This window comes from Callithrix jacchus, chromosome 10, assembly GCF_049354715.1.
Source record: "Callithrix jacchus isolate 240 chromosome 10, calJac240_pri, whole genome shotgun sequence".
NCBI lineage: Eukaryota > Metazoa > Chordata > Mammalia > Primates > Cebidae > Callithrix > Callithrix jacchus.
In genome coordinates, this window is record NC_133511.1 from 66434770 (window position 1) to 66506404 (window position 71635).

Sequence of the window (71635 nt, forward strand, 5' to 3'; positions counted from 1 at the left end):
ATGAGCTCCTTGGATCACGCCTGAGTTTATGCTAACTGATGAGATGACACAGGGTGAGGATGGTCACCAGAAAAACCAAAAATGTAATTAGAGAGTTTGGTCAAACTCCTAGGAGAGGAGGAGGACGGAAGACTGAATCCAGTCATGTGACCAAAGATCCAATCAATCATGCCTATGTACTGAGACCCCAATAAAAACTCTGAACACAAAACTCAGCAGAGCTTTCCAGTTGGTGAACACATCGATGTGCCAGAAGGGTGATGCCACATGGGGAGAGGTCATGAATGCTCTCCATTCAGAACCCTCCCAGACTCCCGCCTTGTGGATCTTCATTTAACTGGTCCTGATTTGTATCATTAGTGCCTTCCTGAGTTCTGTGAGTCATTCTAGAAAATTATTGTGCCTTGAGGGGGAATCATGTGAAACTTGGAATTTACAGCCAGTTGGTCAGAAGCATAGGTGGCCTAGAGAACCCCCAAAATCCAGCTGGCATCTGAAGATCTGAAGTGAAAATAGTTTTACTGGGGATTCTGCCATTAAACCTGTGGAGTCCAATGCCAACACTGGGTGGTTAGCATCAGAATTAAATTGTATTCCTGTATACCAGTTTGTGTGAGGATACTACCTCAGAGGGTAGTAAAAGTTAAGAAAATAAACAAAAAGCAATTAGCAATAATATTAGTGATTATCTCATAATGCTAGAAGGATTAAATATGATAAAATGCATAAAGCACTTAGCTTAGTCATAGTGCTTGGGACTGTTGTGAGCCACACACTATGGAAATCATAATTTGTACATTTTAATTGCTGAGTAGTATTCTATTTCATGAAAATGCCACAGTATATCCCTTATTTATTTATAGATACGTTAGCAGTTTCTAGTTTAGGGTATTAGGAATAAATTTGCAGTCAACATTGTTGTACAAACACTTTTGTGATATAAGTGTTTTCATTTATCGTGGGTAAATTCCTAGGATTAAAACTAAATTATAGGGTCAGTGTATATTTAGTTTTATAAGAAATGCCAGACCATTTCTGAAAGTGTTTGTGCCGTCTTACACTACCATAAAAAATATATGAGAGTTCTGGTTGCAGCAAAACCTTGCCAACATTTGATGTCAGTCTTTTAACTTTCAACCATTCAGGTAAGTAGGTGATGGTATTTCACTGTCATTTCAATTTACATTTCCTTGATGATTAGTGATACTGAGCACAGAAAATCATAAAAAAACAACAGAGAAACAATACACAGAACAAAGAGGTAACAAAAAATAAAAGATAAGACTTAAGCTTTAATCTATCAACATTACATTAAATCTAAATGGTCAAAATACACCAATTAAAAGACAGATTGGCAGAGTAGGAAAAAAGCATGATCCAAATATATGCTGTTTATAAAATACTTCTATTTTATTTATTTATTTTTTCAAAGAGGTCTTGGCTCGCATGATGGCTCACACCTTTAATCCCAGCACTTTGGGAGGTCAAGGTAGGTGGATCACATGAGGCCAGGAGTTCAAGACCAGCCTGGCCAACATGACAAAACCCCATCTCTATTCCAACTACCAAAATTAGTTGGACCTGGTGGCACACACCTGTAATCCCAGCTACTCAGGTGGCTGAGGCATGAGAATCACTTCAACCTGGGAGGCAGAGGTTGCAGTGAGCCGAGATTGTGCCTCTGCACTCCAGCCTGAGCAATGGAGCTAGACCTTGTCTGAAAATAATAACAATAATAAAGAGACAGGGTCTTGCTGTTTCCCAGGCTGCAGTGCAGTGGTATGATCACAGCTCACTGTAATCTCAAATTCCTGGGCTCAAGCAATCCTCCCTGCCTCTGCCTCCTAAGTGGCTAGTACTACAGGTGCATACCACCACACCCAGCAAATTTTTGTTTTCTTTTTTTGTAGAGAGAAGTTCTCAGTCTGTTGTTCAGGCCACTCTCAAACTCCCAGCCTCAAGCAATCCTCCCACCTGGGGCTCCCAAAAACCTCAATTTAAATACAGTTATGCACTGTTTAACGACAGGGACACACTCTAAGAATGAGCTGTTAGGTAATTACATCACTGTGTGAACATCACAGAGCATACTTACACAAACTTGGATGGCATAAGCCTACTACATACCTAGGCTATATGCTATAGCCTATTGCTCCTAGGCTACTAACCTGTACAGTACATTATTGTACTGAATAATGTAGGCAACTGTAAAACAATTTGTGTATCTAAACATATCAAAACATAGCAAAGGAAGACTAAAAATGTGGTACATAGGGCACTTACCATGAATGAAGCTTGCAGGACTGGAAGCTGTCCTGGGTGAGTCTGTGAGTGAACAGTGAGTGAATGTGTAGGCCTAAAACATTATTGTACACTACTGTATATGTAAACATTGCACACTTTGGTTACACTACCTTTATTTTACAATATTTTTCTTTCTTCAAAAACAAGTTAACTTACTGTAACATTTTTATTTTATAAACATTTAAATGTTTAAACTTTTGACTCTTTTATAATAATGGCCTAAAGCACAAACACATTGTATACTTGTATAAAAATATTTTCTTTCTTTATATCCTTATTCTTTAAGCTTTTTTCTATTTTTAAATATTTATTTTTAAAAACTTTTAACATTTTTTCAGTTAAACTAAGACATACACATACTAGCTTAGGCCTACACAGCATTCAGGATCATCAGGCTGTCACTAGACAACAGAAATTTTTCAGCTTTATTATAATCTCATGGCACCACCATCATATACATGGTCTGTTGTTGACCAAAGCAACATTATGTCATATGTGACTGTATAACAATAAAGGCAGGTTGAAAGTAAGAGGGTGAAAAGGGATCTATCATGCAAAACTAACAAATGGAAAGCAGAGTGACTACAATAATATCAGATAAAGTAAGCTTCAGGGCAAAGAAAAATATTAGAGACAGAGAAGGACATTACATAATAATAAAAGGGTCAGTTCACCATGAAGGCATAGTAATCACAAATGTGTATGTATCAAACAACAGAGATGCAAAATATGTGAAGCAAAAACTGATAGACTCTAAAGGTGAAATAAATATATCCATAACAACAGTTGGAGACTTCACCCCTACTCTCTCAACAATCAGTAAAACAATGAGACAGAAAATCAGCAAGGATATAGAATAACTCACCAACATCATTAACCACTGATTCTACTTAACATTTATAGAATACCATATCCAACAAGAGCAGAATACACATTCTTTTAAAATGCCCATAGCTTGAGGCCAGGTGTTTAAGACCAGCCTGGGCAACATAATGAGACCCTGCCTCTTAAATAAATAAACAAATGGGGGGAGCTCAACATCACCAATCATCAGAGAAATATAAATCAAAATCACAATGGGACACCATCTCATGCCAGTCAGAATGGTGATTATTGAAAAGTCAAAAAAAAAAAAAAAAACAAAAAACCCAGAAGCTAGAGAGGTTGCAGAGAAAAAGGAACACTTTTATACTGTTGGTGAGAGTGTAAATTAATTCAACCATTGTGGAAGACAATATGGTGATTCCTCAAAGACCTAGAAGCAGAAATACCATTTGACCCAACAATCCCATTAATGGGTATGCACCCCAAGGAATATGAATCATTCTATTATAAAGATACATGCACATGTATGTTCATTTGCACTATTCACAATAGCAACACATGGAATCAATCCAAATGTCCATCAATGACAGACTGGATAAAGAAAATGTAGTACACTATAAAGTACTATGCAGCAACAAAAGGAACAAAATCATGTCCTTTGCAGTGACTTAGATGGAGCTGGAAGCCATTATCCTCAGCAAACTAACACAGGAACAGAAAACCATACACCACATGTTCTCACTTGTACGTGGGAGCTGAATGATGAGAACACATGGACAAATGGGGGGGAACAACATACACCAGGGCCTGTCAGGGTCAGGTGAGGAAAGGGAGAGCATCAGGAAGAATAGCTAATGGATGCTGGGCTTAATACCTAGGTGATGGAATAATCTGTGCAGCAAATTATCATGGCACAAGCTTACCTATGCAGCAAACCTGCACATCCTGCACGTGTACCCCTGAACTTAAAAGTTGAAGATTTAAAAATTCATCTTATGCAGCTAGTATTTCCCTTCTATTCAAATCAAGCAAGGAAGTACAAAAGAAAGAAAACTACAGGCAATATCCCTCATAACTTAGATGCAAAAGATCCTCGAAAAATATTCCCAAATCAAATGCAACAATGTAGTAAAAGAATTATACAGCTGGAATTTATTCTAGCTAAACAGGCTAGTCAACATTCAAAAATGAGTCAGTGTAATGCACATATAAATGAGCTAAAGAAAAATCATGATTCTATCAATCAGTATAGAAAAAGTTCTCTCAAATTTCAACACCATTCATGAGAAAAACTCTGAGAAAAATAGGAACAAAGTGAAAACTTCCTCAGCTTGATAAAGAGCATCTACCAAAAATCTATAACTAACATTATGTTTAATGGTAAAAGACTGAATGTTTTTCCTCCAAAACTGGAAACAAGGCAAGGATGTCTGCTATTACTACTCTTATTCAACATAGTACTGAAGTTCTAGTCAGTGCTATAAGGCAAAAAGGGGAAATTACAAGCATATCTATGAGAAAGGAAGAAAATAGAACTGTCCCAATTTGCAGATGACATGATGGTCTACATAGAAAATCCTAAAGAATCTCCAAAAATAAATAAATAAATAAATAAACAAACAACCTTATAGAACTAACAAGGGAGTTTAGCAAAAAAGTAGGACCCAAGATAAATATACAAGAATCAACTGCATTTCTATATACTTGCAATGGACACTTAAATTTTAAATATCCTTTACAATCACTCAAAAAAGTGAAATATTTAGGTATAAATCTAACAAAACATAGGATTTGTAAGCACTGATGAAACAATGAAAGCTACAAAGCACTGGTGAAACAAGTCAAAGGACATCTAGATAAATGGTGACAGATACTGTGTTCATGGACTGGAAGACCCAATAAAGCAAATATGTCAATTCTCCCTGAGTTGATACAAAAATTTAATGCAATTCCTATAAAAATCCCAACAAGATTTTTTAATGGCCACCAATCCAGCTCTACCAACAATATTTTTTACACATAAATATCATTCTAAAATTTGTATGGAAAGGCAAAGGAACTAGAATAACTAAAACCATTTTGATGAAAAAATAAAGTGGGATAAATCAGGCTACCTGATTTCAAGATTATATAGTTACAGCAATCAAGACTGCAGTACAAATTGAATATCCCTCATCTGAAATGCTTGGGATCAGAAGTGTTTCAGGTTTCAGATTTTTTTTTAGTTTGAAATATTTACACATACACAATGAGATATCTTGGGGATAAGATCGAAGTTTAAATACAAAGTTCATTTATGTTTCATATACACTTTATACACATAGCCTGAAGGTTATATAATATTTTTAATAATTTCAGCATGGAACAAAGTGTGGCTACACTGAACTATCAGAAAACAAAGGTGTTAACATCTCAGCCACCCATGTGGATGATCTGTGATTGTTTGGCATCACCATCATTCCTGATTCTGAATTTATGTGCTACCAATAAACAATCATTTTCTTACACTTATTCACACATAAGTACTTAGTAAAAAATACGACATACAAGTATGTCATAAATATGTGCTGACTCACTTAACTTGAATACTTAAAAAAAAAATTCAAGTTAAGTGAGTTAGCACAGTAGTGTCACCAGAATATCTGTATCAGCTGTGAAGCAACAGCAAAAACAAGTAACAGTAGGATTTCAGTTTCCAAGTATAATGCTGTGTTTTGACTAAAAGGTTACTGTACACTATATTTTATTTTATTTTTAGGTGAGAAGCAGCATCAGAAGCAGTTGAGGGACCAAGAAGTGGGTCCTGTAGAGATGAGGAAGCATTCCACTGGATGGTTTTTTTAAATGTTTCTTTCAGAGTCATCTGCCTCATTAATGATGCTTTTTGTCTGAGAAGTCTCTCTTTGATTTTATAAAGTGACATGATTTCTTGTTCTGTTATGAATGCATGCTGCTCTAGTCCTTCAATGAGACCATCACACATTTTTACCATGTCATCTATTGGCACTTTTTCTGCAGTGTCACCATCATCTTCATCATGATCATCTTGATTCAGAACCATTTTTGTTACTTCACCATTGGACAATGAATGAACAACTGGAGCCTCATTATTACTGTTGAAAACATCTTTGATATCCTCTTCTCCCAGCTTGCTGACAGTCTCTGGATGTATATTTTTTGTATACGTTAGGAGGTCAGACATTATTTTTTTCTCATTTGACATATGGAATCCTTCAAAGTCACCATCTTGTTCATCATTACTGAACTTGTCAGTGAACTTCTTTGCTGCTTTATGACCAGCCGATGCTTTATCACCACAAATCTTTAAAAATGTAATGCCGTGTCTTTTCTTAAATTTCTGCAACCAGCCTGTTGAATATTCACAGTTCCCTTCAATTTTTAGTTCATTGTGATAGATCTTTGCTTGTTTCATGATCAGCATACCATTAAGTGGCATGTGTTCACTGCGACGCTGACGGATCCACTCTTTCAATACACGATCAAGATCTTCGTTTTTAGCTTTATGCAGTGTTTTTCTATTTTTCATTAATATCTGCTCATCACTTTCAGCATAAAACTTTAACAGTTTATCCTTCTGTTTCTTCAGGTCATATATAGTGGTCATTCCAACACCATACTCTTCTGTAAGATGTTTCACACTTACACCATTGTCCAGTTTTTCCAACAACTTGACTTTCTGGGCTATAGATAAACATAAATGCTTCCTCTTTTTCTTATCACTGATATTCACAGGGGTATCTTCAGATCTTTTTGACATTTTCAACAATATATTTACACCACACAGCAGAAAATAAGCAAAAAAATGCAGTGAGTAATGTACACAGGTCTTGTCCCCATTGTGGGAAACCTGTTGTTGGTGGTGTGTCCAGCCTGCACACATGCCATTTAATTACCCTTTGTGGGGATGCATGGGGAAATCCAGGTGTGGTCAGAAATACTGCAGCAGAAGTGATCTGGGAGGGTCTTTTTTTCATTGGGGATATTGTGTAAACTGTGTGTTGTGCATCTGTGTTTTGACTGCAACTCACATAACATCAGGTAAGAAATTTTCCACTTGTGGCACAATGTCAGCACTCAAAAAGTTAAGGATTTTGGAGCATTTCAGGTTTCAGATTTTTAGATTAAGGATGCTCAACCTGTATTGGTAGAGGAATAAATACATAGATCAATGGAACAGAATACAGAAACTGGAAATAGAATCATACAAATATTTCCAATTGGTTTTGGCAAAGGTATAAAAGTAATTCAATAGAGGAAACATAGCCTTTTGAACAAATAGTGTTGGTGCAATGTAACATGCATATGCAAACAAACAAACAAAAAAGAACAACAGCAACAACTACCAAAGGTTTACACCTATTTTAAAAATTAACTCAAAATGTATCATATACTTAAATGTAAAATAAAAAATCTTATAAAAAACAGACACCAGAAGGTCTTCAGGATCTAGGGCTGGGCCAGATCCTCATCTGCATCAGATGCTCTTTTTTATTAAAACAAAAGCATAATCAATAAAAGGAAAAGTGGATAAATTGGACCTTATCACAACAACAAACTTTTGCTCTTTAAAAGATACTGTTAAGATGATGAAAATACAAACCATACACTGTGAGAAACTATTTACAATGAACATATTTGACAAAGGGCTGATACCTAGAATATATAAAGATATCTCAAAACTCAACAATACAAAAAAATTAGAAAATGGGCAAAAGACATGAACAGATATTTCACTGAAGGGAATATACACATGGAAAATAAGCAAATGAAAAGATGCTTTACATCATTAGTCATTAGGGAAATACAAATTAAAATCACAATAAGATACTACCACACACTTATTAGAATGGCTAAAATAAAAGCTAATGCTAATGAGGATGCAGAGGAACTGGATCATTCATACTGGTATTGAGTATGTAAAATGGTATAACCACTCTGGAAAGCATTTTGGCAGCTTCTTAAAAAAAGAAACATGTGGCCGGGCATGGTGGCTCAAGCCTGTAATCCCAGCACTTTGGGAGGCCAAGGAGGGTGGATCACGAGGTCAAGAGATCTAGACCATCCTGGTCAACATGGTGAAACCCCGTCTCTACTAAAAATACAAAAAAGTTAGCTGGGCATGGTGATGCGTGCCTGTAATCCCAGCTACTCAGGAGGCTGAGGCAGGAGAACTGCCTGAACCCAGGAGGCGGAGGTTGCGGTGAGCTGAGATCACGCCATTGCACTCCAGCCTGGGTAACGAGCGAAACTCCAGTCTCAAAAAAAAAAAAAAAAAAAGAAAAAGAAACATGTAACTACCATGCAACCCAGCAACTGCACTCCTGGGCATTTATTCCAGAGAAGTGAAAACTTATGTTCCCACAAAAATCTGTACACAAATGTTTACGGTACCTTTACTCAGAATATCTGAAAACTGGAAACAACCCAGGTGTTCTTCAGCAAGCAAATGGCTAAACAAATTGTGATACATTCAAACTATAGACTACTATGCATGAATTAAAAGAAATAAACTATTGATACATGCAACACTTGGATGAGTCTCCAGAGAATTATGCTGAGTGAAAAAAAATTCTAAAAGGTTGCATACCATATGAGTCCATCCATACAACACAGATGTTTGCCAGGGTTTAAGAAACAGTGTAACTACAAAGAGCAACATGAGGGATCCTTGTGGTGATGGAAATGTTCTGCATCTTGACAGTATCAATGTCAGTATCCTGGTTGTGATATTGTACTAGTTTTGCAAGGTGTTTCATTGGGGGAAGCTGGGTAAAGGGTACATATAATCTGTCCATATATTCCTTACAACTGCGTAAGTCTCCAATTTTCTCAAATAAAACATTTAATTAATATATTACACACGTGGTTTCTCTTGTCTAAACCTGATAATTTAAATGTTTCATCAAACTGTAAAATTTCTCTTCTACTCCTAGTTTGCTGAGTATTTTGGTCAGAAGAGGTGTTTATTTTTGCCAACAGATTTATCTGTATGTATAATCATAGCTTTTCTTTTCTTATTTTTGTTTTATTATTTCTTTCAATGAAGGCTTTTTTCTTTTAAGATAAATCATATTGTTTGATTTTAGAATGCAAAACCAACCTTGCATTCCCGGGATAAACCCTACTTCATCATGATGTGTTAATCCTTTTACAAATTGTTAGATTTGGTTTGCTAATATTTGTTTAGAATCTTTATGTCTACGTTTATGAAATGTTTTTCAGACACCTATAGTGTCTGAAAACTCCTCAGTAAAAGTTCATTGAATTAATTCAGGCTTGTTTAAATGATCCTCCAAGAGCAACACAGCTGATGTTGTCGTATGGTCACCCCTCAGGGCCTAGACAGTCATTCCCTCAGCTTCTGGAGTTGGTTGCTGATGATTCACAACTGAGTCCTTCTCTGGGGGCAGCCCTCCACCAAGGGATACAGTCTCGCCAAAAAAAAAAAAAAGAAAGAAAAAAACCAAAAAATTCACATCGCCTCCCCAGCTGTAGCCTGTATCCACCATGCCTGATCAATGCAAGGATATGAGTTTCTGGCCTCCTTGCTTTAATTTGGAACTACTCTGAAGGGTCATTCTAGGCTCAGAGCAATCCTTGAGATTGGTCAAGGCCTCTGCTGCAACTGTTTTTGCAGGCTTCTCTCTCTGCCTACAAATTCTTGCTTCTTTCACTTTCTTACAGGTGCTGATCCTGAAGTTCTGCTTAACCCCACCAATAATCTTGTAGGCAAGCTAATCTCCCTCTTGCGTCCCCCAGGGGCTCAACCCAGGACACACATGTTACCCGGTTTTATTTTTATTTTCATAGCACTTAACACCTTAGAAGTGAAATAACCTTATTTACTTAATACTTACTTATCGTCTGCTGTAAGAACGTAAGCTTACCAGGACAGATCTTTCTCGTACGCTATGCACCGCTGTATCCAGCGCCTACAGTAGGGCCTGCAGAACATAGCAAGCACTGAATACTGGCTGTTGAATGAATGCAGGAGGCCTACCCTGAGCTGGGTCTTGGGATCACACAGCCCCCCTTCCACCTTTTAACACGCACCTGGGAGCCGCGGCTCGGGGTGCACCCTTGCGTCCCCGCCCCTCAAGCCACGCCCCTGGCCCAGGCAGAGGGCGGGGCCCCGCGGACAGCGGTGGGCGCGATGCAGCAACCAGCTCTTCGGCTGGTGCGTCTGGGTCGGGTCACGTACGCCGAGCTGCTGGGGCTGCAGGACCGCTGGTTGCGGCGGCTACAGACCGAACCACGCACTGAGGGCCTGTCCGGAACTGAGGCGGGCGCGCTCCTGGTATGCGAGCCCGCAGGGCCTGTGTACACGACCGGACTGCGCGGCGGCCTCACGCCCGAAGAAACTGCGCGGCTACGGGCCTTGGGCGCCGAGGTGCGCGTCACAGGCCGCGGCGGCTTGGCCACCTTCCACGGCCCAGGCCAGCTGCTCTGCCACCCGGTGCTCGACCTGCGGCGCTTCGGCCTGCGCTTGCGCATGCACGTAGCGGCGCTGGAGGCGTGCGCCGTGCGCTTGTGCGAGCTCCAGGGCCTGCAGGGAGCCCGCGCGCGACCCCAGCCCTACACCGGCGTCTGGCTGGACGAGCGCAAGATCTGCGCGATTGGTGAGCGCCGTGAGGCGGGGCGGGACCTAAGAGCCAGGGGCGTAGCTTGAGGCCTGGGGGCGGGGTCTGACGGGAATGGACCAATGGAGGTGAGGGTAGAACTCGTGCAGGGAGGAGGCGTATCTAGCGCGGGCTTTGAATTACAACTACTGAGTTTGTGTCTTTGTTTTTGTTTTTACCTCAGAAAACTCACTGAAGCGTTTGTGTTTTTAAGCTTCTTCACAGATATATATATATATTTTTTGAGACGGAGTTTCGCTCTTGTTACCCAGGCTGGAGTGCAATGGCGCGATCTCGGCTCACCGCAACCTCCGCCTCCTGGGTTCAAGCAATTCTCCTGCCTCAGCCTCCTGAGTAGCTGGGATTACAGTTGTGCGCCACCATGCCCAGCTAATTTTTTGCATTTTTAGTGGAGACGAGGTTTCACCATGTTGACCGGGATGGTCTCGATCTCTTGACCTCGCGATCCACCCGCCTTGGCCTCCCAAAGTGCTGGGATTACAGGCTTGAGCCACCGCGCCCGGCCCCACAGATATCTTATATTCAGAGGCAGAAGGCTCCTCACATCATCTAGTCCAATACGCATTTCTGTGAATAGAGAGACAGGAGAGGTGAATTGCCAGGTTATTTCCTGGGAATCACAATGTCATGGCAGTAAGTGCTAATTTTCAAAAAAATTTTTTAAAGCATCGGAATCTGTGTTAAAATACATTTCTTGGAATCCTCATAAGTGCAGCTTCCTTGAAGCCACGCACTCCTTTTCTTCATTTGTTTCCTTTTCCCATCTGTGCACAATCCCTTGTTTGTCCAGAAACAAAAATTGAAAACCAGTGATCTAGTCCAGTTCTCACCCTGAGAGGGATCCTGAAGCCCGGGAAGTGCAGGGTGTCTACTCTAAGACCATTTGACTTGCCTTGCAGGAGTCCGCTGTGGAAGGCATATCACATCCCACGGCCTGGCTCTCAACTGCTGTACGGACCTCACGTGGTTTGATCACATCGTGCCCTGCGGGCTGGTTGGGACAGGTGTCACTTCCTTGAGTAAGGAGCTCCAGAGGCACATCACCGTGGATGAAGTAATGCCACCCTTCCTTGTGGCCTTTAAGGAGATCTACAAGTGCACACTGATCTCAGAGGACAGCCCCAGCTGAAGAGCACTCATAACAGCCAGGATGGTCCTGCCTTGGGATGCACTAAGTCTGACTTGAGTCACCTACTGAAACCCAGATTTTAGACCTGGCCTGTCATTCACTGATGATGAAACTAAGGACAAATCATGAGCCCTGAGCCACTGTTTTCATATGTATCCTGTTTTATTTATATCTCCCCTCCCCCCAGAAATACTAGATGTGAAAACAGTGTGAAAAGCAACACACACTGTGTAAAATATTTGCACTACTGTTGACAGCAGTCTCTCAGAGAAATTCAGATGTCATAGATTGTCATTTCTCAATTGTTACTTCCTCAAGACTATGTCTAACTTGGAAATTCTGGGCTCTAGTTCCTTTGGTTTTGTGGGAATCAAATCTCTGAAAGGCCCAGGTGAAGGTGATGTGATGTGGTGCTTTTTCATTCTCAAGAGGCCTGGGTTCTTTCTGCAATAAAGGGAAACGGGAAGAACCTTCAAATAATAAAATGGGATCTTGTCTTCCTGGGTTTGATTCCTAAAGTTTGATAATTTAGCAGTTTTTAGTTGGGTTACCCTGAACTAGGCCCAAGACTGGAGGAAGGACAAGAACAATTTCTCATACTGTACAAATGCCAAAGATAGAAGGGAGTTTTTCTTACGAGACCTCTAACCTCCATATTATCTGTTGCTGTGTAACAAATAATCAAAACTTAGTGACTTCAAACAACAGTAAACATTGATTATCTCATTGTTTGTGGGTCAGGAATTTGGGGGAAGCTTAGCTGGGTGTTTCTAGGTTGGGGTCTCCCACGAACTTGCAGTTAAGATGTCAGCTGGAACTGCAGTCATTCAAATGCTTGGCTGGGCTGGAGGGTCAGCTCCCTATATGGTGCACTCACATGCCTGGTTGGTTATGGTTGTTGACAGGAGGCCTCAGTTCCTCACCATGAGGACCTTTCTATAGGGATGCTTGATTGTTTTCATGACAGGGCAACTGGCTTCCCCCACAACAAGTCATGCCAAAGAGAGACAAGCTGGAAGCCACAATGTCTTTGATGACCCAGCCTCAGAAGTCACAGTCATTTCTGTAGTCTTCTAACAGATGAGCCCTGTTCAGTGTGGAAGGGACTTCACTAGGGTGACAAGAGGTGAGGATTATTAGGGACCAGCTTGAAGAATGGCTATCACAACCTTTTAAGAGTGGAAAGAACTTTGAGAAGTCAGGGGACCTTGTTTCCAGTTCTGCTTCTGTGGAATAGTTGTTTACTCTCTGGTCTTCAGTTTTCCCTTAAACCAGTGCTGTTTAATAGAAATATAAGGCAAGCCACATTGTAATTTGACATTTTTTTTAGGATCCATGCTAAAAAGGTAAAATAAATGGGTGGTGGTAATTTTTTTTTTTTTTTTAGAAATGGGGTCTCACTATGTTGCCCAGGATGGTCTCGAACTCCTGGGCTCAAGAGATCCTTCTGCCTCAGCCTCACAAAGTGCTGGGACTACAGGTGTGAGCCACCATGCCTGGTCTATAATGTTAATTTTAATTAACCTAATATAAAAAAAATCAATATAAAGCAATATAAATGTTTCCTTGAGAGATTTCACATTTTTTCCTCATGCTGAGTCTTCACAATATAGTGTGTATTTTACACTTATAGCACACCTCATTTTGGACTAGCCATGTTTTAAAAGTTGGTCATATGAGGATGGTGCCTTAGACCAACCAGTCTCACATCTAAAGTCCTTTTGAGTTCCCAGGATTCTGTGGTCTCACTGGCTTCTAGGAAGAAAGGTGAATCCTCCTACATCTGAGGTATGATTTTTTTAATGCAAATAATTTATGTCAATTATTAAAGATGAAAAGGACTTTTGAGGTATATTCCTACCCCCTCATTGTAAAGAGATGAAACCACAGCTTAGGAAAAAAACCTCAAAGTCAAAGTAAATTAATGCCAAAGCTATCTCTGAATCTTAGTTATAATCCCCTTTCTCATGCATTTTTCCTGCTGTGCACACTGATTTAGAGCTTGGAACAATATGGTTTATGTGCCACGGCCATTCCATCAATAATGGTTTATGTGCCATGGCCATTCCATTAATATTAGTTGATTGATGGTTGTCATTTGGTCCATATTCTTCCCGGGCATTAGTTTTCCATCCAGAGGGCCACTGCTGCTATGAGGGGGTGGGAATGAGGAGTCGTTGATAATTACCTTGTGTTATTACTGCCAAAAAGGAAAATAATTATTCTAGGAAAAGTGGAGTTAGAATCTCATAGATGGAAGGCCTTGCACAGTGTTTCTACCTGTCTGGTACTCAGCCTCCCTCTCTAGCCACCCTAACAATTGACCATACAACTTGTTCTTAAATGCTTCCACAGACTGGAAAAGAAATAGGCACGTACTCAGCACTTATTTATAATGCCACATACTGTCATACTGTGTTAACCTCTTAAGTACATGCTCTCATCTGACAGCCTGTTCCATTTCTTTGGAGCATAGAGAATCTGTACACAGTTGTAATGGCTGATTCACTTAACTTTCCTGAACCTCAGTTTCATTACATGAAACAAGGATAGTGGTAAGAATTAGGTGACATAATTATAGGTAAAGCATTGAGGGTATTGTTGGCACAGAGTGAAAGCTCAGTAAACCTTATCATTACCATCTGTCTTCCATGAGCCTTCTCCAGGGAAATTACCATCTGTTCTCCATGAGCCTTCTCCAGGGAAATTATCCTAGATCCTTTGAGTTCCTCTCAAGGCAATAGGCTCTGCAGGGGTAGAGCCGCTTCTGTCTTGTTTCCTTCTGCATCTCCAGCACGTAGCACTGGGTTGACATACAGAAGGCTATTTGAAAATATTAAGGGGAATTGAACTATTTAAAGTCTCCTCCCATCCAGCCCACCTGCCTGTGCACCAGCCCCAGCTCATGTATATCCCTTTAGGTGCAGTGCTCACGGCTGAAGATAACAGTCTTGCTGTGGACAGACCAGCACAGAGCCCAGGAAATTGTTGCTCCCTGTGCTGGACTTGGGGGGACACAAACTGGCCCTCATGGTGCTGACCTGCAGATGTGTTGTCTTTGCCTTATGGGATTTTATATATGTGTTTATGTATCTGGTTTAATAATTGCCAACATTTAAAAAATGGGAAATTGTCATGTAAAAATTGAGTTTTCTGGCTTCTCATAAAAATTGGGGAGATCTAGAAACATTTGGCCATCTGCCTGACAATTGGAAGCAGGTATGGTGGGTTTTTTGTTTTTGTTTTGTTTTTGTGATAGAGTCTCACTCTGTCGCCCAGGCTGGAGTGCAGTGGTGCAATCTTGGCTTACTGCAAACTCCGCCTCCCAGGTTCAAGTCATTCTCCTGTCTCAGCCTCCCGAGTAGCTGGGATTACAGGCATTCACCACCATGCCCAGCTAATTTTTGTATTTTTAGTAGAGATGGGGCTTCACCATGTTGGCCAGGCTGGTCTTGAACTCCTGACCTCAAGTGATCCACCTTCCTTGGCTTCCGACAGTGCTGGGATTACAGGCGTGAGCCACCGTGCCTGGCCAGAAGCAGATATGTTTTTAAAATTGCTTTTCCAGTTAGCTGAAACACCTCCCCGCCCTTCCCCACTTGTTAACATTAGCTTCCTGGCCAGGCCAGCTTCCTGTAGGCATTTGAGTTGGTGACCCATAATCTAGACATTCCCTTGTTCTGAGACACAGCAGACTCTCAGTGGACCCATCATAGCACTGGTTTTATACCATGGTCATGGGGAGCCCTTTAAGAAAGGGCCATGATTTATTCATTCCTGAGTCCCTGGCCCTTAATTCAGGGCCTAGCACAGAATAGGCAGAAGAAAATGTATGATAGTTTCTTTATCAAATATTTCCGGCTCTCTGCTTTCTTGACACAAGGCAGGATTGTGCTTTGTGGCCCCCACATGGGTGAGTAGGGCAAAGGTTAACTTTTTCTGGTTAATTTATGAATGGAGGTAGCCTGTCACTTCTGACCTGGAGCATTGACTGGCTGGTGCCAGGCCCTAGAGTTTCTCTCTGGAACAGTGACCAACAACATTGAAGATGGTGGATGCTTCCTGAGGGCTGCAATGAGCAGAGCCCCCTGACAATGGACATGCATTGGAGTTCAGCCACTTAAATGTCATAGCACAACCTAGCCTGCTATAACTAATATAATTGTTTATATTAATCAGAACTCTTTTATTTGCAAGCGTAGAAACCCAATTCTAACATAAGCCTAAAAAAAAAAGAACAAGAGTGGGGGTTGTTGAAAAAAGTATTGGATGGAGTCTCATAGAATCCAAGAGTAAGGCAGCAGCTGGGCTCAAGAACAGAACCAGAGTTTGAAGCCCTCTAGGAACTCAAGTAGTCTTTTCCCTCCCACTCTCTGTCATGCTTTGGGCATGTGTTTGCTTCATTTCGTCTTGTTTCAGTCCAGCTTTCTCTATTTCCCAGGCCACATGGTGGAAAATGGCAGCTATAGCTCCTGCCACTGCTGCTGCTATCCATGAATATCGGGGTAGACTCAAGGTTTCTTGCTTGAGCAGCTGGGTGGATGGATGCTAAAGATACCGCTGTGATGGAGAACACCAGATAAGGACCAAGTTTGGTGAGAAAGATGATGAGTTCAGTTTTTGATAAATCAAGTTAGAGATACTCATGGGAGAGGCAGGCAGAGAGAGCCAAGAGGCAGTTGCATCTGGAGCATGAGTGGGATGAGTGAAGGTTTAGGTGTAGAAGCTCCAAGAGAGAGGAGAGTAGAGGACTGTTAAGTGTGATAAGGAGAGGACTGGTAAGTGTGAGGTTGTGTGAGGCACAGGCTGGCATGGAGGAATGGGCCAAGAAGACTGAGAAGGAGAGAAGAAGTGGTGCAGAGCCACGCAATGGGGCAACACGACTGTCTCATCCTCTGGCAGTCTCTTCCTCCGGCAACTCAGCAAGATAGGCAAAGTTATTTTATGAATGAGAAAACCAAGGCTCTGAGAGGCGAGGTGCCATGTGAGAGATCATGCTGTTGATAAGGGCAGGGTGAGGCCTGCTGGAGAAGCCCCCAGCAACGGTTGGTGTGGGGGTAGGCAAAGTGGGAGGATACAGAACTGGAGGCCAGAGTTAGGCTGAGGTCTAGCTGTGGCATCAGGTCAGGCTACTGCTGAAGGTTCCTTGTTCTCCTTCCTGCTTGGACAGATCCCACCTCCGGTTTCCCACTGGAGCCCTTCCTTAAGGAAGGAAGCTGAGTGTATGAAGGAGGATATTTAACACCCTGGCTTTCCTCCTTCAAAAAAGCCTCTTCTTGTTTGCTCAGAGTCGTCTTCTCAAAATAAACAGTTGTTCAGAGTCTGGTGAATGAGTGCTGACAGTGAGGACGTGACCAGCTGCAGTTACTGGTCCAGCGTCTTGTTCCCCCAGTGAGGTTGGCAGGAAACTGAACAGAGCCAGCTCTGGCAGCGTGACCCGGTGTCAGGCACCTCGCTTTGTGTAAAAGTCTCTCTCTGAAAACTCCCATGGAAGTCAGATATTTGTAATCTAAATCTGATTATTTTTAACCAAATTGTTACTTACTGTACATATTATCATACCACTTTATAGTATCTAAAAAATTTTTTAAAAAACTTGTATTTCCACCTAACACAATCCTTTTCACTTATGTGTGTTTTCAGTATTTGATGAGCAGACATATTTTTATAAACCTCTAATATGTGGACAAAATTTTCTATACTTTTTTCATCATCTGTGATTTTGTTTTTATTTTAAATCTTATGATCACACATAATTTTTAAATGTGTATATATCTCCTCTACTTTAATCCTTTAAGTTGGCAGAAGCACCATTCTCAATCGCAAATACACATCAGTTCTACAGTTTTATGTTTCTGAATGGCTGTTTAAAGACAATCCTACATTACAACTTAGTCTGACTTAAGAGTGTAAATAATTCAAGAGTGAAGTTTAACTTGCTATTATTTTAGAGCATCTGACCTTATAGATCATCTATAAAATGTGAGAAGTGTTAAATAATCTTTATTTGATATTACACGTAAACCACACTTTCAGTAAGTAAAAGAAAGCATTTTAGATACAGGGAATTCAAATTAGATTGGCATAGTTAAGGCTGAAAATATAGACATTGCTACATTATCTTCAACCCTTGCCTTTAAGAAGCAAGTAAACACAAAACACAGGTGAATCTTGCTGGCTTCTGAGACAGCGAAGAAATTTCCTCAGTATTTAGACACATTCACAATAACCAGTTATGTTAATCTAGATATAAAACCAATCTCCAATAAGTTTTTGTCTTGTCTTTTTTGAGATGGAGTCTTGCTCTGTTGCCAAGGCTGGAGTGCAGTGGCGCAATCTCAGCTCACTGCAACCTCTACCTCCTGGGTTCAAGCAATTCCCCTGCCTCAGCCTCCTGAGTAAAGTAGCTGGGATTACAGGCATGTATTACCACCCCTGGCTAATTTTTGTGTTTTTAGTAGAGATAGGGTTTCACCATGTTGGCCAGGCTGGTCTTGAACTCCTAACGTCAAGTGATCCACCTACCTCAGCCTCCTAAAGTTCTGGGATTACAGGTGTGAGCCACCATGCCCAGCCCAATCTCAAATAACTTTTAAGATACCATTCACCATCTTTGAAAAGTTGAACATTACTAATGAAATCTAATCATACCTTTAGAAGGGGTAAACAGTGATAGCATTTACTGAATTGGAATTACTATTAAAATTCAAAAAACCAAACATACTCCTTGAACTACAACCGCATTTTAGTTTTAAATCAGGACTGCCAAGAAAATATTCTGTCAGTCATTCATGATCTGAATTCTGGTGTATGAGAGCTATTAAATTATGGTATACAGAAGAAAGTCATAAGACATTTCTGTATTGTAATAAATAAGGCAGTGGCCAATTATTACTCATTAGTAGCTTTTTTGAGATAAGCTATCAAGTCTGCTTTTCTGCCTTCTTCTTAATGTGGGCGAAGATCATTTTTGTTCCAGGGATGTACTTCTAGGGATTCTCCAAATGTTCTATCAGGGTATTCTCTCCCCAGGTGATGCCTTTGTTCTTACTGGCATCTGTGTAAGGTAATTCCGTGGCCCGACCTGTTTTCCACCTGAAGAGATGGTGGAGATTAGGCCCAGTCTTGTGCTTGCCTTCATTTTCCACAGTGTGGCACTGAGTATACTTCTAAATACAAATCTTCTTGCCTTTCTCAGCATCACCCATATTTAATTCTCTCTTTTGTCACTGGCGCTAGGAAGGTTCCCACTCCAAAGCCAGACATTCCACTCTCTCTGTGTACTCTTTTAAACCAAATATCATACTACAAACATTTTCCCACATTGCTAGATAGTCTTATAACTATATTTTTGAATGCCTTAATTTTATTTTCTTAACTTTGATCAAATTTTTTAGTAGAGGAATCCATACATATAGAATAAAATTTAAAAGGTGCAGAATGGTAGCATTGAAATGTAAACCTTGCTCCTCCCCTCTCTCCCCTGTAAACCCAGCTCCTTTCCCTGGAGGGCTGCGTAATGAAAAGTGTCTTATTTACATACTTCAGAGATATTTTATACATATATAAACATACATGACTATACACATTCTTTTTTATATAGTAGCATATCCTATGCACAGTCTTGCCTTGAGTAATTGTTTCAGATCAGTTTATAATGGGCATCCACATTCTTTTCGGTGACTATGTAGTAGTCCATTGAATGATTGACCATGACTTATTTAGTCTCTACTGAGGACATTTAGATTATTACTAATCTTATGCTTTTACAAACAAAGCTATAATGAGAATTTATATATGAGTGTGTGTGTGTGCATGTGTGTGTGTGTGTGTGTGTGTGTGAGAGAGAGAGAGAGAGAGAGTTCACGGTTTTCTAAGTCAAAGGATATGTGCATTTTAATTTGAGTAGACATTGTTATAATTGCCTTCCGTGAAAGTTACACCAATTTATACTCCTATCAGTAATGAATGATGTAATGCCTGAATTTTAAATTTCTAGCATCTCAGGATGCTTTTTTATTTTTTATTTTTCAAGGCAAGTTTTAGAGCAGGAGTCAAAGTTAAAAAGCTTTAGAGCAGGAGCAAAAGGAAGGAAAGTACACTTGGAAGAGAACCAAGTGGGCAACTTGAAAGACAAATGCCTTTTTTATTTTTAAAGCCTTTTGTTGTTGTTGAAAGAGGTTCTCACTCTGTCACTCAAGCTAGAGTGCAGCAGCGTAATTATGGCTCACTGCAGCCTTGACCTTCTAGACTCAAGTGATGTTCCCACCTCAGCCTCCTGAGTAGCTAGGGCTAGCTAGGTTTGTGCCACCATGCCTGGCTCTTTTTTTTTTTAGGTAGAGATGAGATCTGGCTATTTTACTGAGACTGATCTTGAACTCCTGGCCTTAAGCAATCCTCCTGTCTCCATCTCTGAAAGTGCTGGGATTACAGGTGTTGTGTTCGGCCTTAAAGCTTTTTATTATAAAATATTTTATTTATTTATTATTTATTTATTTATTTATTTGAGATGGAGTTTCGCTCTTGTTACCCAGGCTGGAGTGCAATGGCGCGATCTCAGCTCACCGCAACCTCCGCCTCCTGGGTTCAGGCAATTCTCCTGCCTCAGCCTCCCGAGTAGCTGGGATTACAGGCACACGCCACCATGCCCAGCTAATTTTTTGTATTTTTAGTGGAGATGAGGTTTCACCATGTTGACCAGGATGGTCTCCATCTCTTGACCTCGGGATCCACCTGCCTCGGCCTCCCAAAGTGCTGGGATTACAGGCATGAGCCACCACGCCCGGCCCTATTATAAAATATTTTAAACATACAATAATGACTGTCATGCAGCTAAAGCCATCAACTCACAGCCAGATGAGTTTATCTAAACTGGTACCCACTTCCCAACTCCCCCTAGATCACTGTGAAGCAAATAACAGATATCATACTATTTCATTTATAAATATTTCAATATGTATTCCCAAAAGAAACCTTGTCTCTATAAAAAATACAAAAATTAGCCATACATGGTGGCGCACACCTGTAGTTCCAGCTATTCATGAGGCTGAGGTGGGAGGATCACTTGAGCCCATGAGGTCAAGGCTATAGTGAACTGAGATTGCACCACTGCACTCCAGCCTGGGTGACAGAGTGAGGCCCTGTCTCAAAAACAAACAAAAAAAATCAAAAATACCCAACTCTTTTTAAACTCTTTAACCAGAACATCATCATTACATGTAGAAAATACTTCTTTGGTATTAATAAATATTCAGTTAATATTCACATTTCTCAAATTGCTTTTTTTTAAACTTTTTTTAAAACAGGTTTTTTATTCAAATCAGGATCTAAACAAGATCTAGACACTGTATTTGGTTCATGTGTCTCACAAATGTCTCCTAAATCTCTCTTTGCCACCACACAGGGCTAATTTTTTGTATTTTAGTAGAGACAGGGTTTCACCATGGCCAAGATGGTCTCGATTTCCTGACCTCATGATCTGCTCGCCTTGGCCTCCCAGAGAAATCTCTTATTATCTGTAAGTTCCTCTTCCATCTTTTTATCTTTGCTCCTCTTGTTATTTGTTGAAGAAACAGATGTTTGTCCTGTCAAGTTTTGGATTTTGTTCATTGTGTCCTCCTGGTATCATTTCACTTGTCTGTCTGTCTTGTACATTTCCTGAACATTGAGAGGTAGCTCCTGGGGCTTAGTCTGATTCAGGTGTTGTTTTTGTTGTTGTTGCTTTTCGTTTTTTTTTTGCATGTCTGCTGCTAAGTGGTAGTGTGTCCTTACAGTAAGAGGCATGTAATATCAAGCTTTTTTCTCTCTCTCTTTTGTGATGATCATCTCCTAGATGCATTATCTTATTAGATAATGGCTAACATGGTGAAACCCCGTCTCTACTAAAAATACAAAAATTAGTTGGGTGTGGTGGCACACACCTGTAATCCCAGCTACTCCGGGGCCTGAAGTGGGAGAATCACTTGAACCTGGGAGGCAAAGCTTGCAGTGAGCCAAGATGGCACCACTGCACTCCAACCTGGGCAACACAGTGAGACTCCACATCAAAAAAAAAAAAAAAAAATAGAAAGAAAAAGAAAAAAGAAAATGTTGTGACCAGAAACGAGCAGGAACCTAACTCTTCATTTCCTCTAGGAGTCATAGTTCAGTGTTCACAATTTCGACAACTTTATAGAACATAACTACTATAAAGTCAAAATAATACTATATAATGTAAAATTTATACCACATATGAATGTAAAATATGTGACCACGAAGAGAGTAGGGTGGTATTTAGAAGTATACTGTTTTAAGGCTGGGCATGGTGGCTCATGCCTGTAACCCCAGCACTTTGAGAGGCCAAGGCGGACATATCATTTGAGGTCAAGAGTTTGAGACCAGCCTGGCCAACATGGTGAAACCCAGTCTCTACTAAAAATATAAAAATCAGCCAGGAGAGGTGGCACATGCCTGCAGTCCCAGCTACTTGGCAGGTGGAGGCAGAAGAATCTCTTGAACCCAGGAGTTGGAGGTTGCAGTGAGCCAAGATTGTGCCACTGCACTCCAGCCTGGGCAACAGAGCAAGACTCTGTATCAAAAATAAAAAAAGAAGTAAATATACTGTTTTAAGATTCTTCTATTCCTAAGCACTAGAGTATTTTTGGCAGGCAAGCTATGATAAAAAGAAGATGCATATGCATTTACACAGCAGCCACCAAAAATAAGACAAATGGACCTAAGCAGAAATTCAATAGAAGTGACACAAATTAAATTAATAATGATAATTAATTAATGTAGAAGATAAAATTGAATAAAAATAATTTTCTAATTAAAGGCAGAGAAATGAAAATCTGAAAATAGAAATAGAAATCAAATACTGTGATAGACAAATCCAAACATACCAGTAATTTAATGTAAATGGACTAAATACTCTCATTAAAAGGCAGCATTTGTTGACCTTTTATAAATGCAAGCAATTATATGTTATCAAAAAACATACTTCAGCATTAAAAGACATAGACAATTTGAAAACAAAATTATAAAAAAGAAAAAACATATATCCAGTCTGTTAAGTGGTTTTCCTAGCTCTGCTCACACACCTCCAGACAGAGAGCATTTACTACCTCCTGAGGCAGCCTTCCATTCTTGCACAGTTCTGATCGTTAGACAGTTACTCCCCAAAACTGAAATTTGCCACTAACATTGTGGCAAATAATTCTGCCCCCCTCGCAAGACCTCTGAAAAATCCCTGGCCATGCTCTACATCCCTCTCTGGTGGTACTGACCACACTCTATTATAGTTCCTTGTTTCCATGCCTCATCCCATCCAGACCGTGAGCTCTCCAGGCAGCTCTATGTCATCCATAACTTCTTCGGCCCCGAGTCCTGGGCCTCCCACAGAGGAGGTGTCCAGAAACAGTCTGTGGAATCAGGAAATGAATTCTATCTTAGAAGTGGTCTCTTCTTCAAGTTAAGCATTGCTGATTCTACTTATGTTCTTCATGGCTTCCAGACCGCACACCACTGCCCTTATCTCCATAGGCTCCAGTTGACTAATGTGCCCTTAATCTATGTAGCTTGGAGTTGAAGACAACATGTATGGTATGGTCTGGCCAGGTTCAAGCCTGTGCTGGACCCTGAGGGCAGAGATGGGTTCAACTTGGTCCATCTTCAAGTAGGTCACAGTCTTGTAGAGAAGACACACTTGTAAACAAACACGTGCAGTAAAGTGTTACACACACTGAGAGAAGCTTGCATAGGGAACTGTGGGGACATAAAAGAAATGCAAAGTCTTAAAAGGGAGGATTAGGGCAGAAAAGGCTCAAAGTGACACTGAATTAGTGAGAACTTTAGGTTCAAGTGAAAAGAGAATATTTAGATCTCATAACTGAAATGACTGTGGATAGACTTCAGGAACAGATTGATCCAGGGCCTCAAACAATGGCATCAGGACTTGGTTTTTCTTTCTCTATCCCTTAGCTCTGCTGACCTCAAAATTGGCTTCACTCTTTCCTGTGTGGTGCCAAATATGGCTGCTGTTCACACCACACTTAAATTCTATAGCTTAGCCACCCCTACTTTCGTATACATGCAGCCAAAGGCCCAGGAAGGATTCTGGACAAATAATTGCTCTAAGGAGGGTCACGACCTCCTTGGAACCAACAGATGGGACTTAGCCCCACCTGAACCATATGGGCTGAGAGCCAGGGAGGGAAAGGTGACTCCCCAAAGGGAAGAGATACATTTCATTCCCAAAAGAAGGAATTCTGGGAAGGCCAAAACATTCGATGTCCACTATGGCCTCAGAAGATAAGTAAGGAATTTGGGGATAGATAAGAAGACATAGTATGTTCCAGGCAGAAGCAGCAGCATGAGAGTCTCTGAGCTGTGAAGCTGTTCTGGGGAAATCAAGTGCTTGTCTTGCTCCAGACTAGAGCAGGTGCTTTGGGTGCCCCATGTATATTCCCCTAGCCTTTCCATTTCAGTGCCATTTCAAATGTCTATTGGAAATAGACATTTCAGGCTGGATGCAGTGGCACACTCCTGTAATACCAGCACTTTGGGAGGCCGAGGCAGGAGGATCACTTGAGCTCAGGAGTTTGAGACCAGCTTGGGCAACATGGCAAAACCCCGTCTTTACAAAAAATGCAAAAATTAGCCAGGCATGGTGGTGTGCATCTGTAGTTCCAGCTACCTGGGGGGCTAAGGTGAAAAGATAGTTTGAATCCAGGAAGTGAAGCCTGCAATGAGCCAAGATATCACCACTGCACTCCAGCCTGGAGCCTGAGTGACAGTGAGACCCTATCAAAAGAAGAAAGAAAGAAAGAGAGAAAGTGGGGGGGGAGAAGGGAGGGAGGGAGGGAAAAGAAAGGAAGGAAGGAAGGAAGAAAAGAAAGGGAAGGAAGGAAGAAAAAGAAAGAAGAAGGAAGGAAGAAGGAAGGAAAGGTAAAAAAAGAAAAGAAAGGAAGGAAGAAAAGAAAGAGAAAGAGAAGGAAGGATGAAAGAGAAAGAAAAAGAAAGAAGGAAGGAAGAGAAAAGAAAAGAAAAGGAAAGGGTCTATTTCCACCTGCCAGGATCTGCACCTTTTGTCTCAGGACTTTTGGAGGGACTGGGGCTGTCAACCCATGTATCTGGCTAGATGTGCTAAAGAATTCGTGTCCCCCAAGCAGCCCTTTTTTGGTGCTTCCAATCTTCTACCTCCAAATTTATCAATGTTTAGAAAGCAAGCAATAGATATGGGTATCTTTTAGATAAGGGGCAGCACTGACTCCCCTACCCCTTTGCCTCCAATGAGGGTAACTCTGGATGTGTGTTATACCCAGGCCTCTAGGGTTCCCTAGCAGGGCTAAGCTTGCTAAGCGTACACCTTATTATAGGCTCCATTCTCTCCTGTCTTACTTCCCACGCCCCTAATCGTGTTTCCGTGGATCACATCACACATGAACCACTTGTGCTCAAATCCATGACCCAGGGCCTGCTTCTGGGAAAATCCAAAATAGCCTCAAACACATTCTTCTAAAAACAAAGCTTAAGTCAGTGTCAACACTTTGTGTTTTGTTTTGCTGCCACATTATCCTACTTACTTAGGCAGGATAACAAATGTCTATAACCTCTGAGGCACAGACCCTCCTTCCAGGAGCTCCTAATCTGAGGGGAAGCCAATAATAAGCATTTCATGGTTTTCAAAGTGGCTTCTCAGCCATGTGTCCATTTGCTCCTTGGAACCCTGCGGGATTTGCAGGACCACAATTCTTGTTTTGCAAGTGAGGAACACAGAAGCTCAAAGTGAGGCAGTGACTTGGTCCAGGTCCCAGAGCCTGTGATCCCTGGCTGACTCCTTTCTTGGCTTGTGCCTGTGTCAGCAACATTCAGGTGGTCTCTTTTCACTAAGAATAATTAGAGGATCCCTCCTTTCTCTGTGGGTTCAGCCAGAGCTCCAGTAAAGATACCCATATCTATTGCTTGCTTTCTAAATATTGATGACTTTGGAGGTAGAAGATTAGAAGCTCTAAAAAACAAACAGCACTCTTTCCCCCCAGGGGCCGCTCCATCTATTGCCCTCTCTTGGGCTAGAGTCTCTCCCAGTGAGAGCAATGTTTTTCTGACCATGTGGAGGCTCATGACGTTGGGGCCATTCTTCCCATATCAGACTGTATCCTCCCCCAAAAAAGGGACCCACACCAGGATGATACATGTGAAAAAGGGGAGACTAGTGGGATGAGAGCAGTCAGGGGACACAGACAAAGGCATCTAATTTAGGACAGGGGAGATTTCTGGGAGGAAGTAGCATCTAAGGGTGAGTTAGCCAGCTCCAGGAGGAAGGGTGTTCCAGGCAGAGAGAATAGCATAGGCAAAGGCCTGGAGATGACAGAGAGCATGTGGGTGTCCCCCTCCTAATCCTGTCTGGGGTGAAAACCCAAGCTCGCAGCCTCCTCCCACATTCCTTAGTTCTCCTACTCCTTCCTCCTACCCCTCGCCTGGAGCAGGCTGAAAAGGAACTGGGAAGGACCCCACCCATCTGAGAGCTGCACAGCCAGTGCTGGATCCTTCCACTTGTCCCTGCATGGGCCCACCACCCTTCTCCACCCACAGTGGGCCACCTGGCTCTGGAGCTTCCATCTGGGTTGAGCCAAAAGGAGGCAGTGGTAGAAGACCACAGGATGGAAGGGGAGGGAGGGAGAGGTACTTATTCTCCCGGCTGTCTCCCTGTGGGTTAGCCTCTATGAAAGACCACAGCTCCAACCTGGATGCTCTTCCGACCACTGCCCTCTCTGGGTTCCAGTAACCCCTTCCTCCCCTTGCGCTGTCAGCCCAGGTAGTTTCCATCCTCACTGTTGCTAGCCAGACATAGTGCACTATTTATTGATTTCCTAAACCCTCACCACACTCTCTTTAAATACCCATTTTCATTTTTTTATGTCTCCAGTGGTGCAAGAACCAAAGGGTAGATGTCAACAGGAGGCAGTTTTTGTTAAAATGTGAGAACATCTTAGCAATCAGAGCTGTCTGGCTGCATTGCAGGCAATGAGCTCCCTAGAGGTATGCAAGAGAAGCTGGACAGCCTCATGCCAAAACTGAAATAGAGGCGGGGCGTGGTGACTCCCACCTGTAATCCCAGCACTTTGGGAGGCTGAGGCGGGCAGATTACTTGAGATCAAGAGTTGGAGACCAGACTGGCTAACATGGCAAAATCCCAACTCTACTAAAAATACAAAAATTAGCTGGATATGGTGGCATGCCTGTAATTCCAGCTACTCAGGAGCCTGAGGCACAAGAATCACTTGAACCTGGAAGGCAGAGGCTATAGTGAGCTGAGATCACACCACTGCACTCCAGCCTGGGTGATATATCTCCAAATATAAAGAAATAGAAAGGATTCATTAGGCTTATGAGGGATTTGACTAGGAAACTCTTGAGAGTCCTTTTAATTTACATTCTAGAACCCTAAGATGATTCAATTCTAAGACTTTGGTTCTAAGATTTTATTAGCGCAAAAGACAATCCCTATCTTCAAAGAACTCACAATCTAGCAGATGAGGTGGATAACGGTTACTTTCTTTTTTTAAAAAATATTTTATTCTTATTTTTTTAATCTAGGATCAGGATCTGAGACTTTCAGTAACTGTCATAAACAGTCCTACAGAGTAAATACAAGGCCATGTGCAGGATATGAGAAGGAACCCTGACTGAACCAGGACTGTTTCCTCATGGCTAGTCTCAAGAACCATTTGTATCAGAGTCATTTGGGAATCTTGTTTTAAAATGCTGATTTCTGGGCTCCACTCCAGATTTCCTGAATTAGAACCTCTGGAGTGGAACCCAACAGTCTATCTACTAAAACAAGCTCCCCAGGTGATTTTTAGGCAGATTGAAAACAGGTTGCAAGACAGGCACAGTGGTTTGTGCTGTAATCCCAGCACTTTGGGAGGTGGAGGTGGGCAGATCACTTGAGCCCAGGAGTTTGAGACTAGCCTGGGCAACAGGGCGAAACCCAGTCTCTATAAAAAAAATACAAAAATTAGCTGGGCATGGTGGCATGTCCCAGCTACTCAGGAGACTGAGGCAGGAGGATCACCTGAGCCCAGGAGTTCAGGGCTGCAGTGAGCCATAATCACTCCACTGCATTCCAGCCTAGGTGACACAATGCAACCCTGTCTCAAAAAAAAAAAAAAAAAAAAAAAAAAAAAGGAAGAAAGGAAGGAAGAGCGAGAAAGAAGAGAAGAAAAGAAAAGAGAAAGAAAATTGAGATTGCATCCTTAGGTGGGCAGGATGACTTCTCTGAGAGTTGATCTCCAGACTGAGAAAAAGGAATTGTTGGGTCAAAACATGTAATTATAGAATACGGAACTAACATGTTTTGAGGAAGATTAGCAATTTTGTACAATATAGCCACCTCGTAGAAGGTCTAAAAAGGATAGCACTTCTAAGATATATTCTGAGATTCTGTAATTGAGGGTATGTGCCTCAGATATCCTGAAGCAGACCTTTGAAAGGGAGTGAGAGAGCTGGCCTGAGGCTGTTATTAATTATTCTAAGGCAGTGAGCTGGTAAAAGGGTGCTCCACAGGGTCCCTGGGAGACCGTTCCCTGCAACTGTCCCTTCCTCTGCCACTAGCCTCCTGGCTCTTATTCCCCAGCTGTCCCTGGCTGCCCCTGTTCTCTGAAGCCTGCAATGTCACCAGCAAGGAAACAACAGTTTGAGTGAGGGCAGTGTGGTGGGAAAATAAGCTGTTCTGGGGCAGAGATGAGTAAGGTGCCCCAACACAAGTTGGTCAGGCACTGTTAGGAACTTTTGGGGCTTGGTGGGAGGAAACATCTGCCCGTGCTAAGCAGAGAGAGAGGGGTGTGTAGTGGATTTTGGGTCTGGGCTCTGCCACTTGGGCATGTCTCTTCTCCCACTGGGCCTTCTGCATCCTGTGTGGAAAAGAGCGTTTTTGGAAGAATTAGATTATCTCGCTGTTAACCCTCTGGTTTTAGTACTGCGGACTCAAAGGTCTCATCTGATCCCAGACATAAGCCTGTGAAGAATGCAGGCAGGAACTGTTCCAACTTTACAGCGAGGCCAAGGCCTGGTGAGGAGCAGCGACTCGCCCACGGCCACACAGCCACACTGGAGCAAAGCCCACTCCTGGTGATCGGCCTCATGCTGGGCTTGCTGAGGCCCAGCGGAGCGTGAGGCTTTCGGTCTCTGGGCCAGGAAACAGCCGTTGCAGGGGACGGAAGAGTCGGAGCCCACAGCTGGGGGAGGGCAAAGGAGCTGGGCGGAGGCACCCAAGGCCAGCCAGGGGAGAAGTGGGTGTGCTGGAGCCCGGGCGGGGCCGGGGGAGGGAACTCCCGGGGGAGGGAAAAGGGAGCCGCACGCGGGTGGGAACGCGGAGCCAGAGGGTGCTCTGCGCAGTGCTGGGCGCCCGCCGAGTGGACCAGGGCTGGTGGAGCTCACAGGATCACAGCGTCCCGGCCACCCTCGGTCAGAGGGCGTTGTATCCAGCGAGCAAACGGGCGCCCCGAAGCCTTGCGGAGAGGCAGGTAAGGCACCCATCGAGCTGGGAAGGTTGAGCTGCAGCCTGGGGTAGAAATGAAGGGTCTTCCCTCCTCCCTTCCTAGGGCCACAGCGTGCTCTCAGTGAGACTGTGGACCCGAGGTAGGTGTGGGGGGTGCTGCATATACTGAGCCAGTCCTCCCGGACCCTCCCCAATCTTCCCAACCACAGTGATCCCAGAGCAGCAAGTGGGAATCGGGAGCTGGGATCTGCGCGCCCCGCCTGGAATCTGTGGGGACTTGCGCGGGCACTCCCAGCCCTCAAGACGGTGACGAGAAAAGTTCCTCCACACTCACAGACAGGCAAGCGAACATCTGCGTCTGGCAGCCAGTGCACGCGCAGAAACGACACTTCAGGACGCAGTGCAGTCTTATTTGGCCGGAGCCACTGGCTCTGCGAAGCCCACTTGCCCATTCCCTCTACCTCACTGTGTCCCTCACTCTGTCTGACCTAGTCCGGGGAAAGCAGGCGACTCCCAAAAGCATCTTCTGCTGCTAGTAACATAGGTTGAGTTTGGAAGTCGGGAGACTTGAGTTACAGGCTGTGTAAACCCGGGCAGTCACCCCTCCACTCTGTGCCTTGTGCTCGCTTTTCCTGGGTCACCATCTGTAAAATGGGCCTCCTGCTCCTGTTGCCTGCATACTCCATGGGACAGGAGAGGAAAGGGGGATTGGACCTGGGAGTCTCTTACCCTGAAAATAAATGAGTTGGCTGGGTGCAGTGGCTCATGCCTGTAATCCAAGAACTTCGAGAGGCTGAGGCGGGCAGATCACAAGGTCAGGAGTTCGAGACCAGCCTGGCCAATATGATAAAACGCTGTCTCTACTAAAAAATACAAAAATTAGCTGGGCGTGGTAGCACGTGCCTGTAGTCCCAGCTACCCGGGAGGCTGAGGCAGGAGAAGTACTTGAACCCAGGAGGCAGAGGTTGCAGTGAGCTGAGATTGGGTCACTGCACTCCCACCTGGACACAAAGCAAGACTCCGTCTCAAAAAAACAAAAAAGAAAAAGGAAAAAAAAAAAATGAGTTTAGTCCTTGCTTGAAACTCCACCAGAGTATCTCCTCCTAAAATCCCCTCCCAACTCTACCAATTTGCATATAGAGAAACTGATGCCCCAGGGGAGACGATTTACCAAAGGTTGCAATAGCGACCAGACAGAATTAGAACCCAAGTTTCCACAGTCCTAGCCCAGGGCTCTCTCCACTTCACCTATAAAGGCCTATTGTAATTGTGTGAGCTCCTCATCTCCTTGTATGCCTCCACTTTGCCTATTCCTGATGGAGGAGACCCATGCTGGAGCTCTGGAAACTGCTTTCAGTTTCTTGACTCCTTGAGGTGATAACCTCAACCCTTCTCCATCCCTCACTCACTCCATACTTCTTAAAGCACATCCATAAAGTTAATGTGGGAGTGCTTAAAATACCTTCTACAAGGGAAGCAAGACAAGAAACTTGATCTTATTGATGAGGAAAATGAGGCCTAGAGTGATAAAGTTACTTAACCAAAATCCACCGCTAGATGTGTTGGCATAATAGGGGCAGGAACCCAGGTCTCTTGATTCCCTCTCTGATGTGTTCTCCACCAGCTACAGGACTACAGAATGGTACCCCTCAATGATAAGGGACTGCAGGGATGATCAGAGAGGGTGAGAAACAAGGAAGCCTTCTGGTGAAGTTGAGGTTTCTGGGAATCAAGAATAGTAATAATAACCTCCTGGCTGCTTCTGAGGCTAGGAGAGCTGGGGTAAGAAAGGAGACATAGAGATGGCTGTTCTTGGTAATATAGGGGGAAAGAAAAGATGTGGAGACAGAAAAGGAAACAGTGTGACCAGGCTGCTTGATAGTTATCTTGTATTTTGCAGTTTCTAAAACTTTCCCAACTATTGTCTCCTCTAGTTCTCATGTGAGGTAGACAGGGCAGGGATCATTATTCCCAACTTATAGATTAGGTTCAGAGGAAGTAAATGCAGTGCTCAAGGACACAGAGCCAAGCATACAGCCAAGATTAGAATCATGAAAGGAACACTTGAAAGGCAAGATCACAGGCTGAGGGACCGAGAGTTGGACTGTGTGTGTGTGCAGTGGGCAGGTGTATGTGGCCACACCCTGGGTAGGTACACAGGGAAGAGGGTTACAAAGCCATTGCTGGTGTTTTGAAGCCAAGAATGTTTGCCCTTTGGATTGAATGGGGTCCAGTTACAGAAAGCGTCTGGGCTTCCAAAGAAGGCTTAGAATTCTTCCTCCTCTGACTCACCCCACCTGACTGAGATGGCTTCTTTTCTTTGAGCCATCCCTTCCCCAGACCAAATGAAATCTGGAGGTTGCTTTTTAAATATTGTAAGCTGTTTTCATGAATGTATATGCATGTGCCAGAGCAGGAGAATGCACTTACAGAAGTGGCATTGATTCATTTATTCTTATTCTTGAATGCCTGCTAGGTATCCGGGCTGGGAAATAAAATAATGTATGAAGCACAGGACCCTACCCTCATACCTCAAAGTACACAGTTACACACACACACACACACACACACACACACACACACACACACAGTTTCAGTACAGTATAGTGTTCTAATAAGGCTTTGTGCAAAGCACTTTAACGAACAAACAAGAGGGAGAGACTAACTGGCTAGGGAGTGGGGAAGGAGGTGTCCCAGGAGAAAATCTACAGAGATGACATTGGAGCTGGGTCTTGAAGGATGAGTAGGAGTTTGCCAGGCAGGTCAAAAGAGGAAGGGCATTTTCGTTTAAGAAAACAGCATAAGCTACTTGGTTTCTGCCTCCAGCTCTGCCACTGCTGGGCTGTGAGACCTTAAGCAGGTGATTTCCTTGGGGAAGAGGGTCTATTCTTCCACTGGTTGAGTGAGGGAGTTGTACCAACAACATGATCGTGAAGATCTCTTCCAGCTCAGATTCTATTCCTGTGTCCTTCCAACTGGATGCTAAGGTCTACTCCTTTAACTCCCCTCCCACTCCATCAGCTCTCCAGTCCGCAGGAGGGATAAGACCACCAAGGGGACAGAGGCAAAACTGTGCATCCCAGGGGCTGTCTTTGGATTGCCTACCTGCTTTATGTGATCTTTTTCTACCTGCCTCTCTACTCCATTTCCAGACACTGAAGACTCTCATTTTGAAAGAGTAGCTAAAACGGAACAATGGGAAAGACCCAAGTGTAGAGTTTCACTTTTCTCCAGAGCAACCTGAATGAAAACCCCGCTAAGATCCCCAGTCCATCCTTCAGATCACAGCTTCATCCCCCAACTTCCAAGTTAGAAGCTAAACAACTGCAAGACAAGTACATTTTGTGAGAACTGGTTAATGTGTGGGAAATAGCAGGAACAGAGAGTGACCTGGCTCATCTGGGGAATCTGGAGTAGGTCTGGAGCAGTTGGGTGCATGGGAGATGAGAGCATAAAGGAAGGCTAACTCCTCCTCCCAAGCTTACCAACCTCCATCTCACTGGATCCTTAACTAAGATTGGCAAGAATCTGTGGTGCAGGAAAAGGCTATAGTAATAGAGTTAGAGGAGATGATGCCCCACAACCCTAAGAGGCTGTGTCTGGTGTGATGTGAAGCTTTGATGCGAGGGAACACTGCCGTTTGTAGTGGAAAGAGCACCTGAACAGTATCCCAAACACCTGGGTTCTTGTCTGAGTGCTGCCATTTATGGGCCATGTAATTTTGGACTAGTCACTTCTCCCTTCTGAGCCTCAGTTTCCTCATCTATGAAAAGGAGGGGTTGACTCGGTATCTAGATTCTAGATGATCCTTAAAGTCCCTTTCAGATTGGCCATCTGCTCACCTTCCTTCCTCACTGGCCTATCTTCCATTTCAAGGCAAGCCCTCTCCAGGGCAGGAGCTCCGTCTCCCCCATCCAAGGAGCTTGGTAATCAGGGACTCTCCTGGAGAAGGAAGCCAAGGAGCTTGGAAACAGTGGCAAAACTCCTCTGCTGATGACTGCCAGTCCCCAGCTTGAGCCCCAGAGGCAGGTCATAGAGAACCAACCTATGACTTCATCAGCTTTCTGCCTCTCCTAACTCAGACAGGAGGCCCATGCACCCAGGCCCTCCCTCCCACACAAACCCAGGACCTGGAGATATGGAACTATGGCCTCTTTTGTCCTCCTGTCAGAATCACAAACATCCTGGTCTCTTCAGAGAGGCCCTGAGGCATGAAAGGTTTCCTGAGTCTTTATTCCCCTCATGGAACCCTGCCTCAAAGCCTACCCTGCCCTCCACACTGGCCTTTTCCCCTACTTTCTGCAGGGTCTATCTCCTCCTTAGGCTAGATCACCCTGCAGGGTAAGCTGTTAAGAGGAAAAATGAGTAAGTCCCTCACTTTAGCTCAGCTGGAATATTAGGTGTAAGTTAGTCCCAGGGCTCAGAAGCATCTTAACTAGTGAGGAAAAGGTCCACAACCTTCTCTATCTTGGGATTTGAGAGGCTCTAGAAAGCCCCCAAGATGCCTCTCCCACCAGCCTCTCCAACTTCTCATGGTCTCATCATGTGGCTTCATACCATCACAGGATGTTAGAACCAACTGGAACCCCTTCAGAAAAGGGAAGTCTATGTCCAAAGTCACACAAGGAGCTGCTGAACTGGGACAACTCCCTGGGTTTCCATTCCTTCTCTGTAGTGAGGGTATTTAGCCTAGAAGGGCTCTGAAGGCCCTTCCAGCCTCTGCTCTACAAAAATAAAGCCACCACCATCTGTGTACTGTCTAGTGCCAAGCACTACATCATGTTTTTTAATTTTCACATCAAAGCTATGCTACAGATAGTGTTCATTCTGAGTGTTCATACCCTGTCCATCCAAATAGATTGGGTGGTAACACATCATTTGTTCCTATGTAAAATATCAACTCAGCTGCCAGCAGGCATTCTCCCATTCACATCATTCCCTTAGGATTCTAAAAGGCCCTTGCTATGGTAACCCTTAAGAAAGGGAACGTTTCAGGCCGCACCATCAGCTGGCCCCTGAATGGGAGTCCACATGTTTAACAGGTTTCTCATGAAGTCACCCAATGAAGACACTCTGAGTCTGGAGTTGGGGGACAGCAATTAGAGGCCCCTTGGACACTGCATAGTTCCTTTAACTGCAACCCTAGGCTGGCCTGACCCAGCTGCTGCAGGAAGGGGAGGAGCGGTGGGAGAGGTCAGAGGCACAGCGGGACTATTGCACAACCCTTGGGGCTTGGCCTTGGGCAATCCATTCCGATTCTGAAGTTTGTGCTTTGTAACTGGTTCCTTCCTTTTATTCTTTCTCTCCTGCTTTCCAGCTCTGGGCTTTCCCAGGTCTAAAGTCAATACTGAGACCCCAGATGTGTCCAGTGACATCCTGAAGAGGCTAGGGGGTTGAGGAGCCTTAGGGTGTCCACATAGAGAGCCTGAAACTGACTGAGAGCCAGCGGATTTGTCAGCTGTCTGGTGAGTCTTCCACACTCAGATTTCCCTCCCTCTCCCTGTCAGTTAAAGCCCCTTTCCAGTGATACCTAAGAAAACTGAATGGTCCTTCCCCTAGATGGAGCTCGGGATGACTAGGAGCTTTCACCTTCACTATATGTGCTGTGTCCATTCCTTTTTTTCTTCTAACCTACATGTACATATTTGCTTCTCTAAAAAAAAATTTTTTTTTAATTTAATCCTCTTCTACATAATACAAGTGTATGCTCACAGCAAGCCTTGAAGGAGGAGGGCAAGGATGATCATCTTTCTTTGTGGTTTTTTGTTTGTTTTTGTTTTTGTTGTTTTTTTGAGACAGAACTCTTGCTCTGCTGCCCAGGCTGGAGTACAGTAGCACAATCTCAGCTCACGGCAACCTCCACCTCCAGGGTTCAAGCGATTGTCCTGCCTCAGCCTCCTGAGCAGCTGGGAATACAGGCATGTGCTTGGCTAGTTTTTTATTTTATTTTATTTTATTTATTTTATTGCATTTTAGGTTTTGGGATACATGTCTAGAACATGGAAGATAGTTGCATAGGTACACACGTGGCAGTGTGATTTGCTGCCTTCCTCCCCTTCACCCACATCTGGCATTTCTCCCCATGCTATCCCTCCCCAACTGCCCCCAGCTGTCCCTCCCCTATTCCCCCCAATAGACCCCAGTGTGTAGTGCTCCCCTCCCTGTGTCTACGTGTTCTCATTGTTCATCACCCGACTATGAGTGAGAATATGAGGTATTTCATTTTCTGTTCTTGTGTCAGTTTGCTGAGAATGATTTTCTCCAGATTCATCCATGTCCCTACAAAGGACACGAACTCATCGTTTTTTATTGCTCCATAATATTCCATGGTGTATATGTGCCACATTTTCCCAGTCCAGTCTATCATCGATGGGCATTTGGGTTGGTTCCAGGTCTTTGCTATTGTAAACAGTGCTGCAATGAACATTGGTGTGCATGTGTCCTTATAGTAGAACGATTTATAGTCCTTTGGATATAGAGACGAGGTTTCTCCATGTTGGCCAGGCTGGTCTCGAGCTCCTGACCTCAGGTGACCCACCCACCTGGGCCTCCTAAAGTGTTAGGATTACAGGCATGAGCCACCACACCAGGCCTATTTTTTTTAATTGTGTTTTTTTTTTTTTTAAAAAAACTAACATAAAACTGTACCATCTTAGTTATTTTTGAGTGTACACTCAGTAGTGTTAACCAAATTCACCTTGTACAGCAGATCTCCAGAACCTTTTCATCTTGCAAAACTGAAGCTCTATACCTACTGTACAACTCCATGATGATCTCTTTTGGTAGATGAGGAAACCGAAGCCCCACTAGGCAAAGGAACTTACTTCCTTCAAAGTAGGTTCCTCCAGACACTTAACAGGGTTTGTCTCTACCTGTGAAATTGCCTGAGGCCCCTTCGCCCTTCAACCCTTAGGTTAGCCATTCCCTCCTCAGGTCTCACATCTGTCTCTAGCCCCACCCCCACTTTGTTATCCTCTCTGCCCCGACTCATGACTCAGCATCTTGCACTAAACTATTTCAAGACTCTTGTAGCTGGGCTCACTGCCTCAACTCTAGCTCCTTCCAGTCAGCATGACAGCCAGAGTATCCTTTCCAGGCACAGATCTGACCATTTTATCTTCTTTAAAATACTTATTTCTTGGGAGGCCGAGGCGGTTGGATCACGAGGTCAAGAGATCAAGACCATCCTGGTCAACATGATGAATGTCTTCTAACAGTGCCACGCAGTCCTGCTGAGAGCTGGCATGGAAATGGAAGCAGCTCTAAGCTAGCCACAAAGAGTAGGGCTTTCTGTCTTGGCTCTGTCTCTAACATTCTGTGATGATGGACAAGCAACTTACTCCTCTCAAGGCCTCAGTTTCCTTGTGTATAAAATGGCAAGAGTTAACATGAAATAATCCCTAAGGTCCTTCTAAACTAAAGTTCAGTGATTTATAGAATCCAAAGAAAGGAGAGATTAATATGGGTTCTGATGGTCAGGGAAGACTTTATTCTACAATTATTTATTGAGCACTTGTTGAGTGCCATCATAAGTGATTGTATATAGCAGTGAGTAAAACAAATATAGGCCCTGCCTTTGAGTGTGTAGCCTAGTGAAGAAAACAGACATGTAATCAAGTAGCTAGAACAAACTATTGTATTAGTCCATTTGCATACTGCCATGAAGAAATACCCAAGTCTGGGTAATTTATAAAGAAAAAGAAGTTTAATGGACACAGATCCACATGGATGGGGAGACCTTATAATCATGGCGGAAGGTGAAGGAGAAGGAAAGGCATGTCTTATATGGCGGCAGGCAATAGAGCAGGTGCAGGGGAACTGCCCTTTATAAAACCATCAGATCTCACAAGACTTATTCACTATCATGAGAATAGCATGTGAAAAAACCATCCCCATGATTCAATTACCTCCCACCGGGTCCCTCCCATGACATGTGGTGATTGTGAGAGCTATGATTCCAGATGAGATTTGGGTGGGGACACAGCCAAACCATATCAGCCATGATGTTTGGATTTTACCTGGGATCTGAGGGGATGACGTCATTCAAGTTACAGATGACAGAGCCATCCCCTCTCTCTTTTCTCTTGCCACCAGAGCTTCTACCAAGTCTTCCCCCACCTCAATCACTATTGCTATGGAGACTACCAATGGAACTGACACCTGGTACAAGAGCGTGCATGCTGTACTGAAGGCTCTAAATGTCACTCTTCACAGCAACTTGCTCTGCCGGCCAGGGCCAGGGCTGGATTCAGGGCCAGACAACCAGACTGAAAAGCAGCGGGCCAGCCTACTTGGCCGTGATGACAACTCCTACATGTACATTCTCTTTGTCATGTTTCTATTTGCTGTCACTGTGGGCAGCCTCGTCCTGGGATATACCCGCTCCCACAAAGTGGACAAGCGTAGTGACCCCTATCATGTGTACATCAAGAACCGTGTGTCTATGATCTAACACAAGAGGGCCAGGATGGTGGAAGACTGAGACACCTGGGGATTGTGTCTGGGGCCTCCAGAACTCTGCTGTGGACTGCATCAGGTCTCAGTGTCCCTATCTGTAAGATCAACAAGAAACAGGGCTAAGGGAGGTCATCACTGGGGTAGGAGAATAGGGGCTGGCAGACCAGAGCCTTGTGCATAAGGATTTTTTTCCAGAAAAAGATAGACTTTATAAACAGTGGGAGCCCGTGAACGAACACATACAAGTAGCAACAGATAATGACCAATAACTGGTTAAGTGGCTGGAATATTGGGGGCCTGGTGGTTGGAGAAAGGAGCATAAATTGTAGCAGAGGGAAATGAGACAGGAAGATGCTCTGGGGACACATTTTTTATGTGTTATCTTCAATAGTCATGAGAAGCAGTGATGATTATCCCATATCACAGATATGACTTACCACCACCACCCCGCCTCCACTCCCGTGAAGAAAGCAGGGCAAGTGCTATGCTGCCCATTTGGGCCTGAATGATGCCATGATTGGAAACCAGGAACTCTGGTCTCCTTGCCTAGTGCTTTTCAAAAGTTTGTGCCACACAGGAAAGGATCCAGGCCTGAAGGTCATACAATCTGGGGACTCTCTTTAAGGATTCTAAAATAGCTTACTTTTGCAAATATTACAAAAATATACTGCCACATAAGTATGTTGCTAGGGCCCTTGCTAAGACCTTAAGAAGGAGCTCATGTGAGTCAGGACCCCGAATATTATGCCTTGTTAGCTCCATGATTCATGTGCTTCTTGAACCAAGTCACAGGGCACTTCCCAGTCACATCTCCAGCTAGGGGGACTAAACTACCTCCAAATCAGCCTCTTTGGTTTTGAGTGAGCTCTGTGAGAAATTTTCTTTTCTTTTTTAAAACAGTCTCTCTATGTTACCCAGGCTGGAGTGCAGCTACCCCATCTTGGCTCACTGCAACCCCCGCCTCCCAGGTTCAAGCAATTCTCCTGCCTCAGCCTGAGTAGCTGGGATTACAGGTGCCTATCACCACACCTGGCTAAACTTTTTTAAAGCAGAGACAAAGTTTCACCATATTTCCCAGGCTGGTCTCAAACTCTTGGCCTCAAGTGATCTGCCCATCTCAGTTTCAAAGTGCCAGGATTACAGGTGTGAGCCACTGCAACCAGCTATGAGATTTTTTCTGATATCATGTTGAATCTGCTTCTAGAAGACTGATATTGCACTTAAAAGATTATATTAAAAGAAGGAGAGTATAAGAGTCAGGTACACGGTCCAGTGGAAAGAGAAGCAGCCCTGATTCTACCACTAAGGTGATGTATAATCTTGGGCTGGACACACCTCTCTCATTCATTTTCCTCTTCAACATAATGAAATAGACTTGAAAATTTCCGAGGTTCGATCAGTTCTGACATTCTAGGCTTCATATACATTAAGTTGAGCCACAGGTAATCACTGTGTTTGTAGGTTAGAAACAGCTGGGTATCATAGTTTCATTTGTGGTTCCATCCAATACCTGCAATGTGGCTGTTGAATATGTTACAAAGTATCCCAAATCTCAGCTAGAACCACCCACTGTTCTGTTTGTCCAGTTTCAACTTAAGGGATCTCCATGTGGTCCCCAGAAGTACCCATTAAAACATACATATTTGTGTGTAACAGAACTCTGAAATAATATTTTGATAGCAGTTATCTCTGAGGAATTGGATTATGGGTGCTTTTCCCTTTCCACATTATATTTATGTACTATTTGACTGACTTGACCATAAGCATGTTACTTGTATAATAAAAGGAAAAAAGATACTTCCACTTTGAACAAATAAAAATAAAACCCTTTGGGTTCTTGAATGGAGGATCACGGAACACATTTGCTGCCATGAGCAGTTATGTCAATGCTCTGTAAACCTGCGCTGAGCCCTGTTGCTCAAGCCCTTCCTCATCTCTTCTTAAGGGAGAACGTGGAGACTTCCTTAAGATGTGACATATAGGAAGACAACAGATTCAGAAAGTTACAGCTTATAGGACTTTAGACACCATCCAGCCTGAACTTCCAAATAAAATATGGAATGCAATTGGGTGTAAAAATGAGTGGTTATGTGATGAATGTCATAAGGATTTTGAGAAATGCAGTTGACTAGGAGGAATCAGAGAAAGGTAGAACTTGAATTGGGCTTTGAAAGTTAGGACAGAGCTAAATGGGCAGAGTGAATGAAGGGATCAAGACCAGGGAAGCTTGGAAGCAGACATCGCGGAGCTCCTTCCTGGACAGGGCAGGTGGGCTGGGGGGACAGCAGAAAGCAGGCCTCCTGGGGCTACTCCATGACTTCATTGTTCCCAGTGAAGACTTCCCTTCACACAGTCCTCATGCTCCCTGGCCTTAATCATGAAATAATACAAATTATTTTGGTTGCAAGTTACAGGCATTCAATGTATATTTCCATAAGTACAAAAGGGAATTTCTGAGGTATATGGGGTAGCTCATAAACAAGGAGCTACAGACACTAGGGCAATTCCAGGAATCTCGAGGACTGGAAAAACGAATCTGTCTGAATTCACAAAGTAAGAGTTCAGTATGTTTCCTTACACATATCCAGGTTGGATGAAATAAAATTCTAGGATTTGAAGGGAGTAAAATTTAAACATTCTAATATCCTATAGTGGCCGGGTGCAGTGGCTCATGCCTGTAATCCCAGCACTTTGAGAGGCCAAGGTGGGTGGATCATGTGAGGTCAGGAGTTCAAGACCAGCTTGACCAACATGGTAAAACCCCATCTCTTCTAAAAAAAAAAAAACCCATTAAATTAGTTGGGTGTGGTGGTGCACCCCTATAATCCCAGCTACTTGGGAGACTTGAGTCAGGAGAATCACTTGAACTGGGGAAGTGAAGGTTGCAAGGTTGCAGTGAGCCGAGATTGTGCCATTGCACTCCAGCCTGGGCATTAAGAGTGAAACTTGGTCTCCAAATATATATATTTGAGACTAAGTTTTGTTTTATATATGTGTGTATATACACATATATATCTCCTATGGTATAGGCATTTCTACGTATATATTCTATGTTATAGGCACTCCTCTCAGCCCTCTCTCCAGCCCAGTTGTCTGGAAGCCTGTCCTGCAACCTCTTGCAGGTCAAAGCCTGTAGAAGCTTTGTCTTCACAGGTTCTGCCCTCTGCTGGCCAAATCCTGGCACCTCGCCTTAAGCCCTCAAAGTGAAACCAATAATCCTTCATTCAACAAGTATTATTGAGTGCCTACTGTGTGCCAAGCATTCACCTAGGCACACTTGGAATACACATGTAAACAAAAACATCCCAGAAATTCCTGCACTAATACTTAAGAGCATTTATTCCATGCCAGGCATTGGTCTAAGCATTTTATACACCTGAACTCATTTAGCTTTTAAAACCCTCATAACAACCCTGTGTAGTAAGTAGGTATTCCTTACAAGTACTTCCACAGAGCCCAGTTGTTTTTGACTAGCCCCTTCAGACAAATTTAGGTCCCATGGTACACACAGCCGAGAGCATAAATCTTAACAGTCCCCAGAAATGAATGAGAAAGTGATTTGGGAAAAGGATGGCAGAGTACTGACACCAGTGGCCTGAAGTTGGGTTTCCTAAAAACAGACCTTGAGACAGAATTTGGACTTGCTCTGTTGCTCAGGCTGGAGTGCAGTGGCCTAATTTGGGTTCACTGCAGCCTCAATTTCCCAGGCTCAAGAGATCCTCCCGCATCAGCCCCCCACCCAAGTAGCTGGGACTACAGGCTTGTTCCATCACATCCAGCTAATATTTGTTCGAATTTTAGTGGAGATAAGGTCTGGCTGTGTTGCCCAAGCTGGTCTCAAACTCCTGAGCTCAAGTGATCCTTCTGCCTCGGTCTCCCAAAGTGCTGAGATTACGGACTTAAGCCACCACACCTGGCCATCCAGCAGACATGTATTGATGGGAAGCATTTTTCAGGAAAAACCTGCAAGGGAGAGAGTAGAATAGAAAGAAAAGGGAAGGTACCATACAAAGTGTGTCTCAGTCACATCTAGCCTTGGTCTGATCCACAGGGAACTGTTATATATGGGGGCATAAGTCCCATAACAGAATTACACTTCCTTGAGGCAAGGCAGCTGGCCTTTTGTATCCCCAAAGCAGCAGTCATTGGTTGTGGGCTGCCCTGGCAGGGAAGGGGAACAAGATGAGGGTTTTGAGGAGGTTGCCATCAGCTGTGGGGAAGGGAGCAGCTGTAAGCCACTGCAGAATAGAGCAGTGGAAGAAAGGTCAGCACAGGAGGGCTTTTGGTTGGAGATTAGCAATAGCCTCGTTCCTTGGGAAGGTTGTAAAGCTCTTTCCTCATTACAGAATTGGCCCCACCTTTTGTGACCTTATTTTACTACCCTGTATCAGTTAGTCATTGGCTGCTAGTTGCTCCCAGGTGTGCTCATAGTTGACTCAGGCCAAATCTCTGGGGATTGGGATAGTTCTGGGCTGATGGTATCCAACATGGCAGCCTGGTGAAGGAGGCCTCTCTAGGGCCCCATCAGCATTCATGATAGCTGTGCTGTTGGGGAAATGAAAATAGAAGCAGAGTGTCTCATCTTGGGAGCTCCTTCTAGTTTAAGAGACGAGAAGCACACACCAAATAATGAACAAAATAAGACAATACCAAATAGAACCAAGTAGGAAACAATATCATTAAGCATCAGAAAGTGTGGGGGACTGATACTAATGTGATGGTCAAAAAGAGGAGAGGACACCGGGCGCAGTGGCTCAAGCCTGTAATCTCAGCACTTTGGGAGGCCAAGACAGGCAGATCACTTGTGGTCAGGAGTTCAAGACCAGCCAGGACAACATGGTGAAATCTCATCTCTACTAAAAAAAAAAAAAAAATACAAAAATTAGCCAGGCATGGTGGCATGCACCTGTAATCTTAGCAACTCAGGAGGCTGAGGCAGGAGAATCACTTTAACCCAGAAGGCAGAGGTTGCAGTGAGCCAAGATCATGCCACTGCACTCCAGCCTGGGCAACAGAAAAAGACTTTGTCTGAGAAAAAAAAAAAAAGAGAGAGAGAGAAGTTCATGCATGTTTCTGGGAGGAAGTAGAATTTGTGGTAGAATATAAGGAACTGGTAGGATTTGGTTAGAAAATCCAATGTAGGCTGGGTGTGGTGGCTCACACTTATAATCCCAGCACTTTGGGAGGCCAAGGCAGGAAGAACACGGGCCCAGGAATTCAAGACCAGCATGGGCAACATGGTGAAACCCCATCTCTACTAAAAACTTAAAAAAAAAAAAAAAGTGAGGCATAGTGTTGTGTGACTACTCAGGAGGCTGAGGTGGGTAGATCAACCTGATCCTGGGAAGTCGAGACTTCAGTGAGCTGTGATCATACCACTGCACTCCAGCTCTCTCTCTCTCAAAAAAAAAAAAAAGGTCCAGTATAGTATTGTCCAAGCTCAGTATTCCAAGTTGGTGGGTGGCTCTGCTCTACCCAAACATTCAAAGACTGAGAAAAGCGACTGCCATCTTCAGCATGTAGCTTCCAAGGTCAGTCGTTGTCAAAGCATTTCTGGTTAGTGAGGAGAGAGAAAGAATAGAACTCCAGGCCAAGGACTTACTCTTAAGAAAGCAAAATAGGCTGGCTGTGGTGGCTCATGCCTGTAATCCCAGCACTTTGGGAGGCTGAGGTGGGTGGATCACCTGAGGTCAGGAGTTTGAGACCAGCCTGGCCAACACAGTGAAACCCCATCTACTAAAAAAAAAAAAAAATATTAGCTGGGCGTGGTGGTGCATGCCTGTAATTCCAGCTACTGGGGAGGCTGAGATAGGAGAATTGCTTGAACCCGGGAGGCAGAGGTTGCAGTGAGCTGAGATCGCACCATTTCACTCCAGCCTGGGCAACAAGAGTGAAACTCCATCTCAAAAAAAAAAAAAAAGAAAAGAAAAGAAAGCAAGGCAAAAGCTGTGTAATCTCTTCTTCTCAGCTCCATTGATGAGGGTTTAAACAACATGGCCACAAACTGGCTGCAAGGGGAGCTGGCAAATGAGATACCTATTTGGGTGGTCATGTCCCAGAGGAATATCTATCACTATGGAGTAAGAAGAGAATGATTTCTGGTGGACAGCCCCAGATATCTTCACCCCAGTCTCCTCAGTCTGCCCCACAGGATTAATCAAGATTAAAACATTTATAACCCTGCTGGGAAGGAATAAGTGCTGTTACTCTGTTTAGATCATGTTTTGGAGGGAGAGGGTGAAGACAGGAGCCTTTTGAGTATAACTTAGCCTATCCTAGGAGTGTGACTTTTGCTCATTTTTTTCCTGGCACAGGTGAGTCTGGTCTCTCCTCTCATTGGAATAAAATCAACCAAAATAAGCGGTTTAGGCATAGGAGTAATAGACAAAGTAAGGCTTTCAGCCAAACTTATATAGAAAAAGAATCTTTTAGGTGCTGCTAAGAAACCAAGAACATGATTTCCCTGGATGAAATTAGAGAACCATCTGTTGCAGTGGTTGAACTGTGATGGAGAATGAGCTCCTGGGAACAAGAACATCAGAAATTCATGAGCAGGAAAGAAAAAGGGAAGACAAATTAATATTTGATGAACAACTGAATTCCTCACTGCACGTTACTCTGGGCCAAAGGGAACTGTCTCACCAAGGTTATAGTCCCTCTTGGGGGCAGCTCACAACCAATGAGGGACTGATGCAGGGATCCAAAGGACTGATTTCATCACTAATGTGCGGCAACTCTGAGGGGCTCCAGAATTCTCCAAAGGATCAGCTGAGACTTCAGTAGCAACCACATTGTGAGTTAGCTTCTTCCTCTGCCAATTCCTGCTTTCTCACTTCCTATTTCCCAAGAGTACTTCCCCCAAAAACCTTCTGCATGCAATTCTCCATCTCAGTCTGTTTCAAAGAGAAGCAATCCCTTCCTCAAAAACTGTGCCCTAACATGGAGTCTATTCCAAACTCAGTGCCAGTAATGATAGAGCAATGGATGTTGGAATGTAGATGAAGGCAGTTAGTGGTTCTAGCAAACAAAAAAGAAGGCAAGGCAGTGAGAGACTAACTATGTAGAAAACTGCCAGCCTCGAGGTCGAGAGATCGAGACCAACTTGGTCAACATGGTGAAACCCCGTCTCTACTAAAAATACAAAAAATTAGCTGGGCATGGTGGCGCGTGCCTGTAATCCCAGCTACTCAGGAGGCTGAGGCAGGAGAATTGCCTGAACCCAGGAGGCAGAGGTTGCGGTGAGCCGAGATCGCGCCATTGCACTCCAGCCTGGGTAACAAGAGCGAAACTCCATCTCAAAAAAAAAAAAAAAAAACAAAACGAAGAAGAAGAACTAGCCACTAGAGGGCCCAGCACTATAGGTCTACAGCTCTGCTGCTACTTTAGAGCACAGAATTTTGCCCTTGATCTGGCAGACATCCAGTATAATTGTCTACACCAGGGGGAGCAGTGTTGGCCATTGCTTCCTTCTCCTTTACCTATTCCGGAGTCACCACTGTCCTAGCCTGTTCTGATACCCTAGCATCAAGCCCCCATGCCATGACATATGAACTTATTCCCATAAATCAAGGCTTCCAAAGCCTGTTTTTTTTCCACCCACTGTTCTCATTGTTCCAAGGGAGTCTGAAGATGTGAAATGTGAAATTCCAAATAATTGGTCATGACCATTATCACCTAGGAATGGAGAGAATCAGCAACATATTGCCTAGAACTGCCACTTTCTCCACACCTCCATCCCCTCATCTACCCAATTTGTAATAAAGACATATAGACTTAGACACAAAATATAGTAGCCAAGAGAGAAAGGGGACATGAGAGCCTTCACAGTAGATCAAAAAGTTTGAGAACATTGTGTAATTGAGTGAATTAATGAATTACTTCTATTGTGGATTTATTTAAATACTTAAAGGAAATTTTCTTTTGCACCCTATTTGGAAGGACAGTCCTTTATAGGTTGGGGACTTCCATTACCTCAGGAGGAAGATATTGGGAGGTCTCTGTTTCCAAAGTATAAATTCCTCAAGGATCAGAATTAGATTGTCTGGGAGAGGGAAAGCTCTGAGAATTTAAGGGACAAGAGCTGGATTCTACAAGGCCGGGAGGAGAGAGGGGTGGTGCAGACCAGCCCGTTAACTCACTTCCATTGCCCTCCTAGTAACTCTAGTAGTGATGACTACAAAGATACCTGGGGGATAATTACCAAACCATAGCTTTGGGACCATACATGTGTTCTTGGTGGCCAGGTTTACAATGGAAGGAGTAAATACCTTATGCAAGTGGGCCAGATACATCTGGATGCTCCACACCTGCTTGGACAATGAGCATCTTCACAACAACTGCAGTGGACTGAGATGTCTCCCAGGTTTTCTAGATTGGGGAAGCCTTGGAGTTTTTGCATCACCACAAAGTTTCTGAAATTAGATGTTCCACAAACCTGGCAGGTGGAGGTGAAGCTAAACTTAATTGGATTTGAATTAGACAGATAAAAATTTGATTTGATTCAGAAAAAAAGAAATGCAATGTTCTCATACTTGCTATCGAGCAAATCAAATGGGCTAGAATACTGGGAGCTCTGATATCACAATAGCAAACCTAGGCTGGCCCAGTTAATAAAAGAATAGTAATACTCTACTGAGGGGTTGCCATGTGTTAGGCAGTACATTCTTTGCTTTAATCTCCACGATATACCTATGAGGTAGACTAAGACAGAGAAGTGGGTTGCCCAAGGTCACATGGTTAGTAAATGGCAGATCAAGTTTGTTGGATTCCATGTCTAACTTCTATAGCCATTCAGTCCCTGTCGTCTAGCCATTGATTTACAGACATCTAATTTATCATTCACTAATCCATTTGGCCAGATATGCACTCAGTCAGTGAATAGGATTAACAATCATTCTGTTTCTTAAACAGTGAGACAGATTTAGTTGTAGTTTAAAGAACAAAAGAATCTTAGAATCATAGACTATTTGCACTGGTAGCTGGTCTAGTAGGAAGAGCAAAAGCTTTAGAACCAAATGAACTTGATTGGAATCTTGGCTCTGCTATTAATTCTCTATGTGACCTTGAGCAATTTATTTAACCTCTCTGATTCTCAGTTTTCACATCAGTATATCATAAATAATAATATATGTACATTCTCAGTAGACTAATATGAATAGTAGAGATAATGTCACATGGAACCAACACAAAAATGCAAGTCCCAGTACAAAATAAAAAACCTGGCACCTTGTTCAAAAATTACCACGAATTTAAAGATGGTGACAGCAGAGTATTAAACCAAGTATAGGGGCCCGTCTAAGCATAGGTCCTGATGGTTCACCCACAGCCCGGCACAGAGTGAGTCTGCAATACATTATAGTCCTTTTTCTCTCTAGATCACTGATTATAACCCTCTCCTTTTACAAGTAAGGAAACTAAAGTTCACAGAAGAGTTTTAAAATGCAAATTAGAGCCAGGTGCAGTGGCTCACGCCTGTAGTCCCAGCACTTTGGGAGGCCAAGGCAGGTGGATCATGAGGTCAGGAGTTCGAGACCAGCCTGGTCAACATGGTAAAACCTCATCTCTACTAAAAATACAAAAATTAGCCGGGCAAGGTGGCACGCACCTGTAATCCCAGCTACTCAGGAGGCTGAGACAGGAGAATCACTTGAACCCAGGAGGCAGAGGTTGCAGTAAGCCAAGATTGCACCACTGCACTCCAGCCTGGGTGACAGAACAAGACTCTGTCTCCAGGGGGAAAGAAAAACAACTTGGTAGCAGAGCCAAGACCACAATGAGGCCTCCTTTGTTCTCAGCCAGTGGTCTCTACCCAGCATTTCCAACATGTGTTCTATATGATGAAAATAGATATTCCATGTATAAAAGTTTCCATCAACAAGCAAGTTTATTATAAAACATTTGATTAAGGTTAAACAAACATTTTTTGCAGAGCTCTTCAGAGACTTCTGTGTGCAACAGGAATCTCCAAGACAGGGATATAATATGAAACATTGCACAAAAGTATTTGATGTGGAACCCTTATTCAGGAGCATATTAAGCATCTCTTAGAACTCCTTCAGAAATGCCACTCTAAATACTGCCCCAGGATGATGGAAATTTCCATGAGTTTTGATCTGTGGGGTGTGGTTGTTTTAATTCTAAATTAGAAGCAAATATAGTCTTTCCATTAGGTCTTTCTGTCAGCATCCCTGTCCCAGCTGACTTGTGAGCCTGAGGATATAAAGATAATGAAAACCAGACTCCAGGAAAAGCACACTTGTTTAGAGTCACCCAGCTGCATCCATAAAGCAGATGCAATATGCCTTTCTCCCAAGAGTAGGAATACAGAGACAAAACATACACCAGCATCCCAAAATTCTTTCAATTCTGGGTAATTCGCTCGCAGTCACCACATTGCAAAAGTCATAGCTGAAGTCTCCTATAAAGTCACATTAAGAAGCTGGGAAATCAGGATTCTCATCTTAGCACCTAAATTGATTAATTCATCTGCTCGTCACCTTATTTTTATCAAATACTTTCTTGCATCAAATTAAATTAATCTCTTCCTTTGTTGAACTACCATTATTATTTCATCTGTAGCACTCCTTCCTCCAGGACTTTGAGAATCTCTATGGAATATAGTTTGAAAAGCAGCAAATTAGATGATTACTGTAGATCATCCAGTCTATATGGATGGATGAAATCTATACAGAATCTATATGGAAAGGAACTATAGTTCCTTTCAGCTATAACAGTCTATGATTAAAATTTATATACAGTTTTGTTGCCTCTGCCTATTAACTAAGAACCCTAGTTCCCTGAGAAATGCACCTCTTAAGTTCTGAGAGGCCCAGAGAGTGATTCTCACATGCTGAATTGATGAGACGCGAGGTGACTTGGACCTTTCTGCAGTGCCCAGTACACAGCATCTTTTATATGGAACTCATGGAGGGGAGGAAACTCTCTTTCCCCATCATGCTATGCTTTGTCACATTGGTTTCTAATGGATATTATTTATGTCCTTTGACTCAGTTTTCAGTAAAGCACTTTTCCATATTTTGCTGATTCTTTCCTAATCCCACTTTCCCTCTACAAATTCCTAAGCATGATCTGCAGCAAGGCCAAGAAACAAATCTGTACAACAAACCTAATGTTAAATGTTGGCTCATTCTTCCTTAATTTTGAAGAGTCTATTACTGGACCCACGTTGCCTATCTCCTCACTTTCCTTAAGATGAGTTCTCTCCCAGGAGAGACCCAAAGCCCTCATGAAAAATGGATTTTTGGTGAGTTGGTCCTACTAGGTCGAACATGCCCAGTTGGGTCCTCCAGGAAGCAGATGCCAAAATGGAGTGAGAAGTGCCAGAAATGTACTGCAGGGGAACGCCTATGAGGGAGTAGGAGTAGATGGGAGAGCCTACGCTGCAGGTCTGACACCAGTGAAAAAAAGAGAGAAGAAAGAAGGACCAGGCAGGAGGAGCCTCGGGTTTCAGGGCAGCTCTGAGAAAGTCTCAGCCAGGCTGATAAGGAGCCCTAGAGCAGAGACTTTCCATTGGAGGAGACCCGTGTTGGGCAGAAATGGCCTGGCTTTCATACATCTGCAGAGCACCTGTGTGAATTCCAAAAATGGACATAATTTAAGCTCAAACACAGCCCTGTATGTATATTTATTACAATTTTTTATTGAGTGTACAAAAAGTGTTGTGCCTGGCACAGCAGCAGCCCCACCCTCTCCAGCGGAACTGAAGCTAAAAAGGGCTAGTCTGGGAAGGTTTCGGGTAAACAGGTGAGTTTTTCTTACTATGATTGTCAACAACAGCCTCCATTGTAGATTAACTCTGTGTCAAGCTTAGTACAAGAGAGAACAATTCTCAGGGAGCTTAAGTTTACAATAAAATATTCCTCACACAAAGTGCTCAGAGCAGACTTCTGAAGATTTTACATGCCAATCACTGGATGCTCCAAGGAGGGAGGAACCTCTTAGAACTGGCCCTGGAGGCTACCAGAGAGACCTTGAAACTGATCTGGCAGCCAACTGGGTGGCGCAAGGACACGCTCCAGCTGGCAGCTTGGACCCGGCCAGCCAAGCTGTAGGATTTGTTGAGAGGCAGGCCCAACACCTGTTGTGGAGCTGGAGGAGATTCAAAATTTAAGGAGAAAGGACAGAAGAGGAAGGAACTGGAAAAGAGGAATTTGTAGCTAGAAGAGGAAAGACAACAGGCTTTTCAGAACCATGCCAGAATTCATCCCAGTCTAATCACCTGCCAAGAGAGAGATAGTGTCTGTGGTAGAAAGAATGCTGGACATGACACCTAAGCTCTGCTGCTAACTCTCTGGCTGACCTTTGTCACTCAATGCCCCTCTGGGCCTGTGCTCCTTGGCTGCAATCTGCAGCGCCTAAAATTCTTCCATTTGAACAGTCTAGCCTTCGAACAAGCTTCCTTAAAATAATCTTGGAAGAGCCTAGCATGAAACAGTGGGGGAAAGGATAAAAAGAATTTCCTATGAACCCAGGAACAATAATATAATAAATATATCATAACCTAATAACCTACCCTAACCTAATCATAGCAAGCATTACAACAGGCAGTAGACTCTGGGAATGGGAGCCAGTAACATCTCTAGAGTGGAGGTAATTTCAAGATCAAGACATCCAGTGCATTGAAATGTGACGCTGTTCTATCTTTATAGTGTGCGCAGATGGTTGGGGAAGGAAAGTAGTTCCACCTGTCAGCTGATTCTAAAAGATCTGAGCTTCATATACATTCTGTCAACACATGAACCCCTAATGTCACTAAAGCAAAGAGATGGAACTGTCCCTGATCTTTCCTGAACGCTCCTCCAGTTTTCTCTTAGAAAAGTCATTTCTACTCTCCTTTAAATCTGCATTTGCAGTTTGCTTTCACCTAGGTAAGAATGCGGGGAGGGGAAAGCATACTGGGTTTTTTTTCCCCAGTCCTACTATTTTAGGATTCGAACAACAACAAGGTTGCATGCTCCCTTATTTCTCTCGTTGAGCTAAGAAAATGCCACAGATAAAACACCAAAACGAAATGAAAAACTGCAGTCAAGAGAACATAATTAGCAGCCAATCAGGAAAAGGCTGTACAATGCCCAGGTCTTTAGATACTTTATCCTCTAGGCTGGGCCCTCCCAGAGAGGATCAGGTTTTCTCTTGGGGTTTCTTTCTTTTTGAATTAAGCACCACTGAGGGCTATGGTCCAGAAACACAAACTCTTAACGTAGTCCCTGGTAGACAAACAGGTCTCGGGAGATTGAATAACCCGCAGGGAGAGAGTCCTCTGGGATCTGTGGGAGACCAGACTGAAGCAAAGAAAAAAGGGATTGTGGTGTCAGTGAGGACACAGGAGCAGCCACGGGAGGGCTGTACTGCCTAAATAAATAATGGCATGTTTGGCAGCAGACCCAATTCTCAGACAGGCCTGGGGCCGTCAGGTAGGCTGCCTGCTAACACACACGCACTCTTTGGATCTCAGCTTCAATGTGATTTCCTCTGGGAAGCAGAGGAAATCACACACAGTTGTACTGGTTTCCTGCTGCGCACCAAGAGTGTGCTGATCACAGAAAATATATTACAGATTTATACAGTTTTATAAAAATGTCCCGGCAATTAGTATTTTAAGGAAAGAGCACTCTTTTTCCTGATTTACCAGAAGGTGCTGGACTGGCAGTGACCTTGCTGAGAATCCTTTCCTAATTCCTACCAGAACAGGTTTAGTGCCCCTTCTATCTGTTCCAGAAGGACTCCATCTACCATGGTATTTAACACACTTTATTCTAATTGCCTTTTTACTATTCTACACACAGGCTAGATTATCAGCTTTATATATTTTTTTTAGACTGCATCTCGTTTGACACTGTACTCTGGGCCTGAGAAAGGTGCTTGGACCTAGCACAGGCTCAATGGTACTTGTTGTATGAATAAGGAACATATTCTGAGCCATTCCAATGCTCTTGCCCAAGTGGAAAGAGAGCCTGGCATAATAGAATACTAGCCATGTCCAGGGGTTGAGTTCTTGTTCTACCTCTAATTTACTACATGACATTGGCAAGTCACTTCACTCCAGTATTTTTTTTTAATTTATTTTTTATTGTACTTTAGGTTCTGGGGTATATGTGCAGATCATGCAGGATTGTTGCATAGGTACATACATGGCAATGTGGTTTGCTGCCTCCATCATCCATTACCTATATCTGGCATTTCTCCCCATATTATCTCTCCCCACCCTCCCCACCCCCCCGTCTCTCCCCTAGCTCCCCCCCAACAGACCCCAGTGTGTGATGCTCCCCTCCCTGTGTGTTCTCATTGTTCAACACCCTCCTATGAGTGAGAACATGCAGTGTTTGATTTTCTGTTCTTGTGTCAGTTTGCTGAGAATGATGGCTTCCAGATTCATCCATGTCTCTACAAAGGACAGGAACTCATGTTTTTTTATGGCTGCATAGTATCCAATGGTGTATATGTGCCACATTTTCCTTGTCCAGTCTATCATCAGTGGGCATTTGGATTGGTTCCAGGTCTTTGCTATTGTAAACAGTGCCACAATGAACATATGTGTGCATGTGTCTTTATAATAGAACAATTTATAATCCTTTGGCTATATACCCAGTAATGGGATTGCTGGGTCAAATGGAATTTCTATTTCTAGGTCCTTAAGGAATTGCCACACTGTCTTCCACAATGGTTGAACTAATTTATACTCCCACTGTATCATGCCAGTTAGAATGGCAATCATTAAAAAAACTGGAGACAACAGATGCTGGAAAGGATGGGAGATATAGGAATACCTCAGTATTCTTGATGTAAAATAGGGATAACCCTGCCCTGCCCACCTCAGAGGGTCATTGTGAAGAGCAGTTTAGAAGTATTACTTGGTAAACTTACGAAAATACTAAACACATTGGAAGTATAGGCCATTCCAGGAAACTTGGACTACAAGCGGTCCAGGACCAGGAATGACCTTACATCTGAACATTGTTAAGTAGTCACCTCAAGCAGAAAGCTAAAGATTTCTGGGCGAGGCAATATTTTTTTGGTTGCTAAGGATAGAAACCTCAAAATGTCAAAAGACATATTTATTGTTTCAGATAAGTAAGGGCCAAGTTATAGCTGGACCTTCAGGACAACTGGAAATAAGCACAATAATACCACAAGGTAGACTGTATTCTTGTCCTCTCCCCCATCCCCACCCACCACACCCCATCTGCCTCCTCTTTCTGGAAGTCGGCCCCCTAACTACAGACTGGCTTCCTTCATGCAGCAAAGGAAGTGGATACCGATACCTCCTGACTCCCTCTCACACTTTTGCCATCTGAGGGGGACTGAGTCCCTCCCCTTACCTCCAATTTGCAAAATTTCTCTTTGGCCTGGCTTGAAGAGACATATTCATCCCTATGCCAAGGGTGAGGGATTCTATGATTTCTAGGTCCTACTGGAACTACATAGTTGAAGTGTGGGATCAGTGTTCAAAAAGAAGGGAGGTACTATTCTAAGAAAGGCTGGGTACTGGGATGTCCACTACAAGTTTCTAAAGATTATTCCCCACTGAGACCTGTTATTAGCAATCAATTAGTTTTGGTTTGGGCTCTGCTCCTCTAGGATCATTCTTTCATATACCCTCTCTGAGTTCCCTATAGCAGAAGGAAGGGAACAGAAGGGTGCCAGGTGTAGGAGAGGGACAAGCAACTGAGTAAACTCACGGTCTGCTTTCCTCTCCACACCTGCAATAAATAACCAGAGAAGTGAGCCATGTGTCTAGAAAGATTGATACAATCCTTTAAACAGTGAGCTCCTGCTAAAGAGCAATGAAGAGAATCCTTCCTAGGATTGATAGCAAGTGACTTCACCTGCTCAACCTCAGGTCCTAAATCTCTGTGCTTTGGCCAGGTTGTGGCTTGAGAGCAATGTTGCTGAACTGCGTGTCTGACCACTCTCACTTTTTGTACTGTAGCATTCCCTTCTTGTCTCCTTTTAAGCAGTCCAACTCATGTATCTTATAAATGGAGAAGCCAGAACCTCAGAGAGGGAAATTTCTTATTCAACACCATACACTAAAAGGGAGTTCATGGTCAAGCCAAGATCAGATTCTAGGTGATCTGACACTTGTTTTGTCCACTATACCATCCTTTGTTTTTCTGCATGTGTATAACCTGAGAGATGTATTTCACCTCTTAATCTCATCTCCTTCTGGTTCTTTTGTCTCTCTGGGTCAGCTTTTAAGATGACTTCTCGAGGTTGGCTTCATTATTTAGTCACTTCTAGATCCCAGTCAGCTAGCTGTTGTCTTATCTTCCACTATCAGGAATGAAATTCCAATACCAGAGATCCCATCCTACTGATGCAGTATTCTCTTCATTGCTCTTTAGCAGGAGCTCACTGTTTAAGCTTGTCTTAACTTATAGCAAAATTGCAGGCATTGGGCCAGGCACAGTGGCTCATATCTCTAATCTCAGCATTTTGGGAAGCCAAGGGAGGCGAATCACCTATGGTCGGGAGTTTGAGACCAGCTTGATCAACATGGAGAAACCTCATTTCTACTAAAAATACAAAATTAGCCAGATATGGTGGCACATACCCGTAATCCAAGCTACTTGGGAGGCTGAGGGAAGATAGTAGCTTGAACCTGGGAGGCAGAGGTTGTGGTGAGCCAGGATCATGCCATTGCACTCCAGCCTGGGCAACAAGAGTGAAATTCTGTCTCAAAAAAAGAAAAATGCAGGCAGCATCCTGGCTAACTTCTACTCCATTTAGACTACTTTATTTCAGAAGGTAAAATATAAAATGTATACCAGGAATACTTTCTATAAGCAACTCATAGTACCCCATTTGTACAAGTTCATTCTCATACTGCTAAAAGTAACTACCTGCAACTGCGTAATTTATAAAGAGAAGAGGTTTAATCTGCTCATGGTTCTTCAGGCTGTATGGGTTTTTGCTTCTGGGGAGGCCTCAGGAAACATACAATGATGGCAGAGGGCAAAAGGGAAGCAAGCACATCTTCATATGGCCAGCAGGAAAGGTGGTGGGGAGGTGCTACAGACTTTTAATCAACCAGATCTTGTGAGAACTCTGTCATGAGACAGCACTAGAGGGATGGTGCTAAACCATTAGAAACCACCCTCATGACCCAGTTACCTCCTACAAGGCTCCATCTCCAACACTGGGAATTACAGTTTGACATGAGATAGGGGTAGGACACAGAGCCAAACCATAGCACTTCAGAAGGTAAAATGTAAAATATGTATCAGGAATACTTTCTATAAGCAACTCATAGTCCTCCATACCTTCCCCAACAAAACATTTATCACTCTGGACAGTCATTTCCTGTGGTTTCTCTTTTCTTCATTCTGCTATAATTTCTATAAGAACACAGATCATTCTTATTCCCTTTACTCTTATTTCCTCCAGGAAACGTTACATAAACATTTGTTGAACGAAAAACTAGAACACTGACTCCGTGGTTCCTAATTATTTACACAGTAGCCGTCAAATGACAAAAGGATATGAAATACTTTATAGGTGAACACATTATGTAGCTGCTGAGGATTTACTATCATAAAATGACTCATTATACCATCTATCACTATAATATAAGCCTTCTCTGCTTGGAGATGCCAAAAAAATTCAGTAGTCCATCAGCCAAAGTTTCCTAGACTCTAACATGATTGGAAGGGCTGTGCTACTGCCATAGGAAAACTTCATCACCAGCATCAAACACTGCCTTTGTGACATTGCCCTCACCTCAGTGGAGGTTAGACTCTGCTTCTGATCTCAGTCCACTTGGTGTCCATATACTGAGTACTCACCGTAAGTCAGTACTTGTCCTTGTCCTTAGTTTTTCCATGTTTACCTCATTTACAACAAGCCTGGGAGAAATGTTCTATTTTTATTACCCTTTAACACATGAGACTATCAAGGCACAGGGAGGTTATATAACTTGCTCAAAGTCACAAAGCAACTGAGTGGTGGAGTCAGGATTCAAACCCACCTCTTTCTCTGAATCACTATGCTATATAAGACTCTTCTTATGGCCTGGCACAGTGGCTCACACTTGCATTCCCAGCACTTTGAAAGGCTGAGGCAGGTAGATTGCTTGAACTCAGGAGTTCAAGACCAGCCTGGGCAACATGGTGAAACCCCATCTTTATTCAAAAATACAAAAATTAGCCAGGCTTTGTGGTGTGTGTCTGTAGTCCCAGCTACTCAGGAGGCTGAGGTGGGAGGATTGCTTGAATCCAGGAGACAGAGGTTGCAGAGAGCCGCAATCATGCCACTACACTCCAGCCTGGGCAATAGACCAAGACCCTGTCTCAAAAAAAAAGAAAAACAAAGACTCTTCTATTACTTCTTCTACAGCAACCTTTATCTTGTTTAGACTGCCTTCTTCCTATTGTCCAAACAGATCTTGGGCTTTTCCAATTCTGTGTATCTGGAAAATGATTTTTTATGAAGAATTCAGAGGAGACTTATAGATTATTTTATCAAAGACTTCTATATTATAATGACAAATGGTGGTATGTGTTATGGAAAGACTATCAGCTTTGGAACAAGGAAGCCCTAAAGTCAAAGTCTGGCTGTTTCAGTTATGTAACAAACCACTCTAAAACGCACCCACTTAGAACAACAGCAATTTCTTTTTTCTCACTATTACGTAGATTGGCTGGCAGTTCCTCTGTTGATTTCACCTGAGTTTGCTCACGCTACTGCATTCAGCAGGAGGGCTGGCTGGACTGGAAGGTTGGCCATGACCTCACATGTCTTGCTTGACTGGAGTGACTTCTATGTGGACTGTCATCCTCCCAAAGGCTGGGATATATAAAATATTGGTGTTGATGAGAGGAGCTGAAAAGACTTTGTGGCTTTATTTAGTCTTACTTCCTAGCTGGTTTACCTTGGGTAATTTACTTTTTCTCTCCTGAGATCAGTTTCCTTATCTTTACAATTGGGAGAGCAATCCCAATTGTCCCAGATTCCTGTAAGTATTAAATGAGATAATGTATGTAAGTATTAAATGAGATAATGTATGTAAGTATTAAATGAGATAATATAAAAACTTCCTGCCATACAACAATCATTTTTCCAATGTTAGTTTCTCTTGCATTTCTTGGGCCTGGAGTAAACCCTTCCTCCTACTCCTCATAATCTCTCTACAGTCCATGTAAATCCCTCACTCTAATCAAGATGCAGCTTACTCTCATGTCATAAATTTTTTCAAAATTATTAGCTTGCAATAATTGTCTGTCTTAGGAAATTCCAAAGTTCTACATACAAATTAACTGTTCTCAGGCTTTTCCTCATCCCCACCAGAAAAAAAAATCTAATAGATTAGCTTTACATGTGAAATTATCCATTGTTATTCCCAATTTGTAATTTCTGGCTAGTTGGTAATTCTACCTCTTTATCCCCAACTTAAGAATGCACACTGACGTGCAAGTGAATGAGAATGTCTTTATCATTCTTATCATCTGTTCTAAAGGGAAAGCATTTGCAAAATTTAAATCTTTAATATTAGCAACACGTTACTTGCCATGCTTCTCTGGTCTAAATCACTTATTTGGGGCTAAGCCACAGAACGTTATTTTTTAAATTCTTACATGAATATGTCCTATCTTCCTAAGTAGATTAAAACTACTAATAAAACCAAGGACCTTAATATATATACATATGTGTAAATGTATGCACATATGTTTAATTTATCTTGTATTTCTATTATAGGGCCCTAGACATAATAGAATTCAGTAGTATTCAGAATATCAGAATAGAAAGAAATGCATGTTTCCCAGCTACTCCCTTTTTGGGGCCAGGGGGACAATGTTCCATAAAGCAGTTATGGAACAGTTAGGGGGAAAAAACTGGATTTGGAATCGCAGGATCCAAGCTTCTATACTTGCTCTAAGGTTGTAGACAAAAAAGTAACTTATTCCTTGAACTTCTCTGGTACAGTGGAAGAAAACAATGCATGAAAAGACTGGGTACTCAATATTCATTATCTTAAGCCAGTGGGCCTTAAAGTTGTGGAAGCGTCACTTATTATCAAAACACACAGGCCTGTTCCCTCCCTTCCCTTACTCATTGCCATACCTCAGGATGGGATAGGGTGGGAGAGAGATGTGTTTAGAAAACATTCTTTAACTTCTACAAACACTGTTGGTGTGAGAACCACCATAGCCTTAGACTCTAAGATTACTCAGGGTAGTTAACTCTTAACAGCTTTGTGCAGTTGCAGAAGGAAGCTTCGTTCTCCATCTCTTGATGCTATTTTGATTACCGCAAGTGTTTTTATTTAACTGAATTCAACTACTGTTTTCTCAAAGTAGGGTATTCATCTCCAGGGGGCTGGAAAGAGAAACACTGAGATTCACAGGTATCCTAAGCTCTCTACAGTCTACTTACAAAACCCACCTTGCCAAATTTTGTAACCATAAAATCATTTCCTTCAGTGTTTTCCTCTTTGTTGGTCAACTCTTGAAAGTCCATACATTGGTAGGACCTCTCATAAGGCCTATCTTCAAAGATAGCACAACAAATATCTGGGGCTTGACTAATCTTCAGTTGCATAGAAGTCTGCTTTCTCTGTGATAATTCACACTGACCGCCTATTATGGATATGTTTGTGTTTAGTACAGGAGACACAAGAAAGTGCTTAATAAGTACTTTTTGTATTGACTGATTATAATGACCTGTATATTTTGTTTTTTTGTCAGGGCAGTGGAGAAAAGCCTCTATTTTTTATTATTCTCTCTTTTTTGGTGGGGTGGAGGGCAGAATAGAGTCTTGCTATGTCACCCAGGCTGGAGTGCAGTGGCACAATCTTGGCTCACTACAACCTCTGCCTCCCAGGCTCAACTCAAGCGATCCTCCCACCTCAGCCCCTCAAGTAGCTGAGACTACAAGTGTACACCACTGTGCCCAGCTAATTTTTGTATTTTTAGTAGAGAGGGGTTTCACCATGTCACCCAGGTTGGTGTCAAAGTCCCGGGCTCAAGTAATCTGCCCACCTCAGCCTCCTGAAGTGCTGAGATTACAGGTGTGAGCCCCCACACTTGGCTAAAAGTCTGTATTTCAATCTAGCCCTTAGCAGCTCAGAGAGAAGTTTCTTAAGAAAAGGGAAGAGGATAAAACCTTAGGGAGGTTGTTAGCAATTTAGCATCTCTGAGTCAGGTGCGAGTATTTAATTTGCTCACTAAAGAGAACAATATGCTCTCCAGGTATGGTAAAAGCACTGCTACTGTGCCTACAGATAACAATACTATATTGTACACTTAAAAATCCTCTGCATATACCAAGAGAGGGCTGTACAAAGCTAAGGCTATCATAGAGCATCTCAGGCCAATACAGCGATGTTATGTTGGGCATCCACAGTGTTACTTTTATTATTATTCGATTACTTTACTTCATTACTGTTAAAGCATTCTTAAATTATAACTTTATTAGCAGCAGGACCTTTGTAATTAGAGCAATCTGAGTTTAAATTCAAGCTCCTCCACTTATCAGCTCTATGAAATTGAGCAAGTCACTTATCTAAGCTTTGTATATAAAATATGGGTAATACTTAGGATTTTATAGAGTTGTGAGTGCTAAATAAGATAATGTATATAAATCAATTAGCACCATTACTGGCAATAAATAGAAAGGGCTCAGTAAATGATTTTTAGTATTGGAAGAAACAAATGGGCTCTGTATGTGCAATAGAACACACACTGGCCTTTGAGTCAAGAGAATGAGGTTCAAGTCTCAGATTGGCCTTTAACAAAATGTCGAGATTTGGTGTCCCATCTTCTTTTGCTCTTTTCTTTTAAATGCTGAAATAATTTGAAAATGGACATAGAAGTCAGAGAGGAGTTAAAACAGTATATATTTAAGGGATATCAAATTAGAGAACATGAGTTAGATCACCCCCGAAGACTAGGCTTTGAACCTGCACATGGGGAGCATTATTTCTGCAGAGCATAATTACCCAAGCAGATATATGGAGGACCAAAGTTGGCTTCATGCTGTGTTGACCAGAGCAAAGGAGTCAGACAACTGGCACCCAAGAGGGATGTGCAAGAGTAAAGGATGCAAGAAGCAGCTTGGGCTTATGACCCCACTTATCAGAGAGACACATCAGGAATGCACCATCTATAGTGGGAACATCTGAAAGAGTTGGGGAAACACGTTGAGGATAACCTGTACTCAAAGTTCCAAAGACAGAGAAAAACTGGCTAAAAAGCTCAACTTGAGCAAGCACAAAGTATAGCTGTGGTTCAAACTGCTGAGCCAAATACTGTCAACAGCAGCTGTGGCAGCAGCAATAGCAACCACTGAGGAACCAGAGCAGAGATGTGCACAGCCAGGAGTGAGCCAGGAATATCACTGAGTCTTTGCCAATCACATCCCGAGGTGGGGTGGGGGTCAGTCTTTGGTTTCTGAGTAGTTTTTCCATCCAACCCTTGGTAAATTTCCATAGCAGCAGAATTTACTGCCTCCAACAGGGCACAACCTCTGTGACGTGGACTTTATGTCAGGGTCTAAAATTTTCCATGGCCCCACTGAGCACCCCTCACACCTAGACCCCTGCAGTGGCTTCTCCATCTACTTCCTCATGAAGCTTTCATCCCAGGCTGGTACTGACTCTATAGAATTATCTCCTTTCTCATGAGGCTTTTATCCCACCCTGGTACTGACTCTATAGAATTATCTCCTTTCTCATGAGGCTTTTATCCCACCCTGGTACTGACTCTATAGAATTAAATAATCATATACTAGGTCCAATTTGAATTTAGAGAACAGCCTGGCCACTAAAATGATCTCTTGTGTGGGGAACTTTGACAAACCCTATGACAACTATTTATGTTTATGAGACTGTATTAGTCAGTTCTCACACTGCGATAAAGATACTACATAAGACTGAGTAATTTACAAACAAAGGAGGTTTCATTGGACTCACAGTTTCACATGGCTGGGGAGGCCTCAAAAAACTTACAACTATGGCGGAAGGGAAAACAAGCACCTTCTTCATAAGGCAGCAGGAAAGAGAGTGAGTCAGAGAGGGAGGGCGGAAGAGCCCCCTTATAAAACTATCAGCTCTCGTGAGAACTCACTCGCTATCACGAGAAAGGCATGGGGAAAACTATCCCCATGATCCAATTACCTTCCATCCAATTGCCTCAACACCTTGGGATTATAATTCAAGATGAGATTTGGGTGGGGACACAAAGCCCAACCATTTCTGTTGGGTATACACCTAGAAGTGCAATTGCTTGTTCATAGGGTCTGCCTATGTTCACCTTTGCAGAATATTGCCAAACAGTTCAATAAATTGATTCTCTTATACGGCCACCCAGTAGTATATGAGAGTTCCTGTTGTCCAGCATTTTGGCCAGCATTTAAGATTAGGAGACTGTCTTTTAAAATATTTGTTAATCTGATCCCAGCTACTCAGGAGGCTGAGGCAGGAGAATATGTTGAACCCAGGAGGCAGAGGTTGCAGTGAGCCCAGATCGTACTACTGCACTTCAGCCTGGGCAACAGGGCCAGACTGTCTCAAAAATAAAATAAAATAAAATATTTGTTAATCTGGTAACTATGTGGATATATTTTGTGGTGGTTTTAATTTGTATTTCCCTCATGACTACTGGGGTTAAGTGCTTATAATCTATTTATTGGCCATTAACATTGGCCAATAAATATGAAGCACCTGTTTAAGTCTTTTGAAAATTTTTTTCTAATTAATTTGAACAAGTTCTTCTGGCTTTTTTGTTTTTTGTTTTTTAGACAGGGTCTCAATCTGTCACCTGGGCTGTAGTGCAGTGGCATAATCATGGTCCACTGAAGCCTAAACCTCTTGGGCTCAAATAATCCTTCCACCTCAGTCTCCCAAGTAGCTGAGACTACAGGCATGTGCCACCACACCTGGCTAGATTTGCATTTTTTTTGTAGAGATGGGGATTTACCCATGTTGGCCAGGCTGATTTCAAACTCTTGGACTCAAGTGATCTGCCTGCCTTGGCCTCCCAAAGCACTGGGATTACAGGTGTGAGCCACTGCACCTGGCCTGAACAATTATGTATCCTGGTTACTATTCCTTTATCAGACAGTTGAGTTGTAAATATCTTCTCTTATTCTGTAGCTTTTATTTTCACTCTTAACGCTGACTTTAATGAAGACAGATTCTTGATTTAATAGAGTTGTTATTCCTCATCCTTTAGTGTCTTTTTCCTGCTTGTTAAAAAAAGTCTTCTCTACACAAGACCATAAAGATATTGTTTATTATTTTCTTTCTTTTCTTTTTCTTTTTTTCCTTTTTTGAGACAGGGTCTTGCTCTGTTTCCCGGGCTGGAGTGCGGTGGCATGATGCAGCCTTGACCTTGTAGGCTCAAGTGATCCTCCTACCTCGGCCTCCGTAGTAGCTGGGACTACAGCTGTGGGCCACAACGCTGAGCTAATTTTTGTATTTTTTGTAGAGATGGTGTTTCACCATGTTGCCCAAACTGGTCTTAAAATCTTGGGCTCAAGCAATCTGCCTAACTCGACCTCTCAAAAGTGCTGGGATTACAGGTGTAAGCCAGTGAGCTTAGCCATGTTTATTATTTTCTAAAAGCTTTCTGGTTTAATGTTTGCATTTTGGTCTTTAATACACTTGGAATTAATTGATGTATATGATGTGCATATTGTGTCGTAGGAATTCAATTTCAGTATTTATCTGGTGGATACTAACTAGTCTGCCACTATTTATTGAAAAGATCTGTTGTTTTCCCTCTGATCTGCAACATCATCTCTGTCATATATTATTGGTTTATTAAGATAATAGTCTGCTACTGAGCTGCCTATTCTGTTTGAGAGGCCTATATGCCTATTTGTGTATCATTGCAATATTGTCATTATTCCTCTAGCTTTATAATGAATCTTGATATCTGTAAAACCAAGTCCTTCTACCTTGTTTTTTCTCAAAACCATCTTGGATTTCCTTGACTCTTTGAATTCTTTTAATTTTAATTTTAACTTTTTGAGATGGAGTTTTGCTCTGTCTCCCAGGCTGGAGTGCAGTGGCACAATCTCGGCTCACTGGAGCCTCTGCCTCCCGGGTTCAAATGATTCTCCTGCCTCAGCCTCCTGAGTAGCCAGGGTTACTGGTGCCTGCCACCACACTTGGCTAATTTTTGTATTTTTTGTAGAGATAGGATTTCACCATATTGGTCAGGCTGGTCTCAAACTCCTGACCTCAGGTGATCCACTGGCCTCTGCCTCCCAAAGTACTGGGATTACAGGCTTGAGCCACCACACCCAGCCGACTCTTTGAATTTTTATTATTTTAGAATTTATTATTTAGAATAAACTTACGAAGTTTCAACTAACATCTGGTAGGATTTTAATTTGAATTGTATTGAATCTGTAAATCTGTTTAGAGAAAATTTATCACATGGCTGAATCTTCCGTTTCATGAACATAATTTACTTTTTCATTTAGGTTTTTCATATATCTCCATAGAGACTTCAACATCTTTATTTAGATTTATTCCTAGAAACATTATATTGAATGCCATTTTAAGAGGCCTATTTCTTAATGTTTGTCCTCCATCTAGAAATTGATTAATATTTTGTGTTAGTTTTGGAACTAGAGATCTTTTCCAATTCTTGTTAATTCAGTAGATTCTTTTGGACTTTGAACTTGAAAATCAATAAACATCACTATGACTATGTTTTTTTTAAAGTGGTCACAAAGAAAGGATAATGGATATAGTCATCTTGAATATTATAGCATGTTAAATTCTAACATGTTACATCACCCAATAGGGATGCAACCAGTGAAAGTCATGCTCTCATAATTTCTCCAATCAATTAAGTCCCTCCTCCTGTGAGGGGAAGAAAGGTAGAGAGTTGGTGAAGCTTCTATTTTATGAGTTGAGGTAGATGACTGGGAGAAGAGAAAAAGTCTCCCACACAACTATGAGACTGTAATATAATATAATTTATAATTTTAAAAGTACCATTTTGTTATTTCTTTGGGTATCAGTTTTCTATTTTGTTAAATAGAAATAACAATACTTGTATATCATAGGAGAATGCTGGGAGGATCAAATGAAGATAAAGTATGATTAAGGTGATATTATAATTACTGATTTATATGAATTATTTTGTGAGAATCCCTTTATAAAACATACTCACATACATGTATCAATTATCTTTGTAGATAACTTTAATATAAAAGATTGCTTAAAGAGAGGACTTTCTATTTAAAATTATACCTCAGGCCTTAGCCAATGCAAGAAGGTAAAAAAAAGAAAATAAGATTTAAGGAATTAAAAAGATGCAAAACATATTGTTTCCAGATAGTATATTTCATATAGAAAATTCAACAGACGCTATGGATAACCTATCACAGACAATAGGAGAGTTTAGCATGGTTGCTGAATACAAGAGCAATACACAAAAATCAATAGCTCTGCTATGTACAGAAAACAACCACTTAAAAATATAATTTTTAGGGAGACTTCACTCACAAGATCACAGATTGACTTACATATTGACCATTTACTGAATGATTAAATTGTACAATTGGCTAAATTTAACAAAATGTTGTTTACTTATAAAGTTTAAGGCAATTCATATTAGATACCATGTCAGAGACTATTAGTCCTCCATTATCTGCTTTCTTCTTAAGTATTCTATTGATAATACTTAATATAAGGAAGAGATTGATAAACTATGACTCATGGGCCAATTCTGGTCTGCCATCTGTTTTTGTAAATAAAGTTTTATTGGAACACAGCAAACCCCACTGATTTACATATTTTTATTGGTTAGAATGAGATTATAAGTCTTCCCTAGCAGAAAAAAAGAGTGGATAAGGAAGAAACAGATTTCATGATTGACTTAGACAATCATTATCCAGACAGGAACTACTGCCCAGATCACAGAGTTCTGTTAGAAGGAATCAGTATTATGTAGCAACTAACACTATCTGCTGGTTGGCTTCTTTGGCTATCAATCATCCAAGCACATTCTCCTTTTCCTGTATACACTTTACATAAAAATAAACCAGCCTGAAGTGAAAGCTCTCTGAGTAATGTGCAATCCTCTTTACTGGGTTTGAATATGGGTCCTGTGGTCCAGGAACCTAAGGCTAACAACAATTATCTGCTCTCAACAGATCCAGTGTACTGTGGTAGAGAAGGAACAGGATAACCGCAGTAAACGTTCCCATTTGAGAAAGGGAAGAATGGAAAATATGTAGCAGTCATTGGTTCAAAGATATTAAATCCTGCTGGGCTAAATTCTCTGGTTAGCCAATCTGGCAGCCCTTGAATGTGTACTCTGGAAGAATCTTCTACGTTCATTGTCATCTAACTGCATATAAGGCTGGCATAGACCAGGGACTGGTAAATTTTTTCTGTAAAGAGCCAGATAGTAGATATTTTAGGCTTTGAAAGTCATACAGTCTCTATTACAACTTCTTGATTCTCATTTTAGTATGAAAACAGCTACAGACAGTATGTAAACAAATGAATGTAGTTATGTTACAATAAAACTTTGTTATGGATACTAAAATATTAATTTCATGTAATTTTCACATCATATTTTTCCCTCTTTGTAAACACCTAAAAATGTAGAAACAATTCTTAGCTCATGGGTTGCACAAAATGAGTTTGGCCAACAGACCATAGTTTGCTGACCCCTGGGTTAGTCCAATCATGATCCATTGCCTGGAGCTGGAGACACTGCTACACCAAACAAAATTGATATTCCATTAATCAAGAAGAAGGGAGAAAAGAAGACATATTGGATAGGCATATTGGTAAGTTTCCTATTCGATGTGAAAACCATATAAAGCCATAATCTGTGAAGCAATGTGGTATTGGTGCAGAGATAGCTGTATAGATTAAAGAACCTGGAAAGAGACCAACAGGTGTTGGAACTAGCTGTATAATAAAGGTAGTATTTCAGGCCAGGTGCAATGGCTCACACCTGTAATTTCAACATTTTGGGAGGCCGAGGCAAGCGTATCACTTGAGATCGGGAATTCGAGGTGAGCCTGGCCAACATGATGAAACACTGTCTCTGCTAAAACAAGCAAAAAAGTTAATAAGGTGTGGTGGCGTACACCTGTAATCTCAGCAACATAGGAGGCTGAGGCAGGAAAATCGCTTGCAGAGGTTGCAGTGAGCCAAGATTGTGCCACTGTGCTCCAGCCTGGGTGACAGAGTGAGACCCTGTCTCAAAAAAAAAAAGGGTAGCATTTCAAATTTAAAAATTGATTATTCAATAAATGGTGCTAGAAAAATAGGCTAGTCTTATGAAATACATATATAATAAGACTCCTATATCTTACTCAAAAAAATTGCAGATGAATTATAAATCCAAATCTGAGCAGCAAAACTTTAGAAGGGTTTTTTTCTTTTTAAAAAGAAAAGGAAAGAAAGAAAATTTTATTATTTAGCTATTGGTCTGTAACAACCCCAAAACTTAGCGGCTAAAACAACCATTTATTTGCTCTCAATTCTGTAGTCATAAATTTGAGCTGGGTGCTGCTTATAGTATTTTCACCATGCTGAGAGGATCAGTTTGACCAGGGAGGTCTACAATAGCCTCACTCATATGTCTAGCAGCTGGTGCTGGCCATTCACTAGGCCACCATCTCCAGCAGGCAAGTCTGAAGGTGGCTGTGATGCAAGATGCAAGTTTCAGTGCACAAGCACTTTTCAAATCTCTGCTTACATCAATTTACATCAGTGTTGGTTTGGCCAGAGCAGGTCTTAAAGTTTATTCAGCCAAGTCCAGAGTCAATGTGGTAGGGAACTACATAAGAATGTGCATATAGGATGCTGTGATTCATTGGAGTCATTATTATAACATTCTATCACAAAAATATTAAAAATGTCTTTATGACATTAGGAGTATTAAAAAAACACAAAAAAACAAAGGGCACAAACCAAAAGGAACAGGCCAAGCGCAGTGGCTCGTGCCTGGAATTCCAGCACTTTGGGAGGCCGAGGTGGTCAGGTAGGGAGTTTGAAACTGGCCTGACCAACATGGTGAAACCCCTGTATCTACTTAAAAATACAAAAATTAGCTGGGAGTGGTGGTGTGTGCCTGTAATCCCAGCTACCCAGGTGGCTGAGGCAGGAGAATCGCTTGAACTCGGGAGGCGGAGGTTGCAGTGAGCAGGGATCCCACCACTGCACTCCAGCCTGGGCAACAGAGCAAGACTTGTCTAATAAATAAAATAAAATAAAATAAAAATAATAAATAAGTAAATTGGAAAAAGATATTTGTCACCAACAAAGCAATAAAGATTATATCCAGAATATATAAAGAATTTCTTCAAATCAATAAGAAAAAGATAAATGACAATTGTGAGATAGACAAGAGATTTTTTTTAAAGGCAATTCACAGAAGAGGGAACCCCAAAGACCAATAAATATATGAAAAAATGTTCAACATAATTAAAAATCAGGAAAATACAAATTAAAACAAAGTGACAGACAAGTCTGCACCCATCCAAATTAGCAAATAACAATAACACAAAGTGTTGGTGAGAATGTGGAGAAATTGGAACTGATTTGTCATTGGGAGTGTATATTGATACAACTATTTAGTAGGACAGTATTATCAATATTAGCAAAGTGAAGACAATTTATCAATATTAGCAAAGTGAAGACATGCCTATCCTGTGACCCAATCATCCCACATGCACATATTTACCCAATTGAGTGGCTCTTGGTTGCCTGAAAGAAATTTTTAAAAAACATGCTGATAGCCAGGTGCAGTGACTCTTGCATGTAATCCCAACTACTTGGGAGACTGAGGCAAAAGGATTTTGTTTGAACCCAGGAGTTGGAGGCTACAGTGAGCTAGGATCCCACCACTCCACTCTAGTCTGGGCAACAGAGCAAGATCCTGTCTCAAAAAAAAAAAAAAAAAAATTCCAGATTCTACTTCAGACCAATTAAACCAGAATCTCTTGGGAGTGTGAATCAGGTGTTTAAATTTTAATCTCTAATATGCTGCCAAGGTTAAGAACCATTATGCTAAGGCAACTCTTGCATATAGGAAGTTCAATGTAACAAAGTTTATTATTAGGGAAAAGCTGGAAATAATGTAAGTGTCTATTAATAAAGGACTGGATAAATTGAGGTTAATTTTTTCTGCTACTCATATAGGATAATTTTAATTGTCCTCTTAAATTTACTGATTCTTCTACCTGCTCAAATCTGCTGTTGAACCCCTCTAATAAGTTTTACCCTCAGTTATTATAGTTTTCAGCTCTAAAATTTCCATTTGGCTCCTTTTTACAACTCTTTTCTTTTATTGCTTTTCTTATTTTGTTCATACATTGTTTTCCTGGCTTCCTTTCATTCTTTGTCCATGGTTTCCTTTAGTTCTTCGAGCATATTTAAGACAGTTGATTTTAAGTCTTTGTCTACTAAGTCCAATGTCTGGGCTTCTTCAGGAACAGTTTCTATCAAATTATTTTGTTTCTTTAAATGGGCCACTCTTTGATTTATCTTTGCATGCCTTGTAATTTTTTGTTGGTGAGTGTTTGCCGCCAGGTGCGGTGGCTCATGCCTGTAATCCCAGCATTTTGGGAGGCCAAGGAAGGCAGGTTACTTGAGGTGAGGAATTCAAGAGCAGCCTGGCTGACACAGCGAAACCTCATCTCTACAAAAAATACAAAAATTAGCTGGGTGGGGGGGTGCACACCTGTAATCCCAGCTGCTCAGGAGGCTGAGGCACAAGAATTGCTTGAATCTGGGAGGCAGAGGTTGCAATGAGCTGAGATGGCACCACTGCACTCTAGCTGCAGAGACAGAGCAAGATTCTGATTAAAAAAAAAAAAAAAAAAAAACCCTTCACACATGCACCTACAAAACTGAGCATTTGAATAATATAATGTGATAATGTAGCAACTCTGGAAATCAGATACTCCCCCTTTCCTAAGTTTGCTGTTGTTAATTGTTGAGGGCTGTAGTCATCCATTTATTTAATGATGCTTTCAAATGGTTTTTGCAAAAAGTGTATTCCTTGTCATGTGTAGTTACCAAAGACTGTTCCATTATCTCAGTGCTTAGTGAAGTTACCTAGCAAAGATTTCCTTAAGTACCTGGAGCCAAAAAGAGAAAAAAGTACTACTCTTCTGGTCTTTGCAGCTTGGTTGTGAGGGAGTATTTTTTCAACCCTATGCCAGGCCACCTACAAGTCTGCCTTTGCCTTTACCTCCTGTATGCATGGAGCCCATGGATCTTCCAGAGGTGCAAGCCTATGATCCTCTAAGGCGTTTTTTTTGTTTTTTTTTTTTTTGAGACAGAGTCTCACTCTTGTCTCCCAGGCTGAAGTGCAATGATACGATCTCAGCTCACTGCAACCTCTGCCTCCCAGGTTCAAGCCATCCTACTGCCTCAGCCTTCCAGTAGCTGGGATTACTGGTCCCCACCACCATGCCCAACTATGCTGCACATGGTCCTGGGAGTGCATGGTCATCCCAGCACTTTGGGAGGCTGAGGCAGGCAGATCACCTGCAGTCAGGAGTTCGAGACCCACCTAGCCAAAATGGCAAAACCCTGTCTCTACTAAAAATACAAAAAATTTGCTGGGCATGGTGGTACACAGCTATAGCCCCAGCTACTCAGGAGGCTGAGGCATGAGAATCACTTGAACTAGGGAAGTGGAGGTTACAGTGAGCTGAGATTATGCCACTGCACTCCAGTCTGGGTGACAGAGCAAGATTCTGTCGCAAAAAAAAAAAAAAAAGAAACAAAAAAATACCATAGTGCTCTCTTACCACAAGTCAACTGCCCTTTTCCTTATTAAGCATTCCCCTGGTTGCTGTAAGTTTTGGATATTTCGGGGTCCCCAAAAAGTTGATTCTGTCAGTCTTTGATAGCTTATGTTTGTTTCAGTGGAAGCTACTGTGCCATTTTCTATAATGTCACCTAATGAAGCTGTCTTGATACAATTTTCCTTCTCTCCCCAGGCCTGAATTTTTGGTCTGTAGTTTTAATCCATCCCTCCTCACTGTTTGGGAACCCATCCAGACTCCTGTCTGTTCAGCCTGCACCTCCCCCATACCTTCAGTTTCCCAGCAGCTGCACATGATTAATACTTATCATAAAATATTATACATAATTTTAAGTAAATGAACTAGAGTTAAATTATCAACAGAAAGATATCCCATAAAGGTAATTTTGATTGAGACAAGCAAGTTACATAAAGAACATAAAGTATAAAACTATTTGTGTAATTTTAAAATATACAAAACCATAGATACATACCAAAATACTGACAATACTTCTTTGAGCGAAAGGACCACATAAAGTTTTTATTTTCTTTGTTTTGCTTATATTGTCTATTTTTTATATGTATTAGTATGCATTCTTGCTGTAACAAATTACCATGAACTCAATAACTTAACACAAATGTATTATCTTATGCCTGGAGGTCAGAAGTTCAAAATGGGTCTCATGGAGTCAAAAATCAAGGTGTCAGGAGGGATGAAGTCCTTCTGAAGGATCCAGGGGAGAATCCATTTCCTTGCTTTTTCCAAATTCTAGGGGCTTCCTGATTTCCTTGGCTCATGGGCCCTTCTTCTCTCTCTAAAGCCAGCAATGATAGGTTCTCATAGCACATCACTCTGGCCTTGCTCCCATTATTACATTTCATTCTCTGACCTCTTCTTCCTCCCCCTTCTGCTGTTAACGACCTTTGTGATTACACCGATGCAACTTGGATGATCTAGGATAATCCTCCTCATCTGAAGATCCCAAACTTGACCACATCTGCAAAGTCCCTTTTGGCATGTAAGGTAACATATTCACAGGCTCCAGGAACTAGGATATGGACATCTTTGGAAGGCCATTATTCTACCTGATACATTATAATAAACATGATGTACTTGATGTAACAAAAAAACATGAGTTCAAAGGCTTCTTAAAATGACCTGCATAATGTGCTTGGATTTGCCCCATAATGTGCTTGGAAAGCAAATGATTTCATGAAAATCCTCTCATCACCATCTTCCATCTTTACATTTTATAGGCCCAAAATGAAAAACAAGTAAAAAACAAGAATCTACACAAAGATTGTATATTCACCCTGCAGATAAGAGATCCATACACCTTTTTCAACATTATTCATTTTTCCTACTAACATTGTATCATAACAGTATAAAAACATTATGTAAAAGGGCTTTTAACATATGAAAAATTATTCTTCTCCACTGACTATAAAAGAAATGCAAATCGAGATGACCATTTTTTGCAATTTTGGAGAGAATGTAAGGTAAGGCCAGGAGCAGTGGCTTATTATACCTGTAATCCCACCACTTTGGGAGGCTGAGGCAGGCAGATCACATGTTCAAGAGATCGAGATCATCCTGGCCAACATGGTGAAACCCTGTCTTTACTAAAACTACAAAAATTAGCTGGGCATGGTGGTGCATGCCTGTAGTGCCAGCTACTAGGGAAGGCTGAGGCAGTAGAATCGCTTGAACCCGGGAGGCGGAGGTTGTACCACTGCACTTCAGCCTGGGTGACAGAGTAAGACTCCTCTCAAAATAAAAAACGAAAGAAAAAGAAAAAAGAAAATAATATAGGGTAAGAGCACTCTCATAGTTGGTAGTAAATATAAGTACAGCTCTCAGGGATAGGAGTTTGACAGTATCTGTCAAAACTTAAAATGCACATACCCCTTGTCAGCATTAACTCTATTTCTAGGGATTTTTCCTGTAGATACTCTCAGATGTTCCGAAAAATACAGATACAAGAATATCCAAGGTACCATTGTTATAATGGTAAAATATTGGAAA

At 42.2% G+C, this 71635-nt stretch overlaps 3 protein-coding genes across 8 annotated transcripts; 2 read left to right on the forward strand and 1 right to left on the reverse strand.

Annotated features, from left to right (window-relative positions):
• Positions 1–2400: 2400 nt before the first annotated feature.
• LIPT2-AS1 (LIPT2 antisense RNA 1) lies at positions 2401–10627 on the reverse strand. 3 transcript variants are annotated; one of them, XM_035265468.3, is made up of 3 exons: positions 10204–10627; positions 10038–10094; positions 2401–7286 (listed from the first exon to the last, which is right to left on the reverse strand). In XM_035265468.3, the coding sequence occupies exon 3, from the start codon at positions 7028–7030 to the stop codon at positions 5873–5875; it is 1158 nt and encodes a 385-aa protein (XP_035121359.2). In that variant the 5' UTR covers positions 7031–7286; positions 10038–10094; positions 10204–10627; the 3' UTR covers positions 2401–5872. The 3 variants fall into 3 exon arrangements, with proteins under 3 accessions (XP_035121359.2, XP_035121358.2, XP_035121360.2); XM_035265467.3 differs by having other exon boundaries at positions 10008–10094; XM_035265469.3 differs by lacking the exon at positions 10038–10094.
• On the forward strand, positions 10270–12427 carry LIPT2 (lipoyl(octanoyl) transferase 2). 2 transcript variants are annotated; one of them, XM_002754821.6, is made up of 2 exons: positions 10270–10769; positions 11690–12427. In XM_002754821.6, exons 1-2 carry the CDS (start codon positions 10304–10306, stop codon positions 11917–11919), a joined length of 696 nt encoding a protein of 231 aa, XP_002754867.3. In that variant the 5' UTR covers positions 10270–10303; the 3' UTR covers positions 11920–12427. The 2 variants fall into 2 exon arrangements, with proteins under 2 accessions (XP_002754867.3, XP_017833282.2); XM_017977793.4 differs by having other exon boundaries at positions 10270–10810; positions 11693–11959.
• Positions 12428–29269: 16842 nt separating this feature from the next.
• KCNE3 (potassium voltage-gated channel subfamily E regulatory subunit 3) lies at positions 29270–39934 on the forward strand. 3 transcript variants are annotated; one of them, XR_013523251.1, is made up of 3 exons: positions 29270–29423; positions 34716–34863; positions 35198–35332. XR_013523251.1 is itself a non-coding variant. In XM_078340244.1 (3 exons), exon 3 carries the CDS (start codon positions 37533–37535, stop codon positions 37848–37850), a length of 318 nt encoding a protein of 105 aa, XP_078196370.1. In that variant the 5' UTR covers positions 29270–29423; positions 29608–34863; positions 37493–37532; the 3' UTR covers positions 37851–39934. The 3 variants fall into 3 exon arrangements, 2 of the variants coding, with proteins under 2 accessions (XP_078196370.1, XP_009005685.1); XM_078340244.1 differs by lacking the exon at positions 35198–35332 and adding an exon at positions 37493–39934 and having other exon boundaries at positions 29608–34863; XM_009007437.4 differs by lacking the exon at positions 35198–35332 and adding an exon at positions 37493–39934.
• Positions 39935–71635: the final 31701 nt, after the last annotated feature.

Bases quoted from the DNA above. Each gene is read 5' to 3' on its own strand.
- LIPT2-AS1 (XM_035265469.3), bottom strand. From the start codon at position 7,030: ATGTGTGCAGGCTGGACACACCACCAACAACAGGTTTCCCACAATGGG.
- LIPT2 (XM_002754821.6), top strand. From the start codon at position 10,304: ATGCAGCAACCAGCTCTTCGGCTGGTGCGTCTGGGTCGGGTCACGTAC. The intron at 10,770-11,689 runs GTGAGCGCCGTG...CTTGCCTTGCAG, and splicing joins GCGCAAGATCTGCGCGATTG to GAGTCCGCTGTGGAAGGCAT.
- KCNE3 (XM_078340244.1), top strand. From the start codon at position 37,533: ATGGAGACTACCAATGGAACTGACACCTGGTACAAGAGCGTGCATGCT.